General features: G+C 41.9%; 2 protein-coding genes across 2 annotated transcripts; both read left to right on the top strand.

Moving 5' to 3' along the window:
- The first annotated feature begins 10,497 nt into the window (after positions 1–10,497).
- Positions 10,498–27,681, top strand: LOC129080573 (nuclear body protein SP140-like protein). Its single transcript, XM_054586109.1, has 4 exons — positions 10,498–10,569; positions 25,292–25,451; positions 26,510–26,678; positions 27,518–27,681. Exons 1-4 carry the CDS (start codon positions 10,538–10,540, stop codon positions 27,679–27,681), a joined length of 525 nt encoding a protein of 174 aa, XP_054442084.1. The 5' UTR covers positions 10,498–10,537.
- An 868-nt stretch (positions 27,682–28,549) lies between these two features.
- Positions 28,550–70,504, top strand: LOC129080572 (nuclear body protein SP140-like). Its single transcript, XM_054586108.1, has 14 exons — positions 28,550–28,574; positions 28,876–28,938; positions 30,687–30,836; positions 31,922–32,101; positions 32,814–32,894; positions 41,756–41,809; positions 60,840–60,944; positions 62,792–62,934; positions 64,054–64,101; positions 67,690–67,805; positions 68,498–68,606; positions 68,913–68,990; positions 69,204–69,335; positions 70,122–70,504. Exons 1-14 carry the CDS (start codon positions 28,550–28,552, stop codon positions 70,215–70,217), a joined length of 1,380 nt encoding a protein of 459 aa, XP_054442083.1. The 3' UTR covers positions 70,218–70,504.
- The last annotated feature ends 229 nt before the right edge of the window (positions 70,505–70,733 follow it).

The raw sequence follows: 70,733 nt of genomic DNA, 5'->3' as shown, positions 1-70,733 counted from the left end.
TTCATGCACAGCCTCTTTCTTTTGCAGGATTTTGATTTCCTCCTCTATCTGTCCTTTGTCAGAGTAGTAGGAGATGTTTTTCTGAAAAATCTACATATTGATGTAGGTAACAACAAACCATGAATACAGGCCATCATGATGTTACTTGACCTTGACATGGGCTCCTGTGGGACTTGTGATTTGAAGCCTCTGGGAGGGAGAGCACAAGCTGCCTTTATCTGCACCTTGGATTTCTGCTGGTGCGATGGGAATCCATGGAAGGCAGACATTGCACTGTGTCAGCAACTCTCCTGTTGATATCTCACCAGGAGGAAGAGGTTCCTCAATTCATACAGAAACTTAGGATGTTGAACAAAATCAAAAGGAGTCTAACTGAGGGAGGCTATGCTCAAGTGGGAGATTTTGTGCAGGCCTTGGACAATTTCTATCAGGACCTCAGGGTAAGTGGCTCTCATGCTGTCATTGCTATTTTCTTTCCATGGAGTCACTCTGCTCTCATTTTCTGGTGCTGGGAAATTTTAGAGTTTCCCTTCTCCTATGACAAGACTGTACAAGCAAGGGTTCAAGAAGCAGATGGGGATTTAAGTGAAGTATTTAAGCTCACCAGGGAGAGGAACAGTGAGTCAGAAAGTGTGCCTGCATCTGGCTTAGGTCCCTGAGAGCTTGTTTCTTCTCATCAAAGGTGACAGGTGCCAACTGAGAATCATCACTTCCTCCCTCCCGCAAACCTTAGAAGATTGCTTCCTAAAGTCATGTTGTTCTTGTTAGCTTTCCACAAATCAGACCTCTCAGACATCCTAAAGAGCAGAGTGCTTTACAAATGAATGGACAGTATTGTTAACCTGGGTCTGTGGAGAGGAATAGAAGTGACAACATGAAAGGAAGATCACTGGTTGTACTCAGATATCTGCAGTATTTGATTGTTATGTTTTTAATTCTCAGTAAAAGAAACAACCCAAACTTAATGACTAGGAGTCCTCTAGGGTAGTAGTGATTTCCCATTTCTGTCCAGTCAACAGAAGTAATCAAGCTCTTAAGAAACAAAAGTTCCTCTTATTTGCATTTATTTTTAAACTTAACCTGGTTAAGAGTCCTGATCATTTTCAACTGCAACGTGTCTAATGACAGTGATAATAAGTGTCATTATTTTTGTCTGCTTTTCTTTCCAGTGCAACAATGCAGGCCTGAGAGAAGAATTTCAAAGAGGCCTTCAACATTCAGGAAACAAACTAGAACAGTTCACTGGTTTTGTGGGTGCTGTTGTTACCCTGAAAATCCCGCTATCAGCCAGATTTCTTATCCTCCTGCTGCTGTGAGGGTTGGCTGCTGATGCCACCTCTCCCCAATGTATTGCTTTTGGCCAAATGGCACCAGAGTCATCTGATCATTACATCACTTTGGCTTGGGAGTTGGTTCCCAGCCCCAAAGTTGAACCAACCATGTTCCCATGCTCCCCAGAGTACTGGGCTAGAACTATTGTCCAGCTATGAGCACATCCTTGCTTAGCTTTCCCCACCAATGTATCCTACTTCCCTTACCCCCTTTCCTCCTCAGAGAATTCTCACAATAAAGCATTTACTTAAGAGACTTTATCTCAGGCTTTTCTATTAGGGAACACAAGTTAGCATGATAGTTTTAGCAAGTCAGCTCTAAGCATGGAGTCCTGAGTTGGATCACTGTCTAGCCAGATGATTTCAGGCAGGATATTGATAGTACCAGGGGTGTTGAAACTGTCCAGTTGCAAAAACACTTATCTATGAGAAGTGGAATGATATGCAGGGGAACAGAAATACTGCCTGATGCGATGGTCTAGTGTTCACAAAGGGTGAAATAGTATCCATAAGAACTGTATAATTTGGTGGCTATCATTATGCTCCACTAATGTGTTTTTAAAAGTACATGGTAGGCATACATATAATAATTACCAACTGCAACTGGAAAACAGGCAGTAAGGAAGGCTTGGCGCAAGCCCTAATTTTAAGAACAGCAGAACTTCAGCAAAGAATGAATTCTAAGTTCAGGGTGGCCTTTCAAGTCAAAGTCTAGCCCTTGATAAAGGAAGCATGAAACTCTGAAACTCAGAATGGAGACTTCAAGGTAGATGCATCTCAAAACTCTAAATTTCAGATCCTTCTTAACTCAATGTCCTATAAACCTATCCCCTGTCCCTGTTGATAGACAGATGACTTTCCTAACCCAACTTGTCTAAACTAAGAATAAGCAGAGTTCTCTCATCATAAACAAACTAGGGATATACTAGATGATCCTTCCAGCTGAAGACATGGTTTACTCCCGCAGGGCTGCAGAACTGTCCACATGTACCAGCAGGTGCCGACAGATTATGTGTGGGTGTGGATCCTGGAAAAACATTGGAATGTAGCATTGGTAGCAGGTGGTGCTACTGACACAGACAGACTCTCCTGGCCACAGAGTTTCATCAGATTGGCAAAGTCCAAAGGCAATGATTCTAATTTGCTCCTGGGTAGGTCTTCGAGGCTTGCTGTAAAGCACAGTGCACACACCAGATAAGTACAAGAAGAAATACCAGACTTGTCAGAGCCGAGAAAAAAATAGGGGGAGAAAACCTTAGGAAGATGACACGACTCTACTCTCTGCAGCTGCAAAACCCACCCACCAGGTGACTGTGTCCTCAGGAGGCCTCAGAGACACCACCTTAACAAGGCATAAGCAATGCACTGTTGACAGGTCACCTGCATTGTTGAGATGCCCAGGCAGGACTGTCCTCTGTAGGTGGGAATAATGTAGGAATGATGTACAGAGCTGGATTCCTTAGTAACAAATAAATGATAGGATTCCAGAATAATTGAAGTTACTGGCAGCATTTAACTGTCAGAACAAGGTGAGTAATCTCAGTAATAGCAGCAAACTCTAAATGAAAACCAGGGACGCTGGCCCATAGATGTCTAAGGAAATAGCCAATGGAAGATTATGTTCTTACAGGCAAGGCAGAGTAGCCAATAGGATATTGCTTCATATATATCACTAAAAGAGATGAAAAATAGATGATCAGATGGTTCAGGTGCTGCCTCAATGGAAAGACAACATTCCTAGCCCACTTCCCAGTCATGAGCCAATACTTCTCCCAGAAACTGCTGATGGAAATGAAGGCAGTTTTTAGAAAAAGAGATGTGTGAAAATGTACACAGTAGTAATTCCCTGAGCTTTCTCCACCAAAGGAAAAGATGGCCAATTAGTCAAGTAATCATATGCAAGACAAATGAAATACACAGGAATATTAAGGGTTTTTAATCCAGTATCTCAGTTGATACTTGGGGACCCTGAACATCATAATGGCCCCTGTTAGAAGACATTTATGAAGGTAAAGTAATGTCCATATAATAGTGGGTCTATTCAATCCATGGAACCAACCAGCAGCTGTTTCCCAAGTCCCTAAATGTATGATCAGGATATACATAGCAGTTGGCCAACCTGGTTAATGAACGTATCAACCTTGACCTATGCAATAGCCATGACTGTCCTAGGAAAGGCCAGATGGAAGGCTCTGAAACTGAAGTTTTATTCGGTGAAAATAGTAAGCTGAAAGCAGTATCCTGTTTCTGGAGAAGGAGGGAGTGAAAGAGGTCGGTGCCACTGGCAAAGATTTGAGGATGCAAGGGTTGTAATCCCTGTTACATCATGTGATTCAAAAGCCTAACATAAGCAAAAAGGTAGGTGATTTTTGGCTATGAGCTGACTACTAGAAACTCAAGTAAAGGTGGGGCTTATAGGACCCTGCACTCAGACTTTGGTGGACTGCATTCCTCCTTGTAGCAGTTTTTAAAGAGAGCCCAACTAGTGGTCCGCCTTTCTGCAAAGCATAGTCAGTGGTACCATCTGGTCAGAGAGATGATTTGCCAGTTTAACCTGACTTGGGTCCTCAGAGAGACCATACCAACTATGGAGCCCATTCTACTACCTTGGCCAACAAGAGAAGCAATTTTGCAGGTCTACTCAACTGTTCCAGTCTGGGCTATTTAGAAGCCTTAGCCATAGAACCCTGGCTGCCATGGCAAAATCCAGTGGTTCAGCTGACCCATGGAGCCAGGTCTAGAACTCTATCTAACAGGAATGCCCAGCCTATGACACTGTGCAATTGACTAACACAGCCTATGGCCTCACCCATTAATGGAGCCCATCCAGTGAGCCCACAAATCATAGATCATAGTTTGTAATCCCACCCATTGAGGGAGGCAGGAAAGTGACCCCGCCCAGCTGTTTAACAGTCTCTGTCCCCATTGAACCACAGAATTCTCAGCTGGAGAATCTGGCCAATAACTATATCCAACAGCAGAGTACAACCAGCAGCTTAACTAATTTTGAAGATCAGCCTATAGCCCTGACACTCCGAGAAACTACTGTTGTTCTCAACAGATCGCAAAACACATTGTAACACCCAATATGACTGAAGCCCTTCTTATTGCCCCAACTGAACATGAAGTTCATCCCAAGACACCATCAGGCTAGAGGACATAGACTGAAACTCCACCCAAACGAAGCCATTGCAAAAATGAGCCTGTAATTCTGCCCAATTTCAGAGTCCAACTAGTGGCACCACCATACCATGATATGCAGCCTGAAACATCACTCATAAGAGGTGATGGCAGAGCTCAGCAAGTGGACTCATCCAGCACCTTAGCACAGCCAGCAGCCTGACTTGATCAGGGAGCTCAACCTGCAGGTCCACCAAACCACACAACTCATCCAGAATTCAACCACCAAACTCAGAGCACAGACATTAATTTCCCAACAGAGACCCTGATGACACACCCTATCCCCTATGGAAGCTACCAGCTCTCCTGTCCTGCATTACAACCTGAGCTGACTGATAAATGTCTACAGGGTTTAAGAGACATTACCAAGAAAAGCAGATTAGCATTATGGGAATTTCAGAAGAATAAAAGGAAAAGAAATGGAAAGTGTATTTAAAACAATAACAGTTGAAAACCTCCCATGTTCGGGAAGCAAAATGGACTTTCAGCTTCATGAAGCCCAACGGATCCAATAGGTAGAAAAGGAAAAGTGTTACACAGACCCAGTTTATAATTGAATGGTCAAAAGTCAAGAACAAAGAGAGAATTTTAGAAGTAGCCAGAGGAAAGTGACTTATCACATGCAAGAATACCCCCATAAGATTATAAGCAGATCTCTTAACAGAAACTTTTCAGGCAGGAGAAAGACAATTGCTATATTCAAAATATTGAAAGAAAAATCTGTCAGAATATGTATAAAGGACCCAGGGACATGGACAACAGGGTGGCGATTGGCTGTGGGAGCAAGGGTTTGGGTGGGGTAGGGGAGGTCAACAGGGGAAAAATTGGGACAACTGTAACAGAACAACAATAAAAAAAGAAGAAAGAAAAATCTGTCAACCAAGCATATTCCCAGCAAAGCTGTCCTTCCCAAATGCAGGAAAAATAGAATTTCCCAAAAGAACTAAGGCTGAGGCAGTTCATTACTGTTCGACCTGTCTTGTAAGAAATGTTAAAGGGCCTTCTTCAAACTAAAATAAAATGATGTTAATTAACTTCATAAAAAAATATATGAATGAGTAAAACTCTTAGCAATTGTAAATACGTAGTTGAATTCACATCAATATTATAATGATGTTACATAATTCACTACAAACTATACTTTAAAAGTTAAAAAATGTATTAAAATATCCATAACTATAATAATTTATTTTTGGGTACACAATATTACAAAGATGTAAATTCTGACATCAATACTCTTTAATATGAGTGAAGAGAAGTAACACAAAATTTCTTTGTTCTATCAAATTTGAGTTGTCATTAGCTTACAATATTAATTATGAATATAAGATATTTTATGTAAGCCTCATGCTAAACATAAAGAAAAACCTGTAGTATACACAGAAAACATTATGATAAAGGCATCAAAGTATATGACCACAAGTCATCAAATCACAAAGAAAGGTTGCAAGAGAGAAAAGAAAATAAGGAATAGGCCTGGCTGGTCTGGCTCAGTGGCTTGAGTACTGGCCTATGAACCAAAGGGTTGTCAGTTCAATTCCCAGTCAAGACACATGCCTGGGTTGCAGGCCAGGTCCCCAGTGGGGAGTGTATGAGAGGCAAACACACATTGATGTTTCTCTCCCTCTCTTTCTCCCTCCCTCCTTCTCTCTAAAAATAAATAAAATCTTTTTTTTTTTAGAAAAAGAAGGAACAAAATATGTACAAAACAGTAAGAAAATAATTAATAAAAGTGGAGAACTTTAATACCTCTCTGACAACAATGGCTAGATCATTCAGAGAATTAATAAGAAAAGAGCAGAGGTGAAAAACAGTATAGCTCAAATGAACCTAACAAACATTTAAGATTTCATTTAACAGTAATATAGTACATGTTTTTCACACACAAAGGTTTCCTAGGATAAACCATAACTTAGGTAACAAGACAAGTCTCAACATACTCCAGAAATTAAAATTTGTATTGTGTCTTTTCCAATCACAATGTTATGAAACTAGAAATCAGCAACAATATGAAAGATGGAAAATTCACAAGTACATCGAAATGCAATGTCTATCATGATTCTAATGGATATTTTTCCAGAAAAAAAAATAAATCCTAAAATTTCTATGGAACCACAAAAGATCCAGAATAGTCAAAGGAATCTTTAGACTGCAAAATAAAGTTGAGGGCATCACAGTTTAAGATTCAAACTACATTACAAAGCTACAATAATCAAAACAGTATGGTACTGCTATATAAACAACATATAGACAAATACAAATAATTGGAGCGACCAGAAATAAATCAATGAATATGTAATTAACTAATATTTGGCAATGGAGCCATAATACTAAATGAGGAAAGGACAGCTTCTTCAATAAATGATGTTGGGGAAAGTAGATATTTATATGCAAAAGAATCAAACTTGACCCTATCTAAAAAATTAACTCAACATGGATTAAATACTTATATATAAGGCAGAAACTATAAAACCCCCAGAAGAAAACATAGGGAAAGAGTTTTCTGACATTGGTCTTGACAATGATTTTATATAGGGTCTGGCACAAATAACACCCCCTTTCTATTACAAAATATTTTATTACAAAGTCATAAGCATATAATTCTATAAAATAACAATATCACCCTCAAGCACACTATAGGACATTTTAGGTGAACTGTTCAAATTAAAACTATAAATTATAACACCCATATTATGACCCTACCAACCACATGCAGGCAGGCGTTACTTCTGCCGGACTGTAATGGCACCAAAAGCACAAGCAACAGCAGTAAAATTAACCAACTGGGATGACATCAAACTAATAAACTTCTACACAACAATAAAATTAATCAACAAAATGAAAAGGCAATCTGTAAGATGGGAGAAAACACTTGTAGACCAATGTGCACTGAATGAGTGTTTTCCAACTGTTTTTACCAACTGCTTAACGTACTTAATTCAAGAGTCCAAATCCCCAAAGAGAGCCTGTCTGGCCAGCTGAAGGGCCAGTGCCTGGATTAATGTGCCCTCCACTCCTGCACACAAAGGGTAGAAGTTGTCCACCCCATGATACCAGTGTTTTTGGAATGGAGGGGAGGAAACTGGAGGGCCAGGGAAACCGTGATCAATGGGTGACACCCACCCAGAGGACCCCAGCGGCGGGCCCTGCTAACAGAAGGACTGGGCCAGTCCCGGGCCAGTCAGAGGGGCTGCAGAGCCTGAGGCTTTTTCAATGGAGCAGGTTGTATGTGGTCCCATTGCCCTGTGCTGTGGAGATAAAGGCTGAGATGGTCACCATGCTTGAAGGGGAGTGTCCACCTCACCCCACTGGACAGTCAAGAACAAAGAAGGTCACTAAGTTGTCATACCTATGTGTCCCGTTTTCCTAGTCTCAGATGTGGGATGTTTGCTGAGATGCTGGGAGCTCAGCGGTGGTCGTACCTGGGGGGAGTCTGGCTGCAGGGGGACCTGGAGCCCCCGAGGCCCTGGGGCTCTCGGTAACCACCTGTCACGGAACCTCCCAGAGGGGCTCTTCTGGGCGTCAGCACACACCTGCTCTGCTTGTGGGAGAGGAGCGCCTTCTGTCTGAGAGGAGGAGGCCTGATATTCTCCAATTGTCTCTGTGTAAACTGGGTGGGAGATGTCCCTGTGAGGCTTCACAAGGGCCCACGTCAGAGTTCAGAGACTGGTAAATACATAATTAAAAGAAACATATTTGATAACCATCATTCAATTTCTTCCTTTAACAAAGAGCAAATATTCTTAGGCTCTGCGGCAACAACTTAAATGTCTCATAATTACAGATAGTTTGCAAAGTATTAACTCCAACAGAAATTCTAGGATAAACCCTGTTTTTTCTCCAGGCATATTATTTGCTCTGTTATTTCATTTATAAACAAGCCCACTCTCAGTAGGCGTGTGTCCACGCTCCCGTGAGCACAGAAGCACAAAGCATATCTAGCCTGGTTGCGTGTCTCCTAACAAATACGTGCCCCTGACGCTCTGCACGGCAGCATCTCTCCTCCATGGTGGGCAGGGGCTCAGGGCGCTGGACCCCTGGGGTCTCCAGAAGCCAGAACAGGGCTGGGTCTGGGAGTAGGGAGGGCTGGTCTGCCGCTTACAAGCGGGGGATGGAGAATCCTGCTTCTGATCTGCAGGAGTGAGGTCCTAACAACCCATCTTCTTGAAGAAAACAGCTAGAAACTCTGGGCAATAATCAGAGAGCAACACTTAAGACTTTGGAAAAGTGAACAAAGACAGGACAATTCTTCAAGGAAGACAAATCTCACACGCAGCCAACACGAGACGTGTCCAGTTCACTATCACCGGGCTCTGAGAGCAGCCACAGGCTTGTGGGGTGGTCAGCACTTGGTAGAAATTCCACTTTCCTCATGGTCAGCAAATTCAGGCAGACAGGCTTTCTGGGGAGCAAGATGGTAATCCCAGAAAAACAGAACATCACAGAGAAACATCAAGTTTTGTGCATAAACTCTCCCCAAGTCTCCCGACCTGAGATCCAAACCATGCCACCACGCTGCTCTCCCTTGGCATTGGCCGTGGGACGCTCTGACTTGCTGGGCTGAGGACTTTGCCTGCCCTGCTACCCACCTGGCTCCAGAAGTCCTTCCTTGCAAGAGGCTGACAAGTTCCTTGCCCATGGTGCTGACTCCCGGACCTACAGACTGAGACTCGGCGGGGCTCATGTTCGTTATTGCCCATTGATTGCTCTGTGTATGTGTGTGTGTGATGTTCCCTCTTAGTTGTGAGAGTGTGAGTAGGATATTGATGTATGTCGATGTTCTACTTTGAGTCAACCTGCATTCAATGAAGCTGAGTGAATACCATAGTTACTCTGTGTGACTCTTGTGTATTCCTTGGGGCTTGGCTGCTCAACAGGAAACCAGCTGAACAGTTGCCGGGCTGCCTTATAGGAAAGACTGTTTCATGAACAAGACACTCATGACAATTTCCCATCCAGATGACTGCTATCCACCTCTCATTCATGGGGTGATCTTGGTGACTCTAAGCAGACTCAGGGCAAAGCTGGCCCACTTCTGCCAACACCCAGCACAGCGGGAGCCCAGTCTGCCTGATGCTCAGGAATGGGGGAGTGAGAGGGGGTGGAAGGACACTGGAAAAGGCAGGTGTCATCTGTGTCAGACTGTGCCTGGGTCACGAGTCCCACGGAGGTCAAGAGCACAGGACAGCCTTGTCCTCCAGAGGTTCAGCTTTCTAGTCTGCAGGGAGGGGGATCCTGGTGCGTGCAGCACCCGGGACACACTGAGACCCTGCCCACTGGCAGAGGGCTTCATCAGTGTTCTGGAATCTTCCCAAGGAAACTAACATTCACTCCTTTGGGGGAAAGAAAGAACATATGTGGAAAGAGGGTAGAATCTTCCCTGTATCTTATATATATTTGGGTGAGAACCCTGAGTCTCATCTGGGGGAAGTTGGACTCAGGGACCAAATGTGGAAACCATCGCTCTAAGAATGATGTTTCTCTGGCCCTGTGTCTGGACATCAGGACCAGCTCAGTTGACTCCAGGCTCTTCACGGGCCTAAGTGAAGATCTACAGTTTCTCTCTTTCCCGACAGCCTTCTCCACATGGACAAAGGGCAGCACGGAGTTCATCCCCACCCCATGCAAGCTCTGCACCCTCTTGGAAGGTTGGGGCTGCTGAAGACAGTGGGCTCACAGGTTGTTTTTGGTGTCTTTGTTCAAACAAGGAGACTACAGGGGTCTGGCTCTGCTCTTACTGGAAGACCTCGTCCCTGGCCTTCCAGGTCCTGATTGTCCCTCCTTGTCCTCCATTCCTGCTGCCACACATCCTGATGGCTGAAGACCAACACTATGGGGCTATAGAAAGGGAAAGACCCTATAGGGCAGCATGTGTTAGTTAATTTCACTTCTCTTTTCCCCATTTGGGTGGAGCCTTTCACGGTGAGTCTGTTACACACTTCCTGCTCAGAGCTGGGCAGTCGCACTGAAACCAGGCAGAGGACACCGGAGGGATCAGAGGCCCAGGCAGGGCCCGGGGCAGCACGATGGCCACACCAGGCAGTGACCTCAGCACCAGGTCAGTCTCTGTCTTCCTTTTTCTTCCTCTCTGGCTGAGCAGCATGCTGCTTTAGTGCCTGTCTTTGGACACTCCTCTAAACCTGGACCTTAGTCCAGGTGTACAAGAACACTCACGTGCAGTGTAATGAAATGCAGGACTACGTAGTGATGAAATCAGATCTTTAACCTGCAGAGGGACGGTCGCCGGTGTGAGTGCAGCTTCCACTTCCCACAGGACCCTTGTCTCATACCTACTGCTCCGCTGGAGGGCCACCTGGACTGGATTGTGCTTCCTGAGGTTTTGAGGCAGTGATTTGTTATCTTCTCATGACCTTTGAACCCCCTTTGTCCCTCAGACCCCCTCTACATTCACCTAGGTCATTTCAAAGAGGGTACTTTAGAAAACATAAAATTCAGGGTAAACACCTGAGTTTTCAAATCTGGGTGCCTTGGTCTCCTACCTGACCCGGGGACGGGTCAGCACCGGGCCTGTTCCCATCTCAGGCTGGGGGTCTGGCTCTCCCTCCAGGGGTCTTCATCTAAGGGAGTCAGAGGAAGAGGAAGGACCAACGTGACAAAGAACAGCACGGGCTGGTGTCATTTGTACTTTCATTTTCTGCTCTGGAAAGGTTTATATTTGGCAAGGAAAAGGCTAGAAATATTTTCACATTAATCACCCTGTAGATCTATCTCATTCTTTTTAAAGGCTGCGCACTACTGCATGGAATCCATACACCAATATTTTTATACCAACAAGCTCTGAAATATAATTTTATATTTCTTTATGTTTTTGCATGTATCCACATGTTTGACTAGTTTCAAAAACCAAAGTGTGAAATTGTTGAGAGTAATAATGCTCTATGTTTATACAGTAGATCCTGCTAAATTGCTTTTTGTTGTTGTTACGGCTGAATCACTCTGTTCTCCAACCACTGGCATCTCTCCACTCCCAGACTTCAGAAAGGAGCTGGACACAGGGGTGCAGCCTGTTAATTTGCTTTCTCTGACTACAGGGGAAGTTGAACAGGTTTTCCTGTTTACCATCCATTTACATTGTTCCTTCTCTGAATTGTTGGTTTATTTTTGGCCAATGTTATTAAGACGATTGTCCTTCCTTCAGTGATAATGGAGGGTTTGCTACTTTAGAAATACATTTTTCTTGTCTTTAACTTTATTTATGGTGACTTCTATCATATTAAAGCTTGAAATTTAGAGTATACAATTATAGTATTAATTTTATAAGATGGATTCACTATGATTATTATAAATAAATAAAAGCGATACAGAAAGTTACTGGTGAATTCCATGCAGCTCCATTTAAACACAGTTCTTGTGTACTATAAGGTGGCAGATTCAATTTCACCTCTATTTCAGGGATACTTCTTTCTCCAATATGTTTGAAAACTTCTTATTTTTCAAACTTCGGGCAAACTTATTCTTTCATTGATGCAACTTAGCCCTCACAGCTTTATCTGCCCCCTAAACTTTTATTCCTTTAGTTTTTCATTTTGTGTTCATAATGGTTGTCTCAAATTTTTCCTCCATGACAATCATCTAATTTTAGCTTTTTTTGTTTCTTATAATTTTGTATTTGAAAGAATTAATTGTGTTTGTTTTTGAGAGGGGTCTAAATTTCCTTCCATAGCTCTGCAAGCTCAACTTTACACCACCTTTTGTTGCTAAATCAGCCCATCTTCACACTGTCGCCTAATTTATGCAGGTGTTTGTGTGACACTCAGTGCCTTGGGGACAGCCTCCGTGACCCCTGGGTGTCCCTCCAGGTTGACCCTGTCTGCAGGTTGGTGTCTGTCCTTCACTTTCTTTCTCACCTGCCTGCGTGGCTGTACCGTCCATTTCTCTCAGGCTTGCCCTCGGCACCGTCCTCACCTGGGTGAACTTTTTTTACATCTCCTGTCTTTCTGAGACTGAATTTCCTGGCATCTAATACATAGTTAGAAGGCCTTATCCTTTCCCTCATCCGTTTTTCTGAGGTGCCACCCTTGGCTAACCACCCTCGTGCCCTCTGCTCTGCCCCGCTGCCCCGTCCAGTGCCCAGCGCCCACATGCGCAGGGTCTGCTCTGCGCTCTCTCCCTGCCACTGGCCTAGGAGAGCCTCTCCTTGTGCCGGACTGACTGTCATCGTGACGGCAGCTTCATGTGAGCGCGCGACAGCTGGCAGAGTTCGTCTTCCCATCCCCTCCTTCTTCAAAGGGTCCTGGCCCTTTGCATGTCCAAACCAGCTTGTCCAAACGTTGTTGGGACTTATTTTAGGATGGTAGTGAATCTGTGGATCGATTGGAAGAGAATTGATGTCTTTATAATATTGAGTTTTCTATCTCATTAATATGGTAAATGTATACTATTAATAAAAAAATTATTTGCTAATAAAATTTATTATAGCTTTCTCACTAGAGGTTTTATAATCATTCTGCTATATTTATTCATAGACACTTTATGCTCCTAAATATGCATAATTTAAAATCAACTTTCAGGCTGCCTGCTACTAAGATATAAATGTAAATTAAACTTTGCTACTTTCTGATTTTAATAACTTACAATGATATATATAAATTTACATAATGTACACCTAATGACAACTTTGTTTCCTTGTAATCTTTACACTTACTTTTTTCCTTGCTGGCCAGGACTTCCAGTACTCTGGGGAATATAAATAATGACAGTGATCATCTGCATCTTGAGCTCAGGCCCAAAGGGAAAGTCTTTCTCATTGTACCATTATGGTTGATGTTTGCGGTAGCTTTCCTTTTTTAATATGGAAACTTGCATGGATTTAAAAAGCATATCTGATGTTTTCAGTGTATGAGGTGTTCCTGGCCCTGTTTTCTACACTCTCTGCTGTTCTCACTCCCAAAGATTTTTTAAATAAACTTTTTCTGGGAATAATTTTATGTTTGTAGAAAAGTTGTAAACATGCTATACGAATTTCTGTACACTGCACATCCAGTTTCACTTCCTGTGATGTTATGCTGTTATACTACTGAAGTACACTTACCAAAACTGGCACACCCACATTGCTACATCTGTGGAACCTAAATGGCAGACTTTTTAAATTTTAACTCTTCCTCCATTAAAGTCTTCAATGAGTTCCAGGGTTGACTCCATCATACCACGTTGCCTTCAGCCATCTGGTCACCTCTTCTATCTGGTCTGTGACAGTTTCTCAGTTTCTCTTTTTTTCCTCATGACCCTGATAGTTGGAAAAGTACTGGTCAGGCATTTTGTAAAATGTTCTTCAATTTTGGTCCATCTTGATTTTTTTTAGACTGGGGGTATGGGTTTTCTGAAAGAATTCCCTGAGGAGACGTGCCGTTCTCATCACTTTTATCAGGGGAGACGTCAGCCTGACTTATCACCAGGGATGTTCACCTTGATCATTCGGTTAAGGCGGTGATTGCCAGGTTTCTTTTATTAATTTGCTTTTTTTTTTCTTTCCAAACTTATTCACAAAGATTGTTTTGCTTATTTTGCTGGTTGTCTGGCTGAATTCTCAACTGTATTTGAAAAACTTACTAATGGGAAAAATTTAGGCCTGCAGTGAAGGCATGAACCTTGTGAAAGGATTTCTTTTGCTACGTCCTGGTACCTGAGGGCACAAGTCCTCCATTCTTCTCGTCTGCATTCCCATTAGACTCTCCATCCCATGTGGACGAGGTTTTGTTTCTATTCCTCACACATGAAGGTGTCAAACCCGATCCAGAAATGCCTTGAAGTCAAAAGTGGTTTCTGTGCTCAAATAACTCCCTGGTTTCTTTTTCCCTTTTACATCACATAATAAATCCTTAGTGTTTTCGTTTCCGAAATGGTTAATAACATTTAAAGGTTTTTTCCAACTTTCAAGTTTTATCAACAGAAAGTTATACTGCACTTGCAAGTTGAGGACACTGAGGTTTCTAAAACTCTCCCAACCACACCAGAAACCTATGGCCATTGACTGATGGGGTCATTGATTTGCTGTCATTTCTCATATTATGGCTTTAAATTTGGTTGCAGCTCATGAAGTTTTTCTCTGATTATTTCTAAGATTTTTCTCTTAGCATTTTACTGTGCTATGTTCAGACTTGTTTTTTGTTTTGTTTCATTTTGAATTTTTTGGGGGGTCTCAGAGTTTCTTAAATTCGTGAGTCGATGTATTTCATCCATGTTGGAAAGTCCTCAGACAGTGCTCTTCAAATATTTCTTCTGCCCTTCCCCCAACTCCCTCCCCTCCCTTTGTAGTACTCACAAGATACGTTACACCTCCTGGCTCTGTGTCACATATCCCTCATGCTCATTTTTTAATTTTTCCATTTTTAAAATTACTGGGCTTCAGTTGATTTCTTTGGTTGATCTGACAATCATCCAGCTTGCTAATTAATTTTTCCTTGTTTATAATCCAATCTTCTGCTAAATTGTTCCATTGAATTTAATTTAATACATTGTATTATTCAACTCTAAAATTCATTGGTTATTTTCTGTGCTTTTCAATTCACTGATGAATTTGCCCAACTTTCTATTTTCTGCATTTTCCTGTGCATTTTAGTCATCGTTTTTGTGTGCTCACTTCAAACTCGGGATCACCTGGGTATCTGCTTCTATTATGTCTTTTTACTGTTTGTTTCATCCTATAGACATAGAGGCTCCAGATTTTGTTATCTTCCTCATGTGAGCAGTTCCCCTTTCCTCTGCTAGGCAGGTAATGTTAAGAGGTTGATTATCTGGAGCAAATTAGGGCTATTAGAAGTCAAGGTGGGTTTGTATTTTTAATAAATTTTAATATACCTTTGGTGTGTCGTGATCCCAGATGAGAAAATCCAGGGCTTTTAGCTGAGAGACTGCACTCAAGTATTATTCTCTGCTTTTCAAATGTTTGTCATATTTTCAGTCAGTTGCTTCATATAGCTTTAGAACTGAGAAATGTTCTTGAGGGGAAAAAAACAATTGAGAGCTAAGTTTTCTGAAGTCTCTAGTTTTGCACTCCAACACATGATGACCATCAAGAGTTTTTCTAGTTTCTTCATCCTCCAGACATAGCCCTCTGCCTGTACCAAGACCATATTCTCAGCCTCTAGTCGTGCCCAGAATTGACATGTGTTCTCAGAGGAAGGAGTGACTTCGGTCTCTGTTGTCGGACCACCAGTCCCTTCGGGGTTTTTAACTCTCTAATGTCTCCGGATCTCATCATACTCATCATGGCCATTTCCAAATGGTGAGCCTTCAGGCACTTTTACTCTGCTTTTCAGAGACATTTGACATGGTTTCTATAGCATCTTGGCCTGAAGAACTTCACTGTATATCCTGAGGGGGCACTGACTGAGGCCACTCACTTTCACTTCTGTGACCAAGAAAAGCTCTTCTGTCTTCCCGGGTATCAGCAGAACTCCTTGTCTTTGGCCAAGCCCAGATTCTCTGTGTTCTGGGACTAAGCCTTTCACTTGCTTAATGGTGTCTTTTAAAGCATAAAAGATTAAATATTTTGAATTTGAATTTATCAATATTTTTCTTTTATGGATCAAGATTTGGTGTTAGAGCTACCTTTGGTCTATAACCCAAGTCACAAAGGTTTTCTCCTACATATTCTTTTTTTAAGTACATTTTAAAGGTGATGCTATCACAGTTATCTCATTTTTTCTTGCCTTTGTCCCCTCCTTTCCTATACCCCCCCTCCCTCCAACATTGCCCCCACTTAGTTCATGTCCATGGGTTGTACATATAAGTTCTTTGGCTTTTCCATTTCCTATACTGTCCTTAACCTCCTCCTGTCTATTTTGGGCCTAGCAACTATACTTCTTATTCCCCATACCTTTTCCCCATTCTCTGCCCCCAAATGATCTCCATTTCTGTGATTCTGTTCCTGTTCTAGTTGTTTGCTTAATTCGTGTTTGTTTTTAGGTTCTGCTGTTGATAGTTGTGAGTTTGTTCATAGTTTTTTATCTTTTTCATGTATAATTCCCTTTAACATTTCATATAATAAGAGGTTAGTGATGATCTCCTTTAACTTTTCTTTATCTTGGAAGCACTTTATCTGTCTTCCCATTCTAAATGGTAGCATTGATAAATAGAGTAATCTTGATTGAAAAGATCCTTGCCTTTCATATCTTTGAATACTTCCGTCAAGCCCCTTCTTGCCTATAATGTTTCTTTTGAGAAATCAGCTGATAGTCTTATGGGAACTCCTTTGTAGATAACTATCTCCTTTTCTCTTGGTGCTTTTAAGTTTCTCTCCTTATCTTTAACTTGGGTAATTTAATTATGATGTGTCTTCGTGTGTTTCTCCTTGGATTCAACTTCTTTGGGACTCTCTGAGCATTCCGGGACTTGCATGTGTATTTCCTTTGCCAGATTGGGGAGGTTTTCCTTCATTCCTTTTTCAAATAGGTTTCCAATTTCTTGCTCTTCCTCTTCTCTTTCTGGCACTCCTATTATTTGGATATTGGGACATTTAAAGTTGTCCCAGAGGTTCTTAAGCTCTCCTCATTTTTTTGAAATCTTGTTTCTTCATTGTGTTCTCGCTGAATGTTTATTTTTTCCTTCTGTTGCAAATCATTGATTTGAGTCCTGGTTCCCTTTCCTTCACTGTTGGTTCCCTGTATATTTTTATTTATTTCACTTTGTATACCTTTCACTTATTCCTTATTTTATGACGATACTAAATTCTTTCTTTGAACATCCTGATTACCAGGATTTTGAACTTGTCATCTGGTAGACTGGCTATCTCCTCGTCACTTAGTTACCTTTCTGGAGTTTTGATCTGTTCTTTCATTTGAGCCACATTTCTTTGTGTCAGCATCCCTATTATATTGTAAGGAGCGGGACCTTAGGTATTTGTCAGGGCGGAGCAATCCAGTTCTCTGCATTGTGGCACAGTCTGGATGAATGTTTCTTCTCTAACTCCTTGGTTGTTAGGCTTCTGCACAGTTCAATTTTCTGGCAGTTCTGGTTGTATTTTGCTTTTAAATTGGTGGTTGTCCTTCTTTTGGTTGTGCGAGGAAGTGAAGCATATCTACCTATGTCTCCACCTTGGTGGGAAGACGAGATAATTCTTTTCTCCTACATTTCTTCAAAAACTGCTATCAATTTCACTTTTTTCACAGGAACAGCTACATAATTTGTTACATTCAGTAAAATATTAAAGTGGATAACCCTTGTTCATAAATCATGAAGAATTTTAAAACCATGAAAGTAGAGCATTAGAGTAAGCACAGGGCTGTGTGGGGCTGCACTGATGCATGTCTGTGAGCTTGGCTCTGTTCTGACATTCAGGTCTATGATCTATTTTGAGTTGATTCTTTGTGTAGTGTGAGGTGAAAATACAAATTAATCTTTATATATGTGGGTATCCAATTGTCTCAGCACCATTTGTTGAGAAGGTTATTTTTCCTCGTTGAATTGCCTTGGCACTGTGTTGAAAATCAACTAACAAAAAAATGCAGGTGTTTATTTCTGTACTCTCAGTTCTTTTCCATTGATCTGTATGTCCATTTTAATGCCAGTACGATAAGTGTCTTCATTACTGTAACTTCATAATAAGTGAAGTTAGAGAGATAGGTACTCTAACTTTGCTCTTCTTTATGATAATTGTTGTGGCTACTCTGGGTCCTTCACATTTCCACATAAATCTTAATATAAGTTTCTCAGTTTCTGTAAAAAGGCCTGCTGGAATTATGATAGAAATTGCATTAAATCTATAGATCTATTTGGGGAGAATTGTTAACATAAAAATATTGAGTTTTCCAATCTAAAATATTTAATGTCTCTATTTATTTAGACCTTTAATTTTTCTACACAATGGTTTATAGTTTCCAGCATAAGTCTTGCATTCCATTTGTTTAATTTCTTTCTAAAAACTTTATTCTTTTGCCTACATTTATTTTTAATTTGAGACCCCGACTCTTAAAATTTTATGTTTCCTGGTTCTTTAAAGAACAATGTTATTTTATAAGCTGTGGGATATTAAATATACTTAGAAACTTGTTCTGTTGGATCTGTTATTTCTCTTTCCTCTGATGTTACCAAAAAATGTTGAAAGAAAGATCTGAAGGGCCCTGGGTGTAACCTGACACTCTTCATTAAGCCAATGTTAATAGCTTCGAGTGTAGCATTCCACACATTTTCTAACATTTGATTCAAATCTTACACATAAGATTTTATTATGTTGATTTATATGAAAATAAGGTCATAATATCTTAATCTGTACTTGATGTTTTTATTCACCAATAAAACTATGATCATCCATCTAAATTAGTAAAAATAAATAAGTATGTAACATTCCACTGGTATAGATTTTCTCTAATATATTCAACCCTTATCCAAATGGAAAATCAGAATGTTTTCAGGTTTGGTTGTCACATTAAGTTTTTATTGTTGGTTTTTGCTACTGAAACAATGCTTCAAAATGCTTTGTACCTATGGTGTCTAATCAAAAAATATTTATTTGTGCCTTGCATGTCTGGTATTCAAGAAAATCAATAGACAAAACAGATGAAAATCTCTGTCTTAATGGCATACATGTATTTAGGGGAAAGAATGAAAATAAGAAAATAAATACTAAATAAAATATAGAAATAATTAATTTAGTATGTAAGAAAGGGATGAGATACGGTAAAAAAAAAAAAGAAGAAGAAGAAGAAGAGAGAGCTAGATTAGGGGATGGGGGTGTGTGGACAGGGTGAAGGGACTGTGGTTTTGATTTCAAGTAAGTTGGTCAAAGCAGGTCTCATTGAGAAGGTGACATGGAACAAGAAAGGACCTTAAGGAGATGAGGCAGTGAGTCCACGACATGGACAATGAACATGCTATGCAGGGGCAACAACCAGAACCAAGTTTCTAGGCCTGAAATGTGCCCTGTACAGTCAAGGAACAGCAGAGAGGCAGGTTTGGCCAGAGGAAGTGAGCTAGGGGAGAGGGGAGAAGGGCTGGGTTATTTCAGGCCCCTTGAGTACTGTAAGAACGTGTTTTACTTCTGGGAGAAATGGGGCACTGCTGAACGTTCTGAATTCTAGTTTCTATAAGATATACACTGGTGTTTTTGTTCCCATAGGATAGTTCCCAAAGTGGGTCTGACTGCTGGACCAATATGGAGCGTATCTTAAAATTTATTGCCACATCTTTCCTGAAAAGTCTGTAGCAGTTCCTGCTCATACCAGCAATGAGTGGCTGCTTCTCTGAATCTTCTCCCATGGTGCATTGCCACTCATGAAATCGTTCTTTGCCAATCTAATGGGGAAAAATGATTTCTCTTTGATGTTTATCTTGTCTGTATGCATATATTTATTGGACATTTTAGTTTTCTCTTCCCTAAATTGCCTGTTCAGGTCCATTTTCTTTGGCATCAAACATAAGTCATATTTTATGAACAAACAAGCAAAATAGATCCAACCCACAGGAGAGGCTGGGGCTGGGTTGGGGGGTAGAATTGAGCAAAAAAAGAAAATAAAGAGAAAGAACTCATGCAGGGGGAAGGGAGGTGAGTTATAGGGTGGATACGTGGTGATGGATGGAGGTGTGACTTGTTAAGGTCTTAACTTTCAGGTGATTATGAATATATGCAAGTATATTCCTGTTGTGTTAGAAACAGTATTTATTTTCAATATGTCCTTGCAAATAAAGTCTGTTAGTTTCATATTCCTGTTTATTAATTCATGTCTCTTGGCAAATTCTTTCTTTACTTCTTAAGGATTTTAGTCAGGTCTCCAGGGTTTCTCTGTATGTAACTACACAGCATACAATGCATCTTACTTAGTATTCATACCAATGACTGCATTTTCTTATCCTATTTCATTAGCTTATATACACAGGGATGGAAAAAGTAGGTTTGTGAGTACAAAAAACAGATTTTATTCTTGTATTATTATTAATTATTATGGATTATGTACTACATATTTATTATCATATTATTTTCCATATGAACCACTGTAAACCTACTTTTGCCTATCACTCTATGTGTGTGTATATACATATCTATACACCTTTTTTTAATTGAATGACTATCATTTTAATGTTTAATGTAGTATTTTTACTGCTATTTTTAGAGACTTTATATTGTGCCAGCCTTCATCTACATCACATACTTTTCCTAAAAATAGCTGCTAGGTGTTTTTGAATTCCCTTTTAAAATTATTTACAGATAAAATTATGTACTTCTCTTCTACTTTTGTATATTGTTGTAATAAACTATATAAAGAGGTTTCCAATATTCAGCCATCTTTGCTCAATCTCAGTCTATTAGTTTCTTTTTTTCTTCTTTTTCAAAATAGCCTCTAACTGCAAGTTCCATTTTGTCTCTTACGTAACAGAGTGCTTTTGTTTTGTTTTATAAACTCTCTCGGTGCTTTTATTCCCCCACATACAGTCTGTTTAGCTTCTACTAATTATAACTTTTTGAGACTTCTTTTTTGACCAAGATTATGGCTTGTATTAATATACATTTCAAGGATGTTGGGAAAAAAATGTGTTCTCTGTTTTTAGGACAGAAGATTAAATAATATCTTCCTTGGTAATTTCTTCAGAGCCTATATATATATATTTCATTTTTAAAGATTTTAGAGGGAAGAGAAGGGAGGGAGAAAAAGCGGTAGAGAAACATGGGTGTGAGAGGGAAACATCCATCTGTTGCCTCTCATATGCAGTTGACTGGGGGCCATACCTGCATGTGCCCTGATTGAGAATTGAATGTGCAACATTTTGATGTGTGGCTGATGCTCCAACCCACAGAGCCACCTGGCCAACAGTGGCATTTTAATAAGAAAGGACACGAATGCTTTTCTCCAGTCTTCAATCTTTAACCAGAAACTTGTTTGTTACAAAATTTGATGTAATAATATAACATTATTGTCCCTGATGCATATTAGATACTGGGAAGAAAGAGTAATTTTCTTCTGGTTTGAAAAAGGAAGCTTACGGGTCTTCATGACTTTTAGGAACACAAAATGCCAATCGAAACATTATTATCAGAGAAATAAAATGACCAACTAAGAAGCAGAATTACGGACTCAGATTTGTAACTACTTTCACAGGAAAGAGCATTCAGAGCTGCTTTTAGGCATTCCTGAAATTCAGAAGCCTAAAACAATTCATTATATACAATAATAGCACAGACATATATATTGGCACAAAGCAGAATTCCCAGGAGAAACCAATGTCTTGTAAAATATCATTTTCTGATATTCTTGTAAATTATCAGTTTGTGCCTTTTCATATCATTATTAAACCACATCTTACAATTTCTAAAGTAGTTTTATAATTCAGGTTGTTATTTCTCTTAACTCCGTGAGAGAGGGTGCACCTTGCCTTTATATTTTTGATATTGGTTCCTCTTAGTCATCAATTAAGATGCATTTTTAAGCTTAGATTATATTGTTATTCCATTGTTTCTTATTCCTCTGTGGATGATCTGTTTAGTCCATTTCACATTTGTACAAATTAAAATACTTAAGAAAAAAGCCTAGGTATGTTTGGACAAAATAACTTGAGACTTCTCGCCAAGATGATGGTGTAGGCAGATGTGTTTTGCCCCTTCGCTCAACCACATCACAATTACATCTAAAATAGAGAAGAACCATACTCAGTACTGTCCATAGTCAAGTTAAATGGGAGTCTGACAACTACAGAATTAAAGAAACCTCATCCATCCAGACTGGTAGGACAGGTGCAAAAAGGAATGGGTTGGTCCCTCACCCACATGTGGTGGATAAAAACTCAGGAGGGATATCTCAGGAGTGAGGAGTCCCAGTCCCATACAAAGCCCCGCACCGAAGCCCAGGACTCAAGTGCCAGGAAGAGAAGTGCCCACACCTCCTTCTGCAAAGCCCAGCAGCAGTTGAGTTGATGAAAGAAACTGCTAGAGCCCTGAGTGGTTTCTCTTAAAGAACCCACACAAGGACTCAGCTTCTCAGACTCACTCCCTCAGCTCCAGCACCAGTGGCATAAATGGAGGAACTAAAGTATCTGCCATCAAGGCAAGCAGAGACAATTGTCCCTTTTCTAAACCCTACCCACACAGAACCAGCAAGCTGGTGCCATATCTGAGACTCCACCAACCTGGCTAACATTGTTTGACCCCCTTTGGAGACTCCCGGTGACCCTTCCCCACCCAATTTAGAGGCACAGCCAAGATGATCTTCCATATGAGTGGCTGGTCGTGGCTCATGCTTCACAACTTCCTCAGTCCTCCCAAAGAAGCGACAGCTGGCCTCAGTGAGCCCCAGGCCCAACACTAGCAACAGCCAGCCTGGATTCACAGCTCGGCTTTGCCTGGGAATCTCCAAGCCCAGCACACGTAGTAGCCATCTCAGATTGCTTTACAGCTTAAGCAGGGTGGCCCTAGGAAAAACACAAGTGGGCCCTGACCGTGGCCTGCACCACCAGGAAACCCCAGGGCCAGCGCACCCAGTGGAGAGCGACAGACCACTTGGAGGACCACCACTCTGCCTCTGCACAGCTGATCCTCCATGGGAGGTGGAGGTTGTTGGTCAGTGGTCATAGCCAACCCTTGCAACTGACTGGTCTGGGTAAATCCCTCCAGTTGACTTGCCAACTAACAAAGGCTCAACTACATGAGGAGGGTATACTCAGGCCCCACTACAGTGCACCTCGAGTACCCTGCTCAGAGGGTAGGGGAGGCTGTGCCACTGGACCCTATAGGACGCTTAGTACATTAGGCAACACTACAAAGACACCGAGTCTAAGCAGCTCTACCTAATGCTTAAAAACAAACACAGGGAGGTTGCCAAAACAAGGAGAACATGGCCCAAAAGAAAGAACAGATCAAAACTCCAGAAAAAGAGCTAAACAAAATGGAGATGAGTAATCTATTTGATGCAAAGTTGAAAACACTGGTTATAAAGATGCTCAAGTAACGTAGTGAGGACATCAATGGTTGAAAGAAAAATCCAGTCAGAAATAAAGGATATACTAATTGAAATAAACAACAATTTACAGGGAAACAGCAATCATGTGGATGAAGCTGAGAGTCAAATCAATGATTTGGAACATAAGGAAGCAAAAAGCAGCCAATCAAACAACAAACAATCAAGAAGAAAAAAGAATCGAAAACAACAAGGATAGTAAAAGCAGCCTCTGGGACAACTTGAAGAGGTTCCAACATTCACATCAAAGGGGTGCCAGAAGGAGAAGAGAAAGAGCAATAAATTAGAAATGTATTTGAAAAAATAATGAATGAAAACTTCCTTAATTTAGTGAAGGAAATAGACACGCAGTCCAAGGAGCACAGAGAATCCCAAATAAGACGGACACAAAGAGGCCCACTCCAAGACACATGACAATTAAAATGCCAAAGGTTAAAGATAAAGAGAGAACCTTAAAAGCAGCAAAACCCAAATGCTGGAAGCAACCTAAGTACCCATACGTAAAGGAGTAAATCAGACAACTATGGTACATTTACACAATGGAATACTATGCAGCAGAAAGAAAGAAAGAAAGAAGTACTACACTTCACGACAGCATGGATGGAACTGGAGAGCATTATGCTAAGTGAAATAAGTCAGGTGGTAAAAGACAAATAGGATATGACCTCACCTATAAGTGGAACCTAACCAACACGACAAACAAGTAAGCAAAATATAACCTGAGATATTGCAATAAAGAACAAACTGACAGTAACCAGAGGAGAGGGTGGATGGGAATAATGGGGGAAAGAAGGGGAACGGTCATCAAGGAACATGTATAAAACCCATGGACAAAGCCAAAGATTATTAGGATTGAGGATTGGAGATGGGGGCGGGTGGGCAAAAATGAAGAGAACTGTATTTGAACAACGATAAAAAAACAAAACAAAACAAAACAAGCACACAAGAGAAAAGCATTTAGTTACCTACAGGGGAGTTCCCATAAGACTGTCAGCTTATTTCTCAAAAGAAATCTTACAGCGTAGAGGGGATTAGCGAGAGTGATTCAAAGTCATGAAAAGTGGGGACCTACAGACACGATTGCCCTACCCAGCAAAGATATCATTTAGAATCGAAGGGCAGATAAATAGCTTCCAAGACAAAAAAAAAAAAAAAAAAAGACTCTAGCAGTTCATCATTACCAAACCATTTATATATGCAATGTGAAAGGGACTTATTTAAGAAAAAGAAGGTCAAAACTATGAACAATAAAATGGCAATAAATATATATCTATCAACAATTGAATCTAAAAAACAAACTAAGCAAACAAGAATCGAGACAGAACCATGGATAGAGAGAGCTTTTAGATAGTTGCCAGAGGGGAGAGGGTATGGCAGAATGGGTAAGAAGTTGCGGGGATTAAGGAAGACAAATAGGTAGTTACAGAATAGTCATCGGGATGTAAATTACAGTCTAGAAAGTGGAGTCAACAATGAACTAATGCGTGTGACCCATTGAAATGAACAATGGTTGGGGAATAGCCTGAGGGATTGGAGGGTGCTGGATGGAGGGGGGCAAAAGGGGAAAAATTAGGACATCTGTAGTAACATAACCAATAAAAAATGATTTGGAAGAAAAACAAATAAAAAGACAAAAAGACTTTCAACAGCATTGATAATGACAGACTGGAAGTTTTCATTACTATGTACGTCTTTCTTATCACCATGCTTCACTTTGCAGGAGCCGTGGCGATCGTTTCAATTCTATTTGTTCTAATCTGAACTCTCAACCCCTTATTTTATATAGGTTGGTTCTTCATAGCCTGTCCTTCATATATAAAATGTTACGGCATATAAAAACCTTGATGACCATTTTATCATGGAATCCTTTCTCCCTAGGATGTCTGCAGAAGAACAGGTCATATATAACACCGTTAAGGAGACTGCAGGCAAGCTCTTCAAAAAATATAAGGTGGACATTTCAGGTGCAATAAAAACAACATTTCCTTTCCTTGAACTTCTCCGGGATCGTGGATTCATCACCAATGAAATGTATGCTGTAAGTGACGTTTACTTTTTCACGGTCTGGTAAACCAGCCGCAAACTAAGTTATGCTTTGATATCCTGGAATCAAACGTCAGAGCACAATGGTGCACCTGGGGAGTCTGCTGTGAGTGGGGACCTTCTCGTGTGCTGCTGTGAGTGTTCCCATAAGGTCAGGAGGGAGGAGAGGAGCAGGCGTCGCTGTGGAAGGAGCAGGGCTCCGTGTGCCTCCTACGGCGTCTGGGGAATAGCCCTGCAGACAGGCTGGGTCCACAGTTGAATAATGTGTTGCAGGAGTCATACATACAATAGATTATATTAGAAAACAAAGTAATTTTAATGAATGGATGAATAAGCTTTATGATTTCATTTAATGAAATAATAATTGACACAACATTCCATTTCAATGAATATCAATTCAAGTATTTAGATGTGAGAGCATTAGAATTCACAGAGATTTAATGTCTTGTTAGGACAAATTTGGAAGTAAATGCTTGCTATTTTTTCTCCAAAATGTTCAGTTCCCTTTCCTATCTTTTTCTTTTCTGCTGGGATTTCCGGAGTCTTGGAATTTAGGTCAATTTTGGAAGAGATGTAGGTGGAGATGCAGAGATGCAAGGCTTCTCTTTCCCTGTGACTAGGCTTACTTTATGGCAAAGTCCACAGGAAGGGAAATCACCACCTGGTGGCTTCCCTGGGCCCTTCCAGGCCAAGTCGTACTGGGCAAGGGACAAGGGTTGTCCAGTCCCTAGAAAAGTAGCTCACCACCTGCTAAATCTGTTCCTAAAACATTTGGCCAGGCTCTGGAAGGGCTACACATCACTTAACGTGAACCCAATTTTGTTCTTCAAAATTGCTCCTTCTTCCACCTACTGTAAACAAGAGTAAGGAGATCAAATGGGTATATTCAAGAAGCAAGGGTTTAGTTGTTCCACTTAGTAGTCATACAAATATGGACAAATTCTAAAATTTTACATCAGAAGATACTCTTTCGGGAAATTGTAATACATTAACAACAAAATCACTTTCTAAGGCTCTTCCTCATTTATATTTTCCCATTCACTATGTTTTAAGGCGTCGCAAGTATGTTGCAAAACACGGCGTTCTATAGAAGAAATCTTATATGATCTTCTGAGTGAATTGGAGGAGACCTTTGACCTGCCCCTTCTGGATGCTTTGTTCAGCAAGGTCATCATGGAGAAGTATCCTGATTTAAAACACATTTACAGAATCTTCAGAAATGGTAATTAGGTTTGTTACCGACTTTTTGATATCCAGGACCAATGTTTTCCCACAGGTAAATACTGAGCTTCTACCATGTGTCACATACAGTGCTGAGCAGTGGGGCTACAGCGCTTAAGAAAACAGACCTATTATTCACTTCTCAAAGCTTATGATAGAATGGATACAGTACAACACCCACCGAGAGGTCTACTTAACCTGGCAGTTAGACTCACAGGGCAACCAAAGCCACAGTGGCATCAAATGTACTTAGAAGGACAAATGACAAGAAACATAACATCCCTAAAGGGCGGCATCAGTTGCTGTTTCTCTGTGGGACCCCCAGCAGGGGCCCACCCAGCAGCTCACTGAGTGGCCTACTACCTGCCTCGAGTGACAGCTTAGCTGTGGGTGCAAGATCCACCATGTCCCAGCCACACCGCGCCCATGGGAGCCAGTGTCTCATGTTACAACTCTGTAGTCATAACTTTCAGAGACTCCCATGAGGAACAGCCAAGTTATAAGAGTCAGTACATTGGAGGAAGACTAAAAATGGCTTATAGTTCATATCTAGTCCCTCCCGGGTCACATGCAATTTACCTACCTACTGTCACTGCTCATTTTTAACTCTAAGCTCAGTGTTGGCCTAGAAACACAGAAGAGAAACCACCTTCACCAGGTTTCCAGAGTAATGAGCAAGAAAGTTAACCCCTAGTCAAACTTGCTTTCAAAGAAGGAGAAAAGGTTTTATTAACGCATTCTCCACAACACATGTGGAAATCATTAAGCTTGTAATTTGAGGTGACGTCACTATTCTGGATGGGCACCTCTAATTGTCGTCTTCTCTTGCCCTCTCTTCAGAGATACCAAACATAAGCTGTTTCCTAGAAAATGGACCAGAAGAAAACCAGGAGAGATCTGGTATCCACCTAAGCATTGAACAAGGTGATTGCAACCAGATAAAAGCTGACTCTCATCTGCTAGGAGGAAAGGAGAAAGGGCGTCGGTCCCTGAGGCCTGAGTAAAGTTTGGGAAGCAGGGGAGAACTTCTGAGGTACAGGGAGGGGTGTATGCATGAGCATCGGACCAGAGATTAATCCTGGAGAAGTAGCCATGACAAGAGATCATGGGTCCATTAACCAAGACAAGGGGACAGACACTCAGATTGTCAGGAAAGCAGATTTGATGAGAATGCTGAGCTGCGAGTAACTGATTTAGAAAGACTGAGTAGGAGAAGATCCGTGTGAAGCTGTGAAGTGCTCGGAAATGTGGGCAGACTCAACATCACATAGGAGATCCTTGATGAAGACAGAAGGCAGGACTGATTTAAATGTGGGGGATGTTGTTTAAAAGCAGGAATATTCAGGGAGATGGCAGCCACAGGGAGAGAAGAGGGGGAAGTGGTAAGATGTGGAGGAGGGGATGGTTGTACTTTGAGAGAGGAGGAAGGGAAATGAAAGAAGTACAGGACACAATAAAAGGACCAGAGTATTAAGAGCTCACTTATTGAACATTTACTCATGCAGTTGTGGGCTTAGTGTGTGCAGCTGCCCTTGGTGGCTGGTATCACTATCTGTCCATCTGCAGAGAAGGAGACAGAAATCTAGGGAGACCATGCATGCAGTTGGCTTGGGATCAAATATGCAAGATGAACCCAGGCATTCTGAACCCAGAGCCTGTGTCCCTAACTCTGTGCACACCAGATAGCCTCATGAAAAAGACAGAAACCTGAGAAAAAGAATAGGGAAATACATGCCAACTGAGGCAAACAGAAAGAAGCCTACCAGGAGCTGGAGGAAGTACAGAAGAATCAGATCCTGAACCTCGTGCAAAGTTCAATAAGGCAGAAAAACAGACCAGCAGAGGCAGGATGTGGTGTGAAAGGAAGTGGGGATGAGACAACAAGACTTTGTCAGAAGTGAGGTAAGGTCACCAGTCAAAAGCAGCTCTCAAAAAAAGGTTCATTGTGGCCTTAGGTGACATGAAAAGCCATCTGCAGTCACTGAGTGGAGTGTGAACACTCCCAATGAGATGGCCCGACTGAGGCCGGCGGCGCAGCTCACACGAGTCCGTGGACCCCCTAGGTCCAGGTGGGCTGTGCTGTTATCTGCGGGAGGGGATCATCATGTCCTGCCTTGTAAAGGTTCACATGGCACTAGGGGAGAACAGAGCAGCCCATACTTCAGTTTCTGAAATAAGTTTCTAATTTCTGCCCCCAGGAGCTGGTGAGAACTCACACCCAAGCCTGCTCTGGAGCAGACCATATCCTTTGAATCACAATGGTGTGTTCCTAGTAACTGTTTTATGATCACGTGCTGTTCTGGTCTTATTCTGGCATGTGCTGTGGGGGGTGGGGGGCGCTGAGGACTGATTCCTTTTGGTGCTGATTGTCCAGAATAGTCATTCTTTGCACCTGCAGCTTCTCTAAAGATTTAGACAGCAGAGCCTTCATTTTCCTGGTTGCTGGGAGGGCCGCTCCTTCCGTTCTCCTTAAATGCACTTACTGCCAGCTCCTGCCACCCTGGGCCTGGACCTATTGCCCATGCACCTGGCTTCACAGTCCTCTGCCTCTGCCTCGCCTGACTCTGGCTGCAGCCTTGCTCTCAGGTCACATCCAGCGGCAGCCAGCACTGCAGAGGGGAGTAGGGGAGGGGCGGTGAGTGCTCCCCCTGGGCCAGGGCCTCTCACCTGGGGGGTCCCTCACACAGGACCGTGGACACCGTGTGCCTCCCGCGCAAACCCTCTCCCATCGTCTGCGGGCAGCAGGCCTGGGGCTGCTCCACAACTCCACGGAAGGCGTCATGATGTAGCCGCCACGGGGATGTGTTATTGGAGAAAGGATGTTCTATATTAGTAATACTTTTTTATTTTTAACAACAACCTTTCGCAATGATTTTTGGGAACACCATGATACTTTTTGCAAATCATGTTTACTCAAAAAGTTAATAGTTAAGGATATAAAACATCCAACATGCACCTATCTATGTTCTTAGCACTTCATCTACCCATGAGCTGGTGGGAACGGGAGGGGTGACGGGAAGGAACAGTGATGAGTAACACACACACAGAAGGGATTAACCGTGTGTGTGTCTGTGTGTCCATCAGTGTATGTTACAGTGATACTATAACCCAAATATTTTAAACAAACCACCAATACATGTATCCAGGAGTCTGAGCCAGCAGCACAGGAGCAGACAAGTCTGTGTCTCCTGCCCCTCCCTCCAAGAGGGGGCTCCAAGGAGCTGTGGATATTGCACAGGAGTGCACCAGGGTCCAGGTTCTCTGTTAAAATTGTGGCGATTAATTTTGTGAATCATACTTTACATAAATTGCTTTGCTTAGAGAAAGAGCACTAAATGAAAAAAGTCAAGCTGCAATAAAAGGAATGGGTACCCATTCATGCACTGTTGGGGTTGGTGGGAGCAGGGTGGGATGGGTGGACAATATTGAGAATGAGCAGAGAAGGTTCACGTGGGGCAGGGGGTGCACAGGTCCTGGGTGGTTTACTCAGAGATTCATTCCTTATCCTTTCCTGCTCTGCTCTGCCCTCCACCTCTGGCCACAGACCTCTGCAGGCTCGCTTGCCAGCTCCCTGTACTGTGCCCTGCTGAGTCCCTAACCCGGCAGACACTGGGAAGAGACTGGAGAGTGGGAGCAAGTGAGAAGCTGGGAAATCTTGCTGTCACTTTCTTGGGCCTCAACTCTAGCAGTAGCTGCATCTCCCCCATGACACCGCTTCCCACCAAGCAAGCCAGCCATAGTCCAGCTTCCCCCTACCCAGTGGCCTTGGGACATGACCTCGGCACAAGGCCTCAGCCTTAGTCCCTTGCATACCTTCCTCTTGACTATTTTGTGAGCTTCCACGTTCTTCCACTTGGGCCTCTCAGCTCTTCCATCAACTGTGTAACTAATAATTTCGGTTAAATTCCCTCTGTTCTAAAGCTTAGGAAGCTTTGTATTATATTTTCCTTTTGGACCCTGATTGATGCAGGGAGCAAATAAAATATCTATGAATCAACACCTGGTCTAGGTTCAGTCACATCTGATAATGGACTCTCAGAGCAACTCTTGGAAACAGAGGAGACAAATGCAGTGGAAACAGGTACAACCTCTGACAACAATGATGCACTAGAAAGCCAGCCAGCAAATGAACAACGTGCCCAAGAGCTTGATCCAGCAGGTAAGACAGAGACGCTGGGTTTGATGAGTGTGGAGGGGGACGGGCAGGTGGAGGGACTCAGTGTGGCAGGTAGAGTCACAAGAGTTGAACTTCGGTAATGATGGGAAAGCTTAACATGGAGAAAACAAAATGACAAAACTGATATAGAAGAGGCATTCACGGGTCACAAAAACAATTAAGAAATACAATAGGAGAAAGTAGGAAACATTGTAGAGAACGGATAAACTGCAAGTTTACAAAGGCACAGCAGGGCCAGGCCTAGGGTGAAGCGGGAACCCAAAAACTCGTGTGAAGAGCATCTCACCCCCAGCACCCCCTGAGCTGTAGACAACTACTTGGCTTCACCCTGGCTCCTGCTGGGCCCAGGGGCACAACGATAAAACCAATGTAGAGAGATAAGGATGAGTAGAAAAAGATACAAAAGGAAATGAACATCAATAGGTAGAAAAAATGGGGAGGCACCAAGAGAACCATGTCGAGAATGAATAACGGACAATGAGTCAAAAACTGATGGAGTGTGGACCAGGTAGACAGAGAGAGGATCAAGCACTGTGTGACTGGAAGGGACAGTCACCAACCACAGAGAAGGCACAAAGGCTGTTCTTAATGAAAGGTAAGGTGTCCACAGTGATGAAAATGGCCCAAGAAACTTCTCAGGGAAAAATAGTCCTCTCCTCTGAAAAGCAGAGACAAAAATAAATATAAAAAACCCAAGGTTAAAAGAGGTAGAAAGGAAGGGCAGAGTCAAGCAGCAGGAAAGGAGCAGGGGCAGGGGGCGCACTCCCCACAGCGGGGTCGCGGAGAGCAGAGCTTCCTTGCAGTGAGGGCGCGCCCTCTCTTTGGGGATACAAATGCAATTCCTCATTTTTACAATCTGGTCCAGGAGCAGAGCTACCCAGCCATGGAATCGCCCCTTCTGTGTTGGACCTGGAGGAACCTGCAGGTCCCACACCTTAGGGCACAGAGCGGGGGGACGTGAGTTAACTTAGTTTCTCTGCCTTCCTAGTGCTCTTGTCATGGGCTTTCTTCTCCGTGGTCTCGTTAGTCCCTCCCTGAAATTCTAAGGGGTTTTGTCCTCTGTGCAGTGATCGGCTCTGAGGACTCCACAGAACGTAGAAATAGAGAAGAGCCCCCTGAAGCCCAGGCACGGAATTTCGGCCCTATAGATCCAGCGAACATAAAGAAGGAAAAGACTTCTTTGACTGCAGGAGTCGACTGGGAAGCCCAAGGAAGGACTGACTGTAACCAACCATCTGCAATAATAGGCAAGGCCGACTGAAAGAGCGTGTGATGTGAATCACAGTCCTGGGCAAGGGTCTGGGACGTGTCACAGGGCCATGAGGCAGCCCTGGTGGCCTGGGCGAGAGGTAGGAAGGGGAGGGGACCAGCGCCTTATGCAGCGAGCTCAGCAGAAGTGTCCCCTAGTAACTGGAAAAATATCTAAAACAGAAATGGTTGGCTTAAGTATCATATCAGGCTATTTCTATGCAAGAGAGTAAAGTGACCGTTGTAGGAGTGAAAAGAAAAGGGAGAAAATCGAAAAACCAAGATATTCATTAGAGGAGAGAAAAAGGAACACATGAAGACAAGGAGAGTTATAAAGACATGCCACCCCCAGGCATAATTAATGGAAATGGTTTGAACCAATGAGAAAGTGAGGAAATAAAATGAGAGTGAAAGAAGAGGTAGAGTGGGGGAGAGAAGGGGAGGTAGAGTGAGGGTGGAGGCGGGAGACAGGGCGACCGTGGGGTAAGAAGGGCTGCAGGACGGGCACAGCTGCCCTCTGTGCCTGAACCTCACCCCCTTCTGTGTAGGACCTGGAGGAGCCTGCAGGTCTCACACCTTAGGGCACAGACCGGGGGGGACATGAGTTAACTTAGTTTCTCTGCCTTCCTAGTGCTCTTGTCATGGGCTTTCCTCTCCGTGGTCTCGTTAGTCCTTTCCCTGAAATTCTAAGGGGTTTTGTCCTCTGTGCAGTGATCGGCTCTGAGGACTCCACAGAACATAGAAATAGAGAAGAGACCCCTGAAGCCTCCATGTCAGCAGAGAAAAGGCCCGGTAAGGAGGTGGGAGCTCAAAGCATGGGCTGCAGGAACCTGTACTGAGAGCTAGTGTTTCCGGAGGCATCTGTTCTGAGTTCATGCTGCACCATCGATCCAGTTCATCCTGGATCCCATTCTCTGCTTTTTACTTGACCACTCTGGAATGTGCAAGGCAATAAGAAGTACTTTTATTTATATTTTTGAAGATGAGGCTATTTATTGATAGGTCCTATTAATCTGTGCACACATATATTGATTATATAGTAGATAGGCTAGCAAAGTAATGAGCTTGTTTTAAACTTAACTGGTTTGACTATAAAGTGTTGGATTTATACAATTATTTCTAAAGAGAAAAACAAAACAAATATCTCTTTATTGGGAGGTCATATTGTAATATTTCTAATTTCAAACTTTGAATAATGCCAAAGACAACTCACTCATTTAATGTTAGCAGAAATGGATAAAGTGTTTCAAAACCCAAAGTGTTGTTTTTGACGGAGCTCTTCAGCAAGCCATGACATACGTGTATAATAACTTTAAAGAACCTTTGCGAATAGTATCTTACTTTTTCCTTTATAGCAACCCTGAGGCGTAGCAGGATTGACAGCGTTACTCTTGTTTCTAGATGAGGAAAGACAATCACATAAACGTTTCCAGGTTCCACAAAGTCTGGTGGAGATAACAGCTTTCTGGATTCTGCATTATTTCCTTAGGAAAACTGCAGTTTTGAAACAGTTACCTACATGCTGTTTCCTGATCCTTGGGCAGCATGAGTGGTCGTAAGTCCTGCAGCTCTTTAGAACAGAGAATGGTGTTGTGGTTTTCCCTTCCTGCTTTCTCAGCGGATATTGGAAACATGCTATTTAGGAAAGCGCACTAGGAAAAGACCTAAAAGCAAATAAAAATGTTACCTGGGTCTTTCTAAATCATATATTTGTCGTAATACCTTTCTATGTCTATCCATGTAAAATGTAAGTTTGCTTCAAGTTTTAGAGAGGCACCTTCTGATTTGTGTCTCCGTGTGGGCAGACTGCTCTGTAGGGTGGCTCTGTAGCAGGACTATGGCTCAGACTCAAGAGATTACTTCTCAGCTGTGCAAACGGTTCAAGAGGCACCAGTGGGGAAGGAGGCTCTCTGCCTTCGATGCAAGATTTCCAGGGTCTCTCCACATGAGAAACAGCAGATGAAGGAAGTGTGAAATGACAATAGAGGCGTAAGAGGAGGGAGATCCATGTACGCATGCCTCCATTTCTATTTTGTTCATCAGTTTATTTTGTTCATTAGATTCTACATGTAAGTCAGATTGTATGGTATTTGTCTTTCTCTGACTGGCTTATTTACTGAGGAAAATAATGTCCAGGTCCATCTATGCTGTCACAAAAGGTAAAATTATCTTGATTATCTAGTCTTGGAATTTGGATAATGCTGGCTTTGTAAAAACATCTTGGAACTCTTCCTTCCTCTTGACTTTTTTGGTAGAGTTTGAGAAGGATAGGTGTTAGTTCCTTGAATGTTTGGCAAAATTTACCTGTGAAGCCTTCTGGTCCAGGAATTTTGTTTGCTAAAAGTTTTTTTTTTTAAATTTTTTTCTTACATTTTTTCCAATACCATTTAACCCCTTATACCCCTCCTTATCTCAATCACCACCCTGTTGATGAGTCCTTTTTCAATTTTGCTCCATCTCTCCACTCCCTAATCCCCCCATAGCTCTAAAGTCATCCTCTTTTCTATCTGAGTCTGTCTCTATTTTGCTTGTTAGGTCAGTTTGTTCATTAGATCCACACGAGTGAAACATACGGTATTTTTCTTTCTCTGACTGGCTTATTCCACTTAGCATAATGTTCTCCAGGTCCATCCATGATGTCTCAAAGGGTAAAATATTCTTTTTTATGACTAATTACTATTCCATTTTACAAATGTCCCATAGTTGTTTTATCCACTCACCTACTGATGGACCCTTGGGCTGCTTCCATATCTTGACTATTGCAAATCATGCTGCAATGAACATAGGGGTGCTTATGTTCTTTCAAATTAGTGTTTTCGGCTTCTTCAGATATGTTCCCACAAATGAGATTGCTGGGTCAAAAGGCAGATCTATTTTTAATTTTTTGAGGTATCTCCATAACGCTTTCCACAGTGATTAGATCAATCCACATTCCCATGAACAGTGCAAGTGGGATCCCTTTTCTCTACATCCTTACTTGCACTTGTTTGTTGACTTATTGATGATAGCCATTCTGACAGATGTGAGGTGATACTGTGGTTTTAATATGCATTTCTCTGGTGATTAGTAGTATTGATCATCTTTTCATACATGTATTGGCCAGCGGTATATCCTCTTTGGAGTAATTTCTGTTCAGGTCCTTTGCCTGAATTGGATTGTTTGTTTGTTTGGGTTTTGGCGGGGGGGATATTGAGTTTTTAAGTTCTTTATAAATTTTGGATATTAACTCTTTATCTGATACATCGGCAAATATGTTCTCTCATTCTGTGGGTTGTCGTTTTATTTTGTTGATGGTTTCCTTTGCTGTGCAAAAACTTTTTAGTTGGATGAGGTCCCATTTGTTTATTTTTTTTCTTTTGTTTCCCTTGCCTGGGGAGATACTGCTATAGATTTTACTATAAGACATAAGATTTTACTGCTTCTGTTTTCTTCTAGGACTTTTATGTTTTCGGATCCCTTGGATTTTTATAGTTTCATGTGCCCTGATCAGGAATCAAACCCATGACCTTTTGATTTATGGGATGATGCTCTAAGCAACTGAGCCACACCAGCCAGGCCTAAGCCATTCACCCTTTAATAACATTCTATTTAGCCTCCAAGTGTTTGAATATTTTTCAGGGGTAATTTTCTTTTGTAATTGATTTCTAGTTTCATACCATTTTGGTCAGAGTAGATGCTTGATATGATTTCAGTCTTCTTGAATTTGTTAATTCTTTTTTTTGTGTCCTAACATGTGGTCTATCATTGAGAGTGTTCCATGTGCACTTAAGAAGAATGTATAATCCACTGATAGGGATGAAATGTTCTGTAAATATCAATTAAATCCATTTGATCCAATGTGACAAGGTCACCACTGCCTTGTAGAAATTTTGTCTGGAACAGCTATCCATTGGGGTGTCAAAAGCCCCTTCTTTGACTGTATTGCTGTTGATCTCTCCTTTAATGTCTTCCAAGATTTTCTTTATATATTTAGGTGCTCCTATGTTGAATGCATATACATTTACTAGGGTTATATCCTTTTGTTGGATCAATCCCTTTAGTATTGTATTATATTTAGTATGTAGTGACCGTTTAGTCTCTTGTTATGGCTGTTGTTTTAAAGCCTATTTTGTCAAATATAAGTAGTACTATCCAAGGGTTTTTTGTTTTTTGTTTTTTGTTTTTTTTTGGTTTATTTGTTTGTTTTCATTTGCATGGAATGTTTTGTCTGTCACTTCATTTTCAGTCTATGTGTGTCTTTTGTTCTGACATGGCCCACTTGTAGACAGCATATATATGGGTCATGTTTTCTTATCCATTCAGTATTTAATCCATTTACATTTAAGGTTATTATTGTTAGATATTTATTTATTGTTATTTTATTTTTTATATCCTTGTTCCTCTCTCTGTTTCTTCTTAAAGCAGGCCCTTTAGCACTTCTTGTGATACTGGTTTGGTTGTAATGAACTCGTTTAGCTTTTCATCATTTTGAATATTTCATACAAATCCCTTCTTGCCTGAGTGTCCTGGGTAAGAAATCAGCTGACAGCTTTTGGGTAACTAAAATTAACTGTCTCTCACTTGCTACCTTTAAGAGTCTCTCTTTGTCTTTAACCTTTGCCATTTTTAATTGTGATGTGTCTTGGTGTGAGTCTCTGTGGGTTCATCCTGATTGGGACTCTCTTTTCTTCCTGAACTTATGTTACTTTCTTCTTCACGGAGTTATGGGATTTTTCAGCCATTATTTCTTCAAACAAATTCTCTCCCCATTACTCTCATCTCCTTCCGGTGCCCATGTGATGCAGATGTTTCACTTGATGTTGTCCCACAGGTGTCTTAGAATTTCCTCATTTTATAATATTCTCTTTTTTAAAAAAATATATATATATTTTACTGATTATGCTATTACAGTTGTCCCATTTTCTTTTCCCCTTTATTCCCCTCCCCCCTGCGCTACTCCTCCCCCCAGCATTCCCTCCTCCTTAGTTCACGTCCATGGGTCATACATATAAGTTCTTTGGCTTCTCCATTTCCTATACCATTCTTAACCTCCCCTGCCTATTTTGTATCTACTATTTATGCTGCTTAGCCCCTGTATGTTTTCCCCCATTCTCGCCCCTCGCCCCGATCTCCATTTCTATTATTCTGTTCCTGTTCTAGTTGTTTCCTTAGTTTGTTTATGTTTTTGTTTTGTTCTGTTTTAGGTTCAGTTGTTGGTAGTTGTGAGTTTGTTGTCATTTTACTGTTCATAGTTTTGATCTTCTTCTTTTTCTTAAATAAGTCCCTTTAACATTTCATATAATAAGGGCTTGGTGATGATGAACTCCTTTAACTTTACCTTATCTGGTAAGCATTTTATCTGCCCTTCCATGCTAAATGATAGCTTTGCTGGATAAAGTAACCTTGGATGTAGGTCATTGCCTTTCATGACTTTGAATACTTCCTTCAAGCCCCTTCTTGCCTGTAAGGTTTCTTTTGAGAAATCAGCTGATAGTCTTATGGTAATTCCTTTGTAGGTAACTCTCTCCTTTTCTCTTGCTGCTTTTAAGATTCTCTCCTTATCTTTAATCTTGAGTAATGTAATTAGGATATGCCTTGGTGTGTGCTTCCTTGGATCCAACTTTTTTGGGACACTCTGAACTTCCTGGATCTCCTGGAATTCTATTTTCTTGGCCAGATCAGGGAAGTTCTTCATTATTTTTTAAAATAAGTTTTTAATTTCTTGCTCTTCCTCTTCTCCTTCTGGCACCCCTATGATTTGGATGTTGGGATGTTTAAAGTTGTCCCAGAGGTCCCTAAACCTCTCCTCATTTTTCTGAATTCTTGCTTCTTCATTCTGTTCTGATTGAACGTTTATCTTTTCCTTCTGCTCCCAATCATTGATTTGAGTCCTGGTTTCATTCCCTTTACTTTTGGTTCCCTGTACATTTTCCTTTATTTCACTTTGCAAAGCCTTTATTTTTTCCTCCATTTTGCGACCATACTCAACCAATTCAGTGAGCATCCAGATTACTAGTGTTTAGAACTGTGCATCTGACAGCTTGGCTGTCTGTTCATTGCTTAGTTCAATTTTGGATATTTTATCTTTTCTTTCAGTTGGACCATATTTCTTTGTCCCAGTGTACCTGTTACATTGGGAGGGGCAGAGCCTTAGGTATTTGCAGGGAAGGGCAATCAGGTCGCTGTGTAGTGACGCTGTGTGTGGGGGAGGGGTCTGAGAGGGAACAATGCCACGTGCTCGGCCCTCAGCATGTTTTCAGTCACTTCCCACTCTACCCTCAAGCAATTTGGGCTTTTAAGGTGCTGATTCCCTAAAAAGGGAATCAAAAAACCAAAAAAAAAGCCCAAAAAACCCTTGGATAGTACTACTTACATTTGACAAAATAGACTTTAAAACAACAATGGGTTTGTGTATGTTCTAGGACCCTGTGGGTCTCTCCAATGGACTCTCCTGTGAGGCTGGGAGTTTCTCCTGCCACTGCAACCTCCATAGGTTTTTACCTCCAGAGGTTTTGAGGCTTTCTTTTCCCACACTGTAACCTTGGATTGTGTGATATTCCTTGCCTTCCAGCAGCTCCTCATGGTTTATCCACACTCAAATGTGAGATCACCTGGTCTTCCAGGCGCCACCTTGTTGCACATCCTCTCCACCATGGCTGCCCATCTCTGCCTCTTCTACCAGTCTGGATGAATATTTCTTTTTTTAGCTCCTTAGTGTTGGACTTCCATACAGTTCAATTTTCTGGCACTTCTGGTTATTTTTTGTTTTTAAATTTGTTGTCCTTCTTGTGGTTGTGCTAGGAGGCAAAGTGCATCTACCTATGCCTCCATCTTGGCCAGAAGTCTAAAATTCTCTTTTCTTTTAGATGTTTTGCTTGGGTGCTTACTCTTATCTTGTCTTCTAAATCAATGACTTGACACTCTGCTTCATCTAATCTGCTGTTTATTCCTTCTAGTATATTCTTCATTTCAGATATTATATTCTTCATTTCTGCCTGGTTGTTTTTTATGGTTTCTATGTCCTTTTTAATGCCTGCTATCTCTTTGTTGAAGTTCTGAGGTTCTTGAGCACCCTTAGCCATTGTTTTAAACTCTGCATCTGGTATTTTGGTTTACTCTGTTCCATTTAATTATTTTTCTGGGGATTTATTTTCTTCATTCATTTGTGGCATATTTCTTCATCTCCCCATTTTATCTCTGTGTATTAGGTAGATTTGCTATGACTCCCAAACTTGTTATAATGGCTTCATGATGGAGGTGTTTTGTTAGGCTTGGTGGCACAACCTTCCGGATCACCGGAGCTCGATGCTCCATAAATGTTTCTTGTCAGTTATGTGCGCCCTTTGGTTATCATTGAGTCTTGGATGGTGTTGGTCCATTCATGGGTAGAGTTAACCCTTCAGGCTGGCTGACTATAAAGGTGAACCTCAACCACTGAGTACGAGTCCCTGGGCAGGGGCTGTCCCTAAAGGAGCAGTTGCTCCAAGCAGAGTTTGGTGACCTCAGAATCCCCCTTTGTGTGTGCCACTTGTGTAGCTAGTTGGATCGAGCTCTGGGTGGTCAGAAGCCCATTACTGGTTGTGTTGGTTCTCCATCTACTTGGGCAGAGTTCAGGTACAGGACAATGTCACATGTTGTGTGTAAGTGGCCTTGGACTAGCTGTCTGGAGCTACTGCATCATTTACTGCTTGTGGTTGTGCCTACTGGATCTGGGTGTGCATGGGAGGGGCCAATCAGTGTAAAAGATTCAGCTTCTTCCAGCTTAGAGAGGGGTGTAGATCTGTAAAAAGACCAAGGTTCTCTCACTTCACTTCACTTCACTTCTCAGCTGCTCTGCCTCTCCCTGAAGTTTCCTGGTCTTTCTCCATATCATCCCAAAGAAAAGCTGTACAATGAGCCCAGGTTGGCTGCAAACCACAGCCCATTCCACAGGTTGCAAGCTCAGTAACACATGGCAATTGGTATCAGGAGGAGCTATTGGATTGCCTACTTTAGGCTCAACAGTCAGGCAATCAATGAGGGAAAATGTGGCTATTCCAGAGAGAAATCACTCTCTCTGCCAGAGTCTCCAATTTAGTTTCCACTGGAGGGGCTCACTACAGGTTCAGGCTGCGTACAACCAGGCATCCCCTCTGCAAGAGTAACCTCAGCTGCCCCAGGACTAAGGCAACAAGTCAAAAGAGTATCCCAATGTAGGTGATGCTGGCTTAGCCCACAGGAGGAAGCTAAGCATTTCATCCTGGTCCCAGACAATAGCCTCCAAGGTACTCATGCTTTGAATGTCCCAGTATTGAGTCACTCACCCTTCTCTCCACAGAGCTGAGTCCAGTTGACCAGTGGTGCAGGGCATCAGGGGTTTGGCAGGGCTGATCCGAAGTGTCTCCCATTGGGGGTGGTGCCTACAAACCCAAAGGATGGGCACTTCTTTCCCTTCCCGGTATAGTGCCAGCTGAGTTTGTGCAGGAGATATGTCATCCTTCCCACAACCCTGTATTGTAGCCACACACCCTAGTCCCCAATCTTCTGGTTCCTGGACAAAATCTTCCCCAGGAGACAGAGTCTGAAAGTTGCAGCAATATGCTACACTCTGCTCCCTTTGCACCAGTGAACTCAACAGGATGGTGCTTGTCAAATTGCTCAACATGTAGAAGGAGGTGGTGTCAGCTGTGTACTCAAGGAGGGTGAGAATGGAACCCTTTCCAAAACCACATAGATGAGTCACTGCTTGGGTCTCCACCAAGAAACTCCCCAGAAAATGAGGGCCCCAAAAGTCACTGCTGGCTGCAGCCAGCAGACCCCTGTGCAGGACCCGAGTACATCATAATGGGCTCTCTAACAGACAAAGTCCATGCTTTCCATTCCCCAGGACTCTGCCTCAACAGTATGAGTGCTTGTCCCTGAAAAGGTGGTGTCTGGCTCTGCCAGGCAGACACCATCCCCACTGACTTTCACCACCAGATATCCTGCAGGCTCCTCTTCCTGTCTCTGTTGCTCTGGATTGAAGATGCCTGCATGGGGATGAGACCTCACACTCCTGGAGAGAGGGAGTTTAGCAGCTACAATGTATCTCCAGCTGCCACTGCACTTGGGTGTGAAAGCCAGTTCTTTCCACACCTTTGTGCTTCTTACCAGTCCCTATGTGGCTTCTTCTGTAAATCTTTGGTTGTAATACTTCAGTTCAGCTAAGCTTTAGTTGGTTATTCTTATTAATTTTTCTATAATTTAGCTGTAAGTTCTGTTTTAGCCTGGAGCAGTTGAGTGTAGCTTCCACCTACTCTGCAGCCACCTGGAATACCCCATCCCCAACAAATATTTTTGATGAATGGCCATCCTTCAGCGTGTCAAAGGTTTATGCAGTGATTTTGTATGAACTTTTCCACAAATTTCCTCTGGAAAATATTAAGATCTAAACAGGATATGATACCTGTTCTTACTGCTGAGTACAATGGGATTTCAGAGTCTTATAAAGTGCTGTTGAATAATGAAGGAAGACCCAGGGCCAATTTGAAGTCATGCTTCTCAATTTAATAGGTTTTCAGTTCTTTTTAAAGAAAGAGAGAAACATAAATCAAATACCCTGATAAATTCAAATCTCATGCAGTATTAATCATCCTAATATTTATAACTTCTATTTATTCATTCCTGTTTTCTCACCACCTCTTTTTATTTTCTAGCTCCTGCAGATCTTGGAAAACCCCCTACCTTACAAAAAGCCAAGAGAAGAAGAAGTAAGAGTGAATACGATTTTGCTTGCTTTTAATGTGAAAAATGAATTTTAAATACCAGAGTTTCATCATCATTATTATTTACAACATTGCAGAATATGGAAGGATGGCTCCTCACAGATGTCTGTGTCCTAATGGAATTTGTAATCTGTTACCTCACATGACGAGTGGGCGTTACAGATGTAATTAAACCAGGGGCCTTGAGATGGGGAGATTATCCTGGGTTACCTGGGATATATATTCCCATAGACCTTAAAAAGTGGAGACTCTTTCTTGGCTGTGGAGAGAGAAAGCAGTGAGTGTAGCGGAATGGCCAGAGAGAAGCAGTAGCGCTGGCTCTGAAGATGGAGGAAGGACTAGGGAATGCGCGTGACCTTAAGGAGCAGGAACAATCAAGGAAGCAGAGTGTCCCCTACAGCCTCCAGAAAGGAGTGAAGCTCTGCTAAAAACTTGATCTTAGCCCCAGTGGGGTTGTGTCAGAATTCTAACATTATTGTAAGATGATACATTGTGCTGTTTAGTCCATAATTTGTAGTAATTGTTAATTGCCACAATTGTTAATGGCAGCAACATGGAAATAATACAGAATCTGGTTCTTAAAAGTGGGTTATGGCTATAAAACATTCCTAAAAATGTGTCAATGGCTTATAGGCAGAGAGGAGAGGCTGGAAGAATTTTAACCTGAGTGATTTAAAAAGCCTAGATGGAGCAATGTGTAGAAATGTGGATGCTGAAGACCGAGTGAGGACTCAAAAGGAGGGATAAACATGGTAAAGAAAGCCTATGTTGTCTGAGAGAAAGTGTAAATCACCGAGAAGAGCACAAATATGGAAGCTATTAGCGTGACTGGTGAGGGCTCAGAAGGAAATAACATGTTTTTAGAAAACTGGAAGAAGAAGGTTCTTATTAAATAGTGACAAAAATTATAGCCAAATCTTTTTCTGCAGATGTACTGAAAGCAGAACTTTCTGGATATACACTAAGGAGATTTCTTTTCTTTTTTTTTTTTTTCCCACCTTATCCTCCAGCTCGTTGATTCATCCTCAGCTTAATCTCACCTGCTTTTGATTCCTTCTACTGTGTTCTTCAATTCAGATATTGTAATCTTCATTTCCTCTGGTCTCTTACTGATAGTTTCTATGTCCTTTTTCATGCTGATATAGTTTGCAGTAAGTTCTTTGCAGTTTCCCTGTAGTTTTCTGTAATTCTCTCTGAGCTCACTAAGCTCATTGAGTTTCCTTAGAACCGTTGTCTGGAACTCAATATCTGATAGTTTACTTGTCTCTATTTCATTTAGTTCTCTTTGTGGGGATTCCTCCTTTCCCTTCGAGTCGGGGGGTGTTTCTTTGTCCTCCCAATATTTGTGAGACTCTTCTTTTTTTCTTCTGCTTCTTATATTGATCTGTCTTGATTTCTCTCTTTTTCTTTTTTTTAAATTTATTTACTTTTTAAATACATTTGTCTCTGCCTCCCCCCTACCTCTTTACCTTGCCCCCTCCCACCTTCCCTCCCTCAGCTCTTCTGCTTTGGTTTTGTCCATGAGTCCTTGCTATATGTTCCTTGACTTTCCCCTTCCCTTCCCCTGCCCCACCCCCCTTCCCTCTTGTCTCTGTTGATTTCTTTTCCTTTCAGCGTTGCTGGTCATGTTTTCCTTGCATCTTTGCATTGTTGGTTAGGTTCCGCTTATAGGTGAGATCATATGGTATTTGTCTTTCGCCCCCTGGCTTATTTCGCTTAGCATGATGCTCTCCAGTTCCATCCATGCTGTCGCAAAGTTTAGTACTTCTTTTTTTCTTTCTGCTGCGTAGTATTCCATCATGTATATGTACCATAATTTTTTGATCCAATCATCTACTGATGGGCATTTAGGTTGCTTCCAACACTTGGCTATTGTAAATTGTGCTGCTATGAACATTGGGGTGCATAGGTTCTTTTGTATTGGTGTTTTGGTGTTCTCAGGGTATAGTCCCAGCAGGGGAATCCCTGGATCAAAAGGCAGTTCCATTTTCAGCTTTCTGAGGAAATTCCACACTGCTTTCCATAGTGGCTGCACCAGTCTGCATTCCCACCAACAGTGGACTAGGGTTCCCTTTTCTCCACAGCCTCGCCAGCACATGTTGTTTGTGGATCTGTTTATGATGGCCATTCTGACCGGTGTGAGGTTGGTACCTCATGGTGGTTTTGATCTGCATTTCTCTGATGGCTAGTGATGCAGAGCATCCTTTCAAATGCCTCTGGGCCCTCTGTATCTCCTCCTTAGAAAAGCATCTGCCCAGGTCCTTTGCCCATTTTTTGACAGGATCGTTTGTCTTCTTGGAGTAGAGTCAAGTGAGTTCTTTATATATCTTGAAGATCAAACCTCTATCTGATGTATCATTAGCAAATATATTTTCCCATATGGTTGGCTCCCTTTTCATTTTGCTGATGTTTTCTTTCACCGTGCAGAAGCTTCTTATTTTGATGAGGTCCCACTTGTTTATTCTTTCCTTTATGTCTCTTGCTTTAGGAGACATATCAGTGAAAAAATTGCTACGTGGGATATCTGAGAGTTTCCTGCCAATGTTCTCCTCTAGGACTTTGATGGTGTTGCGACTTATATTTAAGTCTTTTATCCATCTTGACTTTATTTTTGTGTATGGTGTCAGCTGATGATCCAATTTCAATTTTTTTCATGTAGCCGTCCAGCTCTCCCAACACCATTTGTTGAAGAGGCTGTTATTGCTCCATTTTATGCTTCTGCCCCCTTTGTCGAATATTAGATGTCCATAGAGACCTGGGCTTATTTCTGGGCTTTCTATTCTGTTCCACTGGTCTATGGGTCTGTTCTTGTGCCAGTACCAGATTGTTTTGAGTATGGTGGCTTTGTAGTAGAGTTTGATGTCCGGTATTGTGATCCCTCCTACTTTGTGTTTCTTTCTCAAAATTGCTGCGGCTATTCGGGGTCGTTTATGGTTCCATATAAATTTTTGAAATGTCTGTTCTATTTCTGTGAAATACGTCATTGGTATCTTAATAGGTATTGCATTGAATCTATAAATTGCTTTGGGCAGTATGGACATTTTGAGGATATTAATTCTTCCAATCCATGAGCACGGTATATGCTTCCATTTATTTGTGTCTTCCTTAATTTCTTTTTTCAATGTTGTATAGTTTTCTGCATACAGGTCTTTTGTGTCTTTGGTTAAATTTATCCCTAGGTACTTTATCTTTTTTCGTGCTATATCGAATGGTATATTTTTTCTGATTTCTTCTTCTTCTATTGCATTGCTGGTGTACAAAAATGCCTTTGATTTCTGAATGTTGACTTTGTATCCTGCTGTTTTGCCAAATTCACTTATTAGGTTGAGGAGTTTTTTGGTAGAGTCTACAGGGTTCTCTATGTACACTATCATGTCATCTGCAAACAATGATAGCTTTACTTCCTCCTTTCCTATTTGGATGCCTTTTATCTCTTTCTCTTGTCTGACCGCTGTGGCTAGGACTTCCAATACGATGTTGAAAAGAAGCGGTGAGAGCGGACATCCTTGTCGTGTTCCCGATCTTAGTGGGAAAGCTTTCAGTTTTTGCCCGTTGAGTATGATATTGGCTGTAGGTTTTTCATATATGGCCTTTATTACGTTGAGGAATGCCCCATTTATTCCCATTTTGCTGAGTGTTTTGATCATAAATGGGTGCTGTACCTTGTCAAATGCTTTTTCTGCATCTATTGAGATGATCATGTGGTTTTTGTCTTCTCTTTTATTTATGTGATGTATTACGTTTACTGATTTGCGTATATTGAACCATCCCTGCATCCCTGGGATGAATCCCACTTGATTGCGGTGGATAATCTTTTTAATGTATTGCTGGATACGATTTGCCAATATTTTGTTGAGGATTTTAGCATCTATGTTCATCAGCAAAATTGGCCTGTAGTTTTCTTTCTTTGTAGGGTCTTTATCTGGTTTTGGGATCAGGGTGATGCTGGCCTCATAGAAAGAGTCTGGGAGTCTTCCCTCCCCTTGGATTTTTTGGAATAGTCTGAGAAGGACAGGGGTTAGCTCTTCCTAAATGTTTTGTAAAGTTCTCCTGTGAAACCGTCCGGCCCTGGGCTTTTGTGTGCTGGGAGTTTCTTGATGACTGCTTCAATTTCCCCAGCTGTTATCGGTCTGTTCAAGCTTTCTGTTTCTTACTCCTTCAGTGTTGGAAGATTATACTTTTCTAAAAATTTGTCCATTTCATCAAGATTTTCAAATTTCTTGGCATATAATCGTTCATAATAGTTTCTGATGATCATTTGTATTTCTGTGGTATCAGTTGTTATTTCTCCTCTTTCATTTCTGATATTATTAATTTGGGTCCTCTCCTTTTTGTCTTGATGAGTCTGCTTTATGGCTTGTCAATTTTATTAATCTTTTCAAAGAACCAGCTTCTGGATTGGTTGATCCTCTGAATTGTTCTTTTTGTCTCTATGTCATTCAGTTCTGCTCTAATCTTGACTATTTCCTTCCTTCTACTCGCTCTGGGATTTATTTGTTGTTGTTTCTCCAGTTCTTGAAGTTGTAGTGTTAGGTCTTTTATTTGAAATGTTTCTGTCTTTTTAAGGTAAGCCTGTATTGCTATGAACTTCCCTCTCAGGACCGCCTTTGCTGTGTCCCATAGGTTTTGGACAGTTGTCTGTTCATTTTCATTTGTTTCCAGAAATTTTTTGATTTCTTCTCTTATCTCATTATTGACCGATTCATTGTTTAATAGTGTACTGTTCAGTCTCCATGAGTTTGCAAGTTTTTGAAGTTTCTCTTGGAGGTTGATTTCGAGTTTCAAGGCCTTGTGGTCTGAGAAAAAGTTTGGTGTTATTTCAATTTTCCTGAATTTGCTGAGGCTTGCTTTGTGTCCTATCATGTGGTCTATCTTTGAAAAACTGCCATGAGCATTTGAAAAGAATGTGTATTTTTCTTCTTTGGGATGTAAGGTTCTATATATGTCAGTTAAGTCTCTTTGATTCAGTGTGTCATTCAGCGCCACTATATGTTTATTAATGTTTTGTTTGGAAGATCTGTCCATTTTTGACAGTGGGGTGTTGAAATCCCCTACTATCAGTGTGTTGCTGTCTATATCTTTTTTGAAGTCATCCAACAATTTCCTTATAAACTTGGGGGCTCCTCTATTGGGAGCATATAAGTTTACAATGTTGATGTCTTCTTGATAGATTCTTCTTTTAAGTATGATAAAGTGCCCCTCTGGGTCTCTCTTTATGGCCTTTGCTTTGAAATCTACTTTGTCTGATACAAGTATGGCAACGCCGGCCTTTTTCTCATGTCCATTTGCTTGGAATATTATTTTCCATCCCTTTACTTTCAATCTGTGTAGGTCTTTTGCTCTGAGGTGGGTCTCTTGTAGGCAGCATATGTGTGAGTCATGTTTTCTTATCCATTCAGCTACCCTGTGTCTTTTGATTGGGGCATTTAGTCCATTCACATTGAGAGATATTACTGATAGAAACTTACTCAGCTTTTCTCTTTGTACTTGTGTTCCTCTCTGTCTCATTCTTTTCCTTCATCTGCCTAAACCAGTCCCCTTAGCATCTTGGAGTGCTGGTTTGGTAGAGATGTATTCTTTTAGCTTTCTTTTGTCTGGGAAACTCTGTATTTCTCCTTCTATTTTAATGGAGAGCCTAGCTGGGTAGAGCAGCCTTGGCTGTAGGCCCTTGCTTTTCATGGCTTGGAATATTTGTTGCCATTCCCTTCTGGCTTGTAGTGTTTCTGTTGAGAAGTCAGCTGCTAGGCGTATCGGGGCCCCCTTGTATGTTCCTTTCTCCTTCTCCCTTGCTGCCTTGAGGATTCTCTCTTTGTCTTTGACATTTGCCATTTTAATGATGATGTGTCTTGGAGTGGACCTCCTTGGGTCCCTCTTGAGTGGGGTCCTCTGTGCCTCCTGGATCCATGAGAGCCTTTCTCTCCTCAAATCAGGGAAATTTTCCATCATTACTTTTTCGAGGAGGTTCTCTATTCCTTGCTCCTCTTCTTCTCCTTCTGGTATCCCTATTATACGGATATTATTGCGTTTCAGGTTGTCCTGCATTTCCCTAAATGCTTCTTCATTCTTTTTGAGCCGTTTTTCCATTTCTTGTTCTTTCTGGGAGCTTTTTTCTACCTTGTCCTCCATCTCACTGATTCGGTCCTCGGCTTCATCCAGCCTGCTTTGGATTCCTTCTACTGTGTTCTTCAATTCAGAAATGGTATTCTTCATATCCTCTTGTGTCTTCTTGATAGTTTCTATGTCCTTTTCCAGGCAGATATAGTTTGCTGTAAGATCCTGATAGTTTCTCTGCAGTTTCTCATAGTTCTCTTTGAGCTGGCTGAGCTCATTGAGCTTCCTTAGAACCATTGTTTTGAATTCCATATCTGATAGTTCCCTTGCCTCTATTTCATTTAGCTCTCTCTGTGGGGAGTCCCCTTTTCCACTCATTGGAGGGGAACTTCTTTTTCTTCCCATTTTTGTGAGAGTCTGTTAAGTATTTTTGTCCTTTACTTTTCTTTCTGGGCTTGCCTCTGATGATGTCAGTTGTTGACCCTATAGGGCCTTGGGTTGTTTGTTTGAGCCTTTCAGGAGTCTAATGCCTGTGTCTGACTCCTGCTTGGAGCAGCTCTGTGAGCCCTTCGGTCAGGGCTGGGCTATTTTTTGGGATCTCTCTGCGCTCTCATGCGGGCTCCTTGAGCGCGTTCCCAGCGCGGCAGGGTCCCCCACCTGCCTGGGCTCACATGTGCTTGCCCCAGACCAGGGGGCTTATTCGCAACCTCGCGTACTCATCTGGCCTCCCTGGCACGCGAGCTTCGCGGCACTGGTCAGTTTAGGGTCTTCTATTGTGTGTTTTCCCTGCTTTTGGCTCTTTGGGTGCGTTGCTTGCCCTCGCCAAATGGGGACTACGGAAATGGGAGGAAATCAGCTCTAGGACCCTCCGGTTAATCCTGTTTCTGGTCTCTCCTCCAGGGACTCTGTGCAGCTCTACTTATTTTGTGGGCCGCTCCGCAATCGCGGCGGGTAGGTCAATTTACGCCTGCCCTTGCCCCTCTGTGCACTCCCTCGCAGGCCGTATGGGTGCCGGTCTGTGTGAGGCCTTGCCGGCAGGTGCAAGCGTTCGCCAGCCCACGTGGGTCATACACACGCTCGCCAACCCTCGTCGGTCACTCGGCGCAAGTGTGCGCGCCTGCTCTGGGTGTTTTGGAGGTGTCTGTGTTTGCTTTTCAGCTTTTGGCTCTTTGGGGGTGTGGCCTCTTCCCGCGCAATGGAGACTACGGCAAGGAGAAGGAGTCGGGACTCCCCGGTTCCTCCTCCCGTTCTTTCCCCAATGCCTCCGTTTCTAGTCTCCCCTCAGAGGCCTCTGGGCATTTCTGTGACCCCTTTGGCCAAGGATCCAACCCCTGTGTGGACTGCGTTTCAATCGCAGGCGGTCTGGTTCGTGCGTGCCCCGCTTCTGCCTCTTTGGGGTCGTGCCTTTCCAGCCCACAATGGAGACTACCGAGCGGGGAGGGAGTCGGGACTCCCCGGTTCCTCCTCCCGTTCTTTCCCCAATGCCTCTGTCTCCAGGCTCTCCTCAAGGCTCTCCCAGCCAGTCTGCACTGAGCCCCGTAGCTCACAGGCGTACAAGCTGTGTGCGGAGCGCACAAAAGGCAGGTTAATTGATTCCCTTATGCCTGAGCGAGATGGTAGCTGCAGAGTGGGAAGTCCGTTATCACCCAGGCTCCACCGGCCACCGTGTCAGTTCTCTTCACAAAGTTTTTCTCACCAGTCTTTTCCCAGGCACAAGCCCACCCTGCTGCCGCCTCTACCCAGCGATTAAGGAGGGTGGCTGCCGCTGCAACTTTTGCGTTTGCCCTTTAAATGTCTTTTTGCATCCCCAGCCACCTGTCCCTGGCAGAGAGCGCCCCTAAGCTTTTTGGGGTTGCGTTTTGTCTGTATTTTCTCGGCTTTAGCTGCTGTAGTTTAGGGGTTCCTGTTTATGATTCAGACCCCGTTCTTCTCATGGGAACGCTAACTGGCCGTTTCAATGTCCCTCTGGTGCCAGTGCCCGTGCGCACCCAGCCCACCCTCTCGAGCCTCCACCGCACTTCTCACCTGTTGGGATGTGTGAGAGTCGAATCCACTGTCCGCGGCACCAAGGCTCCTCTCCCACTATCGCTCCACTGCTTTCCAGGTGATTACTCCATTATTTAGTTGCAATTCCAGTTTGGTTTTGGGAGGAGGTCAGCGTGACTCCCTTTCACTCCTCCGCCATCTTTCCAATCCCCCCTAAGGAGATTTCTAGGTGATGAAGATGCAGCTGGTGTCTTTTTGCTGCTTACAGTAAAATGTGAAAGGAACGAGATAAACTGAGGGTAAACCTGTAAGGCAAAAGGAAACAGGACGTGGTAATTTGGAAAATTCTAAGCCTATTCAGGTTATGAAAGATCCTAAAATTACAAGAGTCACTGTCAGGCAAGAGTGCTCTGTAGAATGACTAAGAGGGTTTCTGTACAACTTTTTGCCAGAGCCTCAGAAATAGCAAAAAGTCAGAGTATTCCGTCACAGAAAGGTTCTTTGATGAGATTACATATGTGGCTCACAGGTGCCCTCAGCCATCCCAGCAGAAGCCAAAAATAGGTATGTGATTATGTAGGGAAGATCTGTGGAGGAGCCTTTTGTCTAAGGGAGCCAATCCCCATGACACACGTGGGAGCCCTATAGGATTCTATATTTTATACCAACAGAAACAGGGCTGTCCATGTGTGTTTCCTGGAACCTGTAATCCATTTCTTTACATGGAGAAGGAGACTCTGAAAATGTGGTTTAGTTAATGGTCTTGAGATGCGGAGATTACTCTGGATAATCCAGTGGCCCCAATCAAATTAGCTATTTCCTTAAAAATCAGACAACCTTTTGTGCCAGAGGAGTGTGTGCTTATGGAAGAATGATCGGGGAGCTGTGATGTGGCTGTCTTTAAAGAGGAAGCCAGGGGACAGTGAGCCAAAACCTGAGGGCAGCCTTCAGAAGCTGTAGCACAATTGCAATTGTATTATATACCTAACAAAACTATTCATATCTTACTGTTTTACTTTAAATCAGTACACTGTGCACTAGACATTATAAACACTAGATATTTTTTCAAAAACTATAAAAAGTTTTGCTTCATTCCTGTTTTAATTTGCATTGCTATAATTTCAGCATATTTGAGCATTTTTCAGTGGTTATTAATTATTTGTTTTTCTTCTTCTACAAATGCCTGGAATATGCCTTACCAGTGTTGTTGTTATGTTGGTCTTTTTCTAAGCCATGCTGAACAATAATAGGTAGGATAATATATTGCATAGGTTCTATTTTGCATATGCTTGTTAATATATTTGGCTTATTTGTTGTCATTTGTAGGCTTGTAATGGTATATTTTGCCCTAAAGTTTAAAACTTTTATAAAATTTAATTCTGTCAAAAATTTCCTTTATGGTTTCTAGGTTTTATATAAAGTTTACAAAGATATTTTTATCTCAAGATTTAAAAGATTCCTATTAGCTTTTTAATATTTAAATCTGTAATGCATACAGGATTCACCTTTTTGTATATGACGTAAAATAGTAGTTACAAGAATTACACCAACACTTTTTTTAATGAATTGAAATGCCCTTTCATGTGCCTTTCCTTATAATCATGGACCTGTGAATAGTGTTCTACTCTGAAGAACTGATCTGTCTATAATTCAGTACCAAATTGGCTTGATCACAAATGTTCAAAGTAAACTTTGCTTTCCTTACTCATTACATTTTCTATTGCAAAAAAGAAAAGTTATATTGGGGAGAAATAGAAAAAAATTAGATTTCAGAAGTTCACTGATGCTTTCACAAAGGGAAAAATTTTCTTCTTAAGGCCAGTATTATTCCATTGTGTTAATGTCCCACAGTTGGTTTATGTACTCATCTACTGATGGACACTTGGGCTCTTCCAACTCTTGGCAATTGTAAATAACACTGCAATGAACATAGGGGTGCTTATATTCTTTCAAATTAGTGTTTTGGGTTTCTTAAGATAAATTCCCAGCAGTGAAATCACTGGGTCAAAAGGCAGTTCCATTCTTAATTTTTTGAGGAAATTCCAGACTGTTTTTCACAGTGGCTGCACCAGTCTGCATTCCCACCAACAATGCAGAAGGGTTCCATGTTTTCCACATCTTCACCAGCACTTGTTGTTGGTTGATTTATTGAGGATAGCCACCCTGACAAGTGTGAGGTGATATCTCAGTGCGGTTTTAATTTGCATCTCTCTGATGATTAGAGATGATGGGCATTTTTCAACTGTCTATTGGTCACCTGTATATTCCCTTTGGAGAATGTCTATTCAGATATTTGCCCATGTTTAATTGCATTGTTTTGTGGGGGTTTTGTTGAGTTTTATAAATTCTGTATAACTTTCTGGTGTTAATATCTTATCAGAGGTATTGGTGAGTGTTTCTCCATTCATTGGGCCATAATTTTATTTTGTTGATGGTTTCCTTTGCTGTGCAAAAAGTTTTCATTTTGATATAGTCCCATTTGTTTATTTTTTCTTTTGTTTTCCTTGACTGAAGAGATATATCAGAAAAAAATATTGCTAAGAATAATGTCTGAGATTTACTGCCCTTGTTTTCGTCTAGGATTTTTATGTTTTAGGATCTAACACTTAAGTCTTTAATCCATTTTGAGTTTATTCTTGTGTTTGACATGTCAAGTTGGCTTAGTTTCATTTTTCTGCACATTTCTGTACAATTTCACAACACTTTATTGAATAAACTATCCCATTGTATGTCCTTTCTTCCTCTGTCAAATATTAATTGACTATAAAGGTGTGGGTTTATTCTGGGCTTTCTGTTCTTTTCCATAGTTCTATGTGTCTGGTTCTATGCCAGTACCATACTATTTTGATTACTATGGTCTTATAGTATAGTTTCATATTAGGTAGTGTGATTCCTCCAAATTTGTTCTTCTTTCTCAGGATCGCTGTTGCTATGTGGGGCCTTTTGTGGTTCCATGTAAATTTTTGAAATATTTGTTCTAGTTCTGTGAAATATGTCATTGCTATCTTGATAGGAATTGCACAGAATCTATAGATTGCTTTGGGTGGTATGGATATTTTAATGATGTGAATTCTTCCTATCCATAAACACAGTATGTACTTCCACTTATTTGTATCTTCTTCAGTTTCTTATAATTTTTCACATACAGGTCTTTTTCATCCTTGGTTAAATTTATTCCTAGATATTTTATTCATTTTGAAGCAATGTGACATGGAATTTTTTTTCTTAATTTCCTTTTCTGTTCATTTTTGGCATATAAAATTGCAACAGATTTATGGGTATTAATTTTGTATCCTGCTACTTTCCTGAATTCATTTATCAGTTCTAGTAGTTTTTTTGGTGGAATCTTTAAGGTTATCTATTTACAATATCATGTCTTCTGCCAATGATGACAGTTTTACCTTTTCCTTTCCAATTCAAATGCTTTTCATTTCCTCTTCTTTGATTGCTATGGCAAAGACTCCCAGTACTATGCTGAATAAGAGAGGTGAGGCAAACTTACCTGTCCTGTTCCTGATCTTAATGGGAACACCTGTAGCTTTTGCACCTTAGTGTGATGCTGGCAGTGAGTTTATTATATATGACCTTTATTATGTTTAGGTATGTTCCCTCTATCCCCACTTTGCTGAGAGGTTTTTAGTTATCATTAATAGGTGCTGTTTTATCAGATGCTTTTCTGCATCTATTGCTATGATCATGTGGCTTTTATCTTTCATTTTCTTTATATGGTGAATCACATTTATTAATTTGTGAATGTTGTAACAATATTGCATTCCAAGAATAAATGCCACCTGATCGTGGTGCTGGACATTTTTTTACTTCTTGCTCTATTTGGTTTGCTAATGTGTTGTTGAGAATTTTAGGGTCTTTTTCATCATGGATATTAGCCTATAATTTTCTTTTTTTGTAGTATCTTTATGTGGTTTTTGAATTAGGATAATGTTGACCTTGTAGAATGAGTTTGGAAGACTTCCCTCATCTTTAATCATTTGAAATAGTTTAAGAAGAAGAGGTCTTAGTTTTTTCTGAATTGTTTGGTAAAATTCACCTGTGAAGCCATCCAGTCCAGGGTTTTTTTATTGTGAATTTTTATTAGTGTTGCAATATCACTAGATGTAATCTGTCTATTCAGATTCTCTGATTCCTCCTGACTTGGTTTTGGAATATTGTTCATCTAGAAATTTATCCACTTCACCCCGGTTGTCCAGCTTGTTGGCTTATGGTTGTTCATAATATTTTCTTATAATCCTTTGTATTTCTTTGGTGTCAGTTGTAATTACTCCTCTTTTTTTTCTTGATGAATCTGGTTAAAGGCTTGTCAATCTCATTTGTCTTTTCAATGAATGAGGTCTTGGTTCCATCGATCTTTTGTGGTCTTTTTTAGTCTCTATTCAGTTCCCCTCTGTTTTTTGTTATTTCCTTTCTTCTACTCACCTTGGGCTTTGTTTATTGTACTTTTTTAAGTTCTTTTAAGTGTAAAGTTAAATTGTTTATTTGAGCTTTTTCTCGTTTGCTTGTTTGTTTGGAGAGAAGTCTGTAATGCTCTGGATTTCCCACTTAAGCTTTGCTTTCTGTGTGTCCCATAGATTTTAGAATGTTGTATTCTCATTTTCATTTGTTTCAGAGTATCTTCTGATTGCTTTCTTGATCTCATTGTTGACTCATGCATTCTTTCATGTTATTTAATTTCCAGGTATTTGTGTATTTTTCAGTTTTATTCTTGTGAATGAATTTTAGTTTCATGGCATTATGTTCAGAGAAAGTGCTTGATATGATTTCAGTTTTCTGAAATTTACTGAGACTTGCTTTGTGTCCTAACATGTGGTCTCTCCTAGAAAACATTCCATGTGCACTTGAAAATAATGTGTATTCTGCTGCTTTGGGGTGAAATGCTCTGAAGATATCAATCAAATCCATTTGATCTAGTGTTTTGTCTAAGGCCACTCGATCGTTGTTGAATTTCTGTCTGGAAGACTATCCACTGGAGTCCATAGGGAGTTAAAGTCCCTGACTATGACTGTATTTCTCTTTATCCATCTCTTTTATGTCCATCAAAATTTGCTTTATGTATTTTGGTGATCTTATGTTGGTTGCATAAATATTTATCAGGTTTATATCCTCCTGTTGGATTGTTCCCTTTATCATTATGTAACATTCTTCTTTGTCTCTTACTATAGCCTTGGTTTTAAAGTCTATTTTTTGGATATAACTATTGCTAGCCCAGCTTTTTTGGCCTTTCCGTTTGCATGAAATACCTTTTCAAATCCCATTACTTTTAGTCTGCGTGTCTCTTTCAGTTTGAGGGGCATCTCTTGGAGTCAGCATATATATAGGTCTTCTTTTCTCATCCATGAGTCATCTTATGTCTTTTGGTTGTAACATTTAGGGCTTTTACATTTAAAGTGATTATTCATAGATATGTATTTATTGTCATTTTATTTTTAACTGTTTTCCTCTATTTTTTTCTCTTCTTTTTCTTAAAGCAGGCCTTTAACATTTGTTCCAATACTGGTTTGGTGTTCACAAACTCCTTTAGGTTTTTCTTATCTGGGAAGCTCTTTATTTCTCCTCCAATTTTAAATTGCTGGGTAAAGTAGCCTGGTATAGGTCCTGGTGTTTCATCACTTGAATATTTCATGCGAGTCCCTTCTGGTCTGAAATTTTTTGCTGAGAAATCAAATGACAGTCTAATGGGAACTCCTTTTTAGGTAAATAATTGCTTTTCTCTTGCAGCTTTTAAGACTCTCTCCTTGTCCCTAAGCTTTGCCATTTTAACTATGAGTGTCTTGGTTTGGACTTCTGGGTCCATCGTGTTTGCGACTGTCTGTGCTCCATGTACTATGTCTCTTTTTCCTTCACCAAGTTTGGGAAGTTTTGGTCATTATGTCTTCGAATAGGTTCTCGATCCTTTGCTCACACCCTTCTCCTTTTTGTATCCCCACGGTGTGGATGTTGTTATACTTCACCTTGTCCCAAAGGTCCCGTAAACTCTCTTCTCATTTAATTTGCTTTTCTTTTGCTGCTCTGCTTGGGTGGTTTTTCTACCTTGTCTTCCAAATCACTGACTTGACACTCTGTTTCATCTAACTTACTGTTTATTCCTTCCAGTGTATTATTTATTTCAGATATTGCATTCTTGATTTCTGAATGGTCCTTTTGTATAGCTTCTATGTCTTTTTTAATGCTGTTGAGCATCCTATAATCACTACTTTAAACTTTGTATCTGATAATTTGCTTGCCTTTATTTTATTTTGCTCTTATGGAGAATCCTCTTGTTCTTTCAGTTGGAGCCTGTTTCTTTGTTTCCCTTTTTGGCTGCCTCTTTGTGTTTCTATGTTTCAGGGAAATCTGCACAGACTCTTGGGTAGCCCTGTGTCAAATGCTGCCTGTGACTGGCCCTAAGCAACCTGTTTGGAGTTATCAATAATTTACTCTGCTGGGCCTGGGTGTGTGCCAAAAGAACCAGGCTGCACCCCAAGGCCTACTTTTACCAACACGGGGCCTGTGGGAAAGTCTGCTATAGACTCAGAGCTCCCAAAGATCTGTCTCATCTTACAGGGTTTCTGTTAAGCTTAATCATTTTGAAAGTGCCCCAATCTGTACTCCTCAGCAGCCCAGCTGAAGCTCCACAGTGTAGGGCAAGAGGGATTCCTGCATATGTGGCTATTGCTTCCCTCAGGCTGATGTCACATGGAGGGGAGTGCTCTGCCTGAGAAAGATGGCTTCTGAAATATGGGGAATGACTGAGCACAGGGTCTCCTCATGCAGCTCTAGTCCAGTCTGCCTTCTCTCTGCCAGGGCCCAGGGTAAGGGGCTGTGAATGAAATTTTGTGCATTGACCCATGAAGAGGCTCTCTGCATTTCTAGCCCTCTCTCCCTGGCAGACAGAAACCATGCTATGTTTCACAGCCAGATGTCATTTGTAGGCTTTTCCAGTTTGGTGTTATAGGCTGTTGTGCTGATCTTGGAAACACTCTCTGGCCACTAAAATATCCTTCTGGAAATTCAGCTGCTACCTGTGGGAGCCGAGCCAGCCTTCTCACACCTCTGGACTTCCTAACAGTCTCATTGTAGTGATGTGGTTTCTTCCATAAGTCCTTGGTTATAAAGCTTCTCTCCTGCTATTGTTTGGCTGGTTATTCATGATATTATTCTATAAGGTAGTTGGAATTCCAATTTGGTCCTGGGAGGAGATTAGTGTAGATTTCACCTCCTCTGCCACCAGCTGAGATCCTTACTCATCGAATCTTAAGCTGGTAGTTCTGCCAGCTCTTAGGGAAGTTATGAGCTATGCTATTTTACCTGGACTATGAAATCTCCAAAAACATAAATGTTAGTAAATTAGGAATTAAAAATGGGTACCTGGAATACAATATTAAGACCTGACTTCATTAACTCTTTAAAATTTTTTGAAAGTTCTTTTGGAACTAAATGTGTGATCAATAGGTGTAAATGTTTTAAGTCCCTTGAAATAATATACATTTGACCTCTATGTTGGCTCTGACTTCTCCCTGTATACATATTTTTTATGAAATTCACTGTCTAAGTCTACTATAACCATAGTAAATTAGGCTGTCTTTGATCCACTAGGTCTGTATATAGTGATGTGTCAAATTTTCCAAATGATTGAATATTTGTCAATTCCTTCTTGTACTATTGTTTTACTTTAAATACTTTGATGCTATCTATGGTAGTTATTACTTACTGTATTTATTCTTTTATAGTTACAAAGTGTTCCTCTTCATCCTTACTCATGCTCTTTGCCTTCAAATATCTTTTTTCAGAGGGCTAATACTGTTACATTAACTTTTATATTTTTTACCTCTTTTTTGTTAAAACTTCTTATGCAGCTTTGTTTTATACCTCTTGTAATGAGACATTTTTTGTAATCTATGGAAATCATAATCCCTTAATAGTTAAGTTTTATTTGTTAATTTTATTATGTCCCTGATATATGTGGATTGATATATCTATATTCTTGCTAACCACACATTTTGTGTTTTTTTGTATGTCTTTTCTGCTTGAGATAGACATACAGGGGCATATGTTGATTGAGATAGAATTCTACATTCCATCTTTTTTCTCTTCAAGTGTGGAAATTGGAGATAAAATTCCTGTAATCTCTTTAACCATACCTTAATCTCAAAAAATGTCAAAGATCTTAGCACGGATTTCCTCAAATTAAACATCCCATCTCTATCATTAAGTTATTGCAGTTTAGCACTTTGTTATTAATCTTTTTAATATAAATTTTGAAACTATTATCATTTTGCAGTCACTATTTACTTACCTGAATTTTTCACCATTTTATGCACTCATTGTTTCTTTTGTCGATGTCATATCTGGTCTACCTGAAAAAAAATTGTTCATTCTTGCATTGAGACTGTCTAAGTGGTAACACTGCCAAGTGTGGTAAGTGCGAATTGGCATTTATTTTCTTATGAAGAGTAAAAATTCTAGGTGAACATTTATTTCTCCTCAATATACTAATATGATTACTGAATTGTCTTCTAGAAAATATTGTGTCGCTGATGGATATTCTTGTATTTTAACTGTTACTTTTTGGTTAATAAGCATTTTTTCTTGCCAAAATGTCTTTATCCAATATTGAATTATGAAAATTTTAAAACTACTGAAAACTTGGGAAAATTTACAGTAAACAGAGATTCATGATTAACATGCACTGTTCTTGCTCTATCGCATTTCTGTCCATCTGTCCATTTCCCTGTCCATCCACTAACCATCCTCAAGTCTGAAACACTTTAAAGTTGCAGACAAGAGTAGGCTTCCTTCCAAACACTTCACATGGATATTATTAACTAGACTTCAATATATGCATTTCTTCTTTTTTTCTCCTGAGATAATATTTACAGTGAGATGTGCAAGTATTAACTATACCTTTCTTTCAGTTCTGACTAAATTATACTCCTGTAAAATCCAAATCTTTATAAAGACACAGAACATGACCATCACCTTGGAACTTAAGAAAATCTTCTCTGAGGAGAGGAGGGAGACTTCACTACCCTGGGATATTTCTAAGGAGGGAAATATCCTCTCATTATACTGATCGGAAAACAAATTTGCCCTCTGACCTGGAGGGCTACATTAATCCTGGCTTCCAAAACTGTTTGCCGCTCACCCATCTGTGACAAGAGACTCTGGGCATGTGGCAAGCCTTGGACAATTGCCTCCCAACAAATTGGCCTCACACAGCAGGTCCTGGCAGTTTCCCCATGAGGACACCACTCCACCAGCCACGATGATTAATGGGACCACCGGAGGTTAGGAACAAACTCGCTCAGTTGGTTTCCTTCAGTATTTAACAAATTTCCTAGACAATGGTTGTTTTAAGTCTCCCATAATCACCCCTACAGTGCAAGTCACCATGTTTGCACGAGAGGCACGTGAAGGCCTGGCTTTCACGCAGGAGGTACAATCCCAAGGGCACGCAGGGCGACCCTGAAAGACAGGCACTTGCAGTTGCTGAGGTTCCTAAGGGGAACACAGCCGCCGGGGTAAGGTGGGCCCCTGGCCAGCTGGGATCCTTACAGCTCTCAGCTCTGTCCAGTGCTGAAGGGGTTTAGAAGGAGGTGGGGACAGGGAAGTCTCTCCAATCTGGCCTCTTTGTTCATAGTGTCCTCATGGCATTTGCCACTGCTACACCCCACCACTGAATGACTGAGAATCAGTGTGCAGACATTGTCCAGAGTACATGTCAGGTATTGGCACCAGCCCCTGTTTCCTCACATGAGGCTGAGCGGAAGACTCAGTATTCGTTTGGTGAAAAACCTGAACCGAGTGGTTTCCTTCTGGAAGGAAGACTCAGGGCAACTCTGAGTGACAGATGTCATTAATGCCTCTCCACCTCCCATACCTCGTAGGTGTTTCCTCCTCAAGTGCCTGGATCTTTGCTCTTCTTCCATTGCCACAAAAACTTTGTACCATTCCACTAGCTCTAACTTTCTCTTTCTTTCTATAATCTCCTATTGTCATTCACACTTTTCATCCAGAAGGGTCAGATACAAGCAGGGAAAAGGCATTTCCAAAAACTATAACCAAAATAAAATCTGAAACCTCTAGCGATTCTGAAGGAGGTACCCTCCAGGTTGGTTGGGGAAAGAACAGGGCGTCATTCCCAGCAAGGGTCAGAGCAGAAATGAGAATTTTCAGACTTGGTCTCTATAATACCATTAATCCCCAAACATTTTTGTCCTGGTCACAGTGCAGGAAGAAGTTGATCCCTCTCTGCCTTCGAAGGGAACAGCAGACTTCTCTGACCAAAGAGCCCTAACAGGGAAATGTGTGGACAGTAGGAGACAAGGTCACAAAGTTAGATGATCAGAGCATTGGGTGTAGCTTTTGATGAAAGACGCACCATTGTCAGACTGCAAATGGCCCAGCCAGCCATACAATTTCCAGATTGTTCTAGAGCTTCCTGGGCTTCCCTTTCAGCTCTGGAGAAGCTGATGCAGGGGAGAAATGAGAATGAGGCAAAGCAGCGAACACAAACAGCAGACGCCGTGTCCATCAGGTCGGCCCATCGCTGTCCTCTCTGCCCCTGCGTCAGAGCTCACACAGGAAGAGGCCTGCACGGCCTGGACTTTGTCTGCAGCGACCTGAGTGCAGGGAAATAGCCCCGGTGCCGAGCCCCCTCCTACCAGGGCAGCAGCTGTGTGTGCCACTGTCACCCGAGAATCAGGGGGTGACCACATGGGGGCGGGGCTGAGACAGTCTCGTGTGGACGCCTGGTGTCTCTGCTACAGCGTTCTGACTGGGGGGTGGGTTGAGAGGTGAAATGAAGGTAGATGTTCTGTGCTTATGTATCAAAAGTGCCCCTGAAAGATTCTGAAACTCTGGAGATTTGTGGAATAAAGCTTCCTAAGTACCCCTATGACTTTATAGACACAACCATCACATGGTAGGAAGTTGTCCGTGTACAACTGTGAAATGAGATGGAATGAAGAATCTTCTCTTTCAGGGGCAAGACAGTACCCAGATGTGCCTGTGGATTTTAAAGATGAAATACTTCCTGTGACCTGTAGGGAGGTGGAGGGGAACTTAATTAAGAGAAAATTGGAACGAGGTAGGTTTCAAGGTTTACTTTAACTTGCAACCCCTATATGAAGGAATCACATGAAATAATGGAATTACCCGTGTGAATTTCCAGTTGTTCAAGGAACTGAGGCCCCACTGTGGCTGGAAAGAAGGAGGAAGGATCCCTAAGATGATATGTTTACACTTTAAACAATGGTGTATATTAAGTGCTCACTCCCACATGCAAGTGCCCATGAGGAAGCCCAAGGAACCAAAGAGAAGTGCAGGATTGTCCGTCTCTGGGTGGAAAATGCTGCACTTTTTACTTTGAACCAGATACAACAGGGAAGAGGCCCTCAGCCTGCAAGCTCGCCTCCTGTGTCCCCTCTGGATATTCACCGCCAGGACAGGGTGTCAGGTGTGGTGGGGAGATCACAGGGTTTAGAGTCAGAAACCCTGAGTCCCAGCCTCAGCCCTGCCCAGAGCGGCAGTGTGAAGGCTGGGACCTCCCCGAGCCTGAACGTTCTCATCTGAGAAACGGGTGACAGGTACAAACCTGCCTCCAGGTGTGACTCTGAGAGTTAGTTCACACAATGAATATAATGTGTTTTGTGGCTTTAACATTAGAAAGCTTTTCAATCGTTGTCTATTATGGTGAACTTCCTATCAGATTATATGTAATGTGGCTATGAAAACAGTTAATATAAAGAAATGTTGCAACATAACATTTTAAAACAGCTTCACTGAGATACAACTCACATATACAATTCACCATTTAAGGTGTAACATTCACTGTTGAGTTTTTGTTTGTCTGTTTTGTTCATTCACAACATTATAAAAGCATCATCACAATCTAATTTTAGAACATTTTGTCCCACACTGAAGGAGACCCGATGTCTCTCAGTAGACAATGCCCATACCCAACCCTAGCTCCTTGCCCACCATAAGCAATGATTAATCTATGTTCTGATCTAAAAATTAGTCTAATCTAAGCATTTCACATTAATTGACTCATAGAGCATGTGCTTTTCTGTGACTGATTCTTTCACTAAATATGATGTTTTCAAGTTTTATAAATATAGTAATACTTCATTCTTTTTTATTGTCAGATAAGATCCCTTCCTTCTTCCAATATAATAGGCCATGGTATAGATATGCAATACTGTACTTATGTATCAATTTAGGTTTTCTCACTCTTTTGCTATCATGAATAATGCTGGTTTATGTAAGATTTTTTGTGAACATATCTTTTAAATTCTTTTTGGTACGTACTCTGGAGTCAAATAGCAGAATTAAACGGTAATTTTATGTTTAACATATAGAGGAAAAAACCAAGCTATTTTCCGCAGTATTGCACCAGTTTATAGTCCCACCAGCAGATGCCGAGGGCTCCGCGTTCTCTGCGTTTGCACTGTGATTATCTGTCTGTTGTATTATGGCCGTCCTAGGGGTGTAATGTGGTTTTGATTTCCTTCTCTCTAATGAATAATGGGGTTAAGTGTATGACTGTCTTCTGTATATAAGTCCAGTTTTCCACTAATTAATATTTCACAATTACTTTAATGTCAGCTACCCATAATTTCAAGGATGGAAAAAAATTTCTTCACAATAATGCCATTAAACTGGAAGAAAATTGCAACGCAGAACCCAGATGTTGCATTAGTGCCATTTGAGGAGCAGGGCCCCCACTTGAAATTTTAATCCAAAGCAGGAAATCTCCTTGGAGCGAACTTACAGGCTGGGTTTGGGGGTTCTGAACCATGAGAGGGGTGTAAAGACTCTCCAGCTATTGATCTTAAACCCAAATTGGGTGACTTTGTATCCAATGTGGCAGGAGACCAACATCTGAGCTATGAGGACAAAGAGGTGTCAGAATCACTTACCCAAATCTTACAGGAGTCACAGTGAAGTGTATAAGAAGTGAAGATGGAAACTGGTTCACTCCCAGAGAATTTGAAGAAAAAGGGGACCTTGCGAAAGCAAGCAACTGGAAGACCAGCCTGATGTGCGGTGGGAAAACCCTTAAATGGCTGATGGAGGTATTTCAGCAGCTTTCCTTGTTGTGGTGGACGATGAGGTCACTCTTTGCTCACACAGTAAATGCTGAGTTATGTCTGGAGCCCTGAGGCCCCTGACTATCCTTTCCCCAGGGAGAGGCGCCCCACACTCATACCTCAGTACCAGAGAGCCCATTGATTTCTCAAAGGGGGTCTGTCAGGTGGATGCAGGGGTTTGGGAGAAGGAAAAGTCCTTCTGACACAGGTGCCTGCAGACAACGTTAGGCTCTGAAAGAAAGAAGACCATTTACAGTCAAACAAGAGGGCAGAAGACACTCATGAAAAATGGTGTAAAAACCAGAACCATGATAAACGTCACTCCATAGGTTGAGGTAGATGGACTGCCTGTGACACAGCATAATCCATCGATTGGGGTTGTTTGCAGAGGGATTTAAGGTGAAAGTAAGGAGTTTAAACTCGTAACATAGACAGCGCAGAACCAGGGAGTCTCCTGGGGTGTGAAATGACATATTTAAACAGTGTCTCACACCACATGGGGCCCTGAAATGACTTCACTGTCTTTCAGCCCAAGAAACGTGTAGTCAACCCGCAAGGCTCAGCTCCCCTGTCCCTCCTGCCTGAATGTTCCCTGACTGACCTGGCTGGTCACCCCTTCCCTGGGCCCCCTGAACTCACTAGTAAGGCCCTTCTCACCCTGTTTAATCCTACCCTTCCATGCATTCACTTTGTCTCTCTAGACCCCTCTAGGGTTTGTCCTTCTTTGTGTGCCCAGCATTGTCCAGAGTGCCTGACCCTATGTAGGTGTGGGACCCGTGTGTGTCGGTGGAATAGCCCTGGTGTGAGGAGGCAGGTGTGCGTGGCACTGGTGGAATGGGGAGGGGGTGAGAGGTGCCAGACATTCTGAAGGAAAACCTCTCAAAAGTTAGGAAAAAGCACAGAGCAAGGAAAACTGTTCTGAAGATGATTTTCTAGGTACCCTTGAGGAATTCTCGAATAAGTTCAGGTGAGGAGAGGGAGATGGTTTCTCAGTGAGCTGGCAGTGTGATGTCCAAGAAGAAATATTTACAAGGAGGTCGCAATACCATACTCACAGTGCATAAATACAGGCTACCCCTTTACTCAGATATTTTTATCTTTCAGAATGGAAAATTACCTAAACCTCAAACAACATGTGGCAGGAACAAAAAGGTGAGTATTACTTTATATTAGTTCATATTACATAACTGATTTTTATATATACTACATTTTTTATGGTTTCTCAACTGTGGGATTATCATTATTAAGTTTCCTCTTCTACTCTCTTCTGATTTTATTTTATTTCATTTCATTTTATTTCATTTTATTTTATTTTATTTTTTGTGTGTATGTGTGTGTGTTCCCGCTTTTTTTTAAATTTATTTACTTTTTAAATACATTTGTCTCCGCCTCCCCCCCACCACTTTCCCTTGCCCCCTCCCTCCTTCCCTCCCTCAGCTCTTCATTTCATTTTATTTTATTCATTTATTTTGCATGACTGCAGGGATGCTCCACTGAATATTAGGTTGTACGCAAGGTTATCTGTGAATTGTAAACATTTGAGATGGGGGTGAAAAGGAGCCATCAAAATAGACTAGTTACTCCTTCTATGATTTAAGGAGAATACCAATGCCTAAATCCCACCCAGACCAATTGATCGGAATCTCTGACACTGGGACCAGGACATCATCACTTGATATACTCTCCTCCGCCAACTCAAATGTGTGGCTGTGCTAACAAACAGACAAAGAGATGAGGGCCTGGTCTTTATTAAAATTTATGGATGCAAGATATTTGTGCACTGTTTACATTTATTATTGTCTTGTTCTTCTGGGAAGAGGGTCACCACTTTCTGGAGAATGACGATAATAATCTGTGGCACCTACAGTGAGGGGAAGGAAACTGTCCCCGGGCCTCCAGGCTGGAGCAGCCTCAGTCCCCATTGGGCATGTGATTCTGGATCCTCCCAGAACACTGAGTGACAGCTCTTGGCAAAATGTCTCATGGCACTTGTACTTTCTCATGTATGGATATTTTTATATTTATTTAATTTATTTATTTGTTGTTATTGTTCAAGTACAATTGCCCCCATTTTCCTGACTCCACTCCAGGAGACAAACAATCCAATTTAAAAAATGGATTTTTTTTAATTAAAAGAAATGACCAAAATCCTGATTCCCCCAAGGTAGGACTATTCACCCAAAATCCCAGAACAAGATTCAAAATAATTCTTCGTGACTATCCATCTTTTATTACTTTCTGCATTAAGAGAAATAATATAGCTATGTTCCAAATTACTCTTACTCTGCCCATTGGCTTCAGAAGGACCTATCTGTTCTTTGTATATTGTTAATCGAGATATAATACAGACTTTGAAAAGCAGACCACTTTTCTTTATTTTTTAAAGAAAAAGTTTCAATTCATTAGAGTCTCGGCATCCTTATTTACAGTGGGCCCTACAGGGACAGGGGAGCTAACAAAAGAAGCTTAAATTTTACTATGAGAAGGAGTAGGGATAGACTGGATTTGTCATAAGAGCAAGAGTATAGATCCTGAATGCATTCTCAGGTTTGCGGTGGAAGCTGTGTGTTTTATGATGTGCAAGCGTCAAGAAAGGACATGTAGTGGGTGTGGGGATTGGAGAACACATCAAGTTTCGACTGCATGAGTTTGGGGTTGCTTTAAGGGCCTGAGAAGACATGATGGGTGAGCACAGGGATGTGCACAAAGGCAAGAGACAGGCTGGACATCTGGGAGCTGGAGACATAGCGAGGGAACTGCAGCTTTGAGAGGGATTTGGCCACCTGGGGCCGACTGAATGGCCAAAGTGGAAACCTGAGGGATTCTGTTCAAGTGTTGGAGAAGGAGAAGGACGGGAAGGGGAGGAGATACAGCAGTGAGGCTGAGGGATTAGCCCCAGGGGAGACATGGCACAGACCACACGGGTTTGGAGGAAGCAGAAGGGGTCGTGGCAGAGAAAGGTCAATGCTGTCACCCCTGCCTCCTCCTGCTCCTCATGGCCCACCTCCCCCCAACCCAGCACCCATCCATGGGTGGGCCAGTCCCCAAGCCAATCTCATTTGTGTCACCTCAGATGGTCACAGGAGGGTGGGAACATTTCCAATGGACCATGGGATAGACAGGATGTTTCTATCCGGGATAGAACAATCCTCAAGAGGTTCTCAAACTGCCTGGATTTTCTCAGAAGGCAAAATCAGTCGAGCAAACAGGGGGAGATATAGTTCCTGGTACTTCCTCCTTCATATGTAAATGTTGACTTTCATTTTAAAAAGATACAATGACGTGGTTTTCTATTGTAAGAACCTCTTCTTCACCCTGTTGATGAGGAAGGGTTGTCCAATGCACAGATCGGGGAATTGACAAGTAATGGTATCTGCCATTCAGCAGATGGATTGATGCATGTTGTTAGTCACATATACTCCCAGACCAAGGAAGGAGGGCAGAGCCTACCCTGCAGACCTCACTGAAGTCGCCCTCAGGAACTGAGTGGATACCAGAGGCTGGGGAGAGTCGGGTGGCCCCCTAGTTTCCATGGGAGGCTGTGGCTGGCTTGTGTGAAAGATTCCATGGCTGACAGGGAACTGAAACTGGATATTCCAGGGTGGGTGGGGTTACACACCATCCTTGGGCAAGAAGAATTGTTTAGCTGTGGGGCCTTATCCAGGTGAGCAGAGTGGGAAGAGACACATGCAGATAAGCGCTCCGAGGCCGTCTCAATGTTACCAAATGTCACAGCAGCATCTGACGTTGAGCTTTAATATTACTTCTTACACTGTGTTTTCTTCATTAACAAAGGGCTCAGTCACAGGTCAGTTCTATGTCATGAATACAGGTGTTTGTATATAACACAGTGTAACCTCATATCTATTCTATAAAGTTAATTGGGTTTAATGAGTAGGAATTGCGCTGCAAGACTTGGATGCAAATACTGTCAAATTTTATCTTCTCCAAATAAAATGAAATCTGGTTAAAGGCCACCTATTGAGACCAGTAAGAAATCCAGGGTTAGTTGATGGGGCAAAGGGGTGGGACTTCCACATTGTTTATACAAAAAAGCAATTGCCACACTCCTTGGCCTTTCAGAGATGGACCCTCCACACCCTACATACCAAGCTGAGTCATGGGGCATCTTCCTTAGGCTTCCAGAGCCAAAGAGCTCCATCCTTCCAGACACCACCTGACCATCTGTGTCATGGTCTTTCCAACCTAAAGGCAGTGTCACAGGTCCAGGGGCCCTCCAGGCCCTGAATCTATAGTCCAGGGACCCCTATCAGGCCCTTCAACTCATGAGGAGCCTACCGCCAAGAAAACAGGATGCAGTGCTTTCTCCAAAGTTTATTCCATCTTATCAATTTCTTGACATACTGAATTGCCAAGAGTTATGTTAGTCATTGTGGTGTGAGCAAATGGATTTAATACTTTATTTCAGAAACTGGTTTTATCTGCAATGTAATAAAATCAATCTGATTTTTATAAAGTCACCCTCTTGTTTTGTTACCTGTCCTTCTGTGTTAGGATCTCTGGTTTTATAGGAAATATATTTCTGGTCACACAGACCAGTCCTGAACTTCTCTGCAGACCAGGGATCCTTCTTCTGCAACCTGCACCCCAAGCTGCCCCTTCACAGCTCAGGGGAAACACACACGAGCCCCTGCAGGTCGCCAAAGGCTGAGGGTCCCAGATTCCCACCGTGCTGGTCAGCAGGGGCCCGTGGGGATGTGGACATTGTTTACCTTCCAGGGAGGAAACCCAAACAAATGCAAGATCTGCCAGGATGGAGGGAAGCTCTTCCGCTGTGAAAAATGTCGGAGCTTCTTTCATGGAGACTGTCACCTCCCACCTGTGGACACTAAAGGGTTTGTTAGATACAGCTCCCTCTCTCATTTTATATATCCTTCCTCCTGCCATGCACAGTCCCCCTACTGAATAGCTCCTTGTGACCTGATGGGGACAGAACGGGGACAGAGGTCCAGGGTCCAGCAGTATGATCCCGGGAGCTGCTGAGTGACACAGGCAGCAGGAGCAGAATGTTCTCCTCTCTCCTCTGGGTGGCTGAGGCCAGTGGCTGGGTCTTTTGCCTTCACACTGCTACTGTCCTTTCCAGAACTTTCCCAGCACAGACTCCTGTTCACAGAAGTGGAAATGCCAGCTGTTTGTTCTGTGCTTATTTAGAAAGGAAGCATACATTGACTGGTTCCCTCATTTTGCCATGTTCTCAACAGGCTAATGTAAGCCCAAGGCCCCCGTGGGTTAAGGTCCAGTCTCTGACACTCAGGCCTGGTGGGCAGGGCCCCTAGTTTACCCCACAACTCAGACAGGGAGAGGAGAGCCCACAACCCACCCTGATACCAGCCTCCACCCACTCACCACTTGTGGCTACCCTCTGTGGGAGAAGGGTCATCACAGAGAATCATGGAGGCCCTGGGAAGTGTCTTCTTCATACTCCTACTATGCCTACGGGCCCATTCCTGAAAGGAGGACTGTGGCAACTGTAGTGGTGGTAGCTATTTCTGAGCTTTGTTTTGGTTACTTATATCTGATATCTTAGGATCAGTTTGATGTGTACCATCTGTACAATTGAAAATTCTTCAAGAAGTCAACAGCGTTACAAAGAATCTGATGTCCTGGTGAAGCCGATGGGGCCTGAGGAGAAGCTGGTGAGTTGGATTTGACTCTAGGCTTCCTCCTTTCTGCTCACATGTGAGAACTCCATCAGTCAGAGGGTGAGGGGGAGGTTGCCAAACGATACCTGTAAGGCTGACGACACCTCAGCCACACTGAAAACTCACCAGAACCTGTTTGCAGTGGGAAAAAACGCCAGCTCTTACATGTTAGTGTCTAAGAGCAATACCAGTTTGAGGAAAGTTGCAGAAGACCAGTGTGGGCATGTGTGTGTGTCGGGACATGCCTATGGGCTCATTCTCTCCAAGCTGTTTTTCATTCATCACCTCCTTCTTTTGCAGAAATGTGACTTCCTCCTCTTAAGAGTCTATCAACATTTAGAGACCATCGTTTTCCAAAACATTCCACATGAAAATTATGTGAGTAACAACAAACCATGAATACAGGCCGCCATGATGTTACCTGACCTTGACAAGGGCTCTTGTGTGGGGTTTGTGATCCGGAGCCCCCGGGAGGGAGAGCACGAGCTGCCTTTATCTGCACCTTGGATTTCTGCTGGGTTTGATGGGAATCCACAGAAGGCAGCTACTGCACTGTGTCAGTAAGTATCCTATTGACATATTTTTCTCCAGGTTAAGGAGGCTTCTCAATGCCTAGAGAGACTTAGGAAGTTGGATGATATCAAGAGCCATCTCACTAACAAAACGTATTCTGAAGTGAATGGTTTTGTGCAAGCCATGAACAATTTCTTTACTGTCCCTGAGGTAAGTGTCCTTCCTGCTTTCATTTCATTGTCTTTCCATTCAGTCACTCTGCCTTCATTTCCTGGTGCTGGGAAATTTTAGTTTCCCTCATTTTATGAAAGGCTATATACAAACAAGGGTTTAGGAAGCAAGTAGGTTTTAAATTAAGGACATAAGCTCACCAGGGAGAGTAACAGTGAGTGAGAAGGTTTCCCTGCAACCAGACTCCCAGGCCCTTGAGAGCTCATTCCCCTCAGAAAAGGTGACAGGTGCCCATTGAGAATAGTCACTTCCTCCCTGCTCCAAGCCTAAGGAGAAGATTGTGTCCTAAAGTCATGTTGTTGTTTTTTATGTCTCTCCCCAAATATACTCAATCAGACCTCCCAGAAACCCCAAACTGCAGAGTCCTTTGATATGTGAGTGGACCATATAGTTAACAGGGGACACCATAGGGGAATAGAAGTGACAACGTGAAAGGAAGATCACTGGTTGTACATAGACATCTGTGATACTCGATTGTTAGTAAGATCTTAGATTACTTTTCTAATTCTCACTGAAACAAACAATCCAAACCTAAAGAGTAAGAGTCCTCAGGTGTAGTAATGATTTCCCATTTCGGTCTAGTCAACAAGAAGTAATCATGCTCTCAGGAAACAAAAGTTGCTCTTGCATGTGCCTTTAAACTTAACTGGGTTAATGTAACTTAGGTATTTAAGATAAGAGACCTGATCATTTTCAGTTGCAAAGTGTCTAATGACACTGATAATGATCGTCTTTATTTTTATCTGTTTTTTTTTTTTTTTACAGTGCAATGACTCAGACTTAACTAAGAAAGAATTTGAGAAGAATTTCAAAAAGATCTTTGCTATTCAGGAAACAAACTTGAGCAATTCGCTGGTGTAGTGGATGCTGTTGCTACCCTGAAAATCGCACTATCAGGCAGATTTCTTATCCCCCTGTTGCTGTGAGGGCTTGCTGCTGTAGCCACCTCTCCCCAATGTACTGCTTTGGGCTAAATGGAGTCAGGTTCACCTGAGCATTACATCACTTTGGCCTGGGGGTTGGTTCCCTCCTAAACGTTGAACCAACCAAGTGGAGTGATTTGTGTTCCTGTACTCTACAAATCAGGATAGAGCCATTGTCCAGCTATGAGTATGCCCTTGTTTAGCTCTCCCCACCGCAGTATCCCGCTTCCCTTACCCCTCCTCCTCCTCAGAGAATGCTCACAATAAATCACTTACTTAAGAGACTTAATCTCAGACATTACCTTTAGGGAATCCAACTTAACATAATGGTCTAGCAAGCCAGCCCTAGGCATGGAACTCTGACTTAGATCACTGCCAGGGGTGTCCAAACTTTTGGAGTCTCTGGGCCACACTGGAAGAAGAGTTGTCTTAGGCCACACATTAAATACACACA

The sequence above is a fragment of the Pteronotus mesoamericanus genome, unplaced genomic scaffold (assembly GCF_021234165.1).
Source record: "Pteronotus mesoamericanus isolate MK-2021 breed Mesoamerican mustached bat unplaced genomic scaffold, CSHL_Meso_final contig_90, whole genome shotgun sequence".
In the NCBI taxonomy this organism is placed as follows: domain Eukaryota; kingdom Metazoa; phylum Chordata; class Mammalia; order Chiroptera; family Mormoopidae; genus Pteronotus; species Pteronotus mesoamericanus.
Note: the sequence above shows the minus strand (reverse complement) of the source record. Positions and strands in the feature narration are given on the sequence as shown.

Bases quoted from the DNA above. Each gene is read 5' to 3' on its own strand.
- LOC129080573 (XM_054586109.1), top strand. From the start codon at position 10,538: ATGGCCACACCAGGCAGTGACCTCAGCACCAG. The intron at 10,570-25,291 runs GTCAGTCTCTGT...CTTTCTCCCTAG, and splicing joins GGCAGTGACCTCAGCACCAG to GATGTCTGCAGAAGAACAGG. The intron at 26,679-27,517 runs GTAATTAGGTTT...CCCTCTCTTCAG, and splicing joins TTACAGAATCTTCAGAAATG to AGATACCAAACATAAGCTGT.
- LOC129080572 (XM_054586108.1), top strand. From the start codon at position 28,550: ATGAGACAACAAGACTTTGTCAGAA. The intron at 62,935-64,053 runs GTATTTCAGCAG...TTTATCTTTCAG, and splicing joins CCCTTAAATGGCTGATGGAG to AATGGAAAATTACCTAAACC. The intron at 68,607-68,912 runs GTGAGTTGGATT...CTTCTTTTGCAG, and splicing joins TGGGGCCTGAGGAGAAGCTG to AAATGTGACTTCCTCCTCTT.